The sequence below is a fragment of the Medicago truncatula genome, chromosome 4, assembly GCF_003473485.1.
Source record: "Medicago truncatula cultivar Jemalong A17 chromosome 4, MtrunA17r5.0-ANR, whole genome shotgun sequence".
NCBI classification, from domain to species: Eukaryota; Viridiplantae; Streptophyta; class Magnoliopsida; order Fabales; family Fabaceae; genus Medicago; species Medicago truncatula.
The window spans coordinates 52947743-53008690 of NC_053045.1; the positions used below are offsets into that span (position 1 = coordinate 52947743).

The 60948-nt window shown below is 33.0% G+C and overlaps 7 protein-coding genes and 2 long non-coding RNA genes across 11 annotated transcripts in view; 6 read left to right on the forward strand and 3 right to left on the reverse strand.

Moving 5' to 3' along the window:
* The window catches only part of LOC11440209 (transcription factor TCP15), a 2160-nt gene extending 91 nt beyond the window's left edge, over window positions 1-2069 (reverse strand). The window contains exon 1 of the mRNA XM_003609005.4: window positions 1-2069. This exon is cut by the window's left edge and continues 91 nt beyond it. Within this exon, the coding sequence (XP_003609053.1) occupies window positions 318-1631 (1314 nt within the window). The 5' untranslated portion in view covers window positions 1632-2069 and the 3' untranslated portion in view covers window positions 1-317.
* A 10204-nt stretch (window positions 2070-12273) lies between these two features.
* On the forward strand, window positions 12274-14268 carry LOC112421026 (uncharacterized). The gene is made up of 3 exons (XR_003010967.2): window positions 12274-13429; window positions 13626-13829; window positions 13944-14268. It is a non-coding gene; the product is annotated as an uncharacterized lncRNA (long non-coding RNA).
* A 5958-nt stretch (window positions 14269-20226) lies between these two features.
* LOC11446581 (NAP1-related protein 2) lies at window positions 20227-24997 on the reverse strand. Of its 2 annotated transcripts, none has more exons than XM_013602444.3 (10): window positions 24751-24997; window positions 24479-24601; window positions 24321-24371; window positions 23947-24018; window positions 23639-23752; window positions 22967-23028; window positions 21675-21735; window positions 21456-21512; window positions 21253-21333; window positions 20227-20717 (listed from the first exon to the last, which is right to left on the reverse strand). In XM_013602444.3, the coding sequence occupies exons 1-10, from the start codon at window positions 24862-24864 to the stop codon at window positions 20652-20654; spliced, it is 801 nt and encodes a 266-aa protein (XP_013457898.1). In that variant the 5' UTR covers window positions 24865-24997; the 3' UTR covers window positions 20227-20651. The 2 variants fall into 2 exon arrangements, with proteins under 2 accessions (XP_013457898.1, XP_003609066.2); XM_003609018.4 differs by having other exon boundaries at window positions 21289-21333; window positions 24751-24995.
* A 4078-nt stretch (window positions 24998-29075) lies between these two features.
* LOC11446582 (activating signal cointegrator 1) lies at window positions 29076-33278 on the reverse strand. The gene is made up of 4 exons (XM_003609019.4): window positions 33090-33278; window positions 30462-31136; window positions 30277-30375; window positions 29076-29639 (listed from the first exon to the last, which is right to left on the reverse strand). The coding sequence occupies exons 1-4, from the start codon at window positions 33243-33245 to the stop codon at window positions 29268-29270; spliced, it is 1302 nt and encodes a 433-aa protein (XP_003609067.2). The 5' UTR covers window positions 33246-33278; the 3' UTR covers window positions 29076-29267.
* Window positions 33279-35008: 1730 nt separating this feature from the next.
* Window positions 35009-38619, forward strand: LOC25493815 (putative pentatricopeptide repeat-containing protein At1g74580). Of its 2 annotated transcripts, none has more exons than XM_024781543.2 (4): window positions 35009-37521; window positions 37656-37815; window positions 37895-38011; window positions 38310-38619. In XM_024781543.2, exon 1 carries the CDS (start codon window positions 35105-35107, stop codon window positions 37457-37459), a length of 2355 nt encoding a protein of 784 aa, XP_024637311.1. In that variant the 5' UTR covers window positions 35009-35104; the 3' UTR covers window positions 37460-37521; window positions 37656-37815; window positions 37895-38011; window positions 38310-38619. The 2 variants fall into 2 exon arrangements, with proteins under 2 accessions (XP_024637311.1, XP_024637310.1); XM_024781542.2 differs by having other exon boundaries at window positions 37656-37812.
* A 908-nt stretch (window positions 38620-39527) lies between these two features.
* Window positions 39528-42744, forward strand: LOC25493818 (pentatricopeptide repeat-containing protein At1g74630). Its single transcript, XM_039833080.1, has 2 exons — window positions 39528-41720; window positions 42025-42744. The coding sequence occupies exon 1, from the start codon at window positions 39616-39618 to the stop codon at window positions 41566-41568; it is 1953 nt and encodes a 650-aa protein (XP_039689014.1). The 5' UTR covers window positions 39528-39615; the 3' UTR covers window positions 41569-41720; window positions 42025-42744.
* A 2456-nt stretch (window positions 42745-45200) lies between these two features.
* LOC25481145 (uncharacterized) lies at window positions 45201-48549 on the forward strand. The gene is made up of 4 exons (XM_013586370.3): window positions 45201-45524; window positions 46289-46604; window positions 47384-47543; window positions 47822-48549. Exons 1-4 carry the CDS (start codon window positions 45348-45350, stop codon window positions 48288-48290), a joined length of 1122 nt encoding a protein of 373 aa, XP_013441824.1. The 5' UTR covers window positions 45201-45347; the 3' UTR covers window positions 48291-48549.
* Window positions 48550-51569: 3020 nt separating this feature from the next.
* LOC112418208 (uncharacterized) lies at window positions 51570-52365 on the forward strand. Its single transcript, XR_003008451.2, has 2 exons — window positions 51570-52002; window positions 52111-52365. It is a non-coding gene; the product is annotated as an uncharacterized lncRNA (long non-coding RNA).
* Window positions 52366-57003: 4638 nt separating this feature from the next.
* LOC25481134 (myb-related protein 306) lies at window positions 57004-58808 on the forward strand. Its single transcript, XM_013586379.3, has 3 exons — window positions 57004-57296; window positions 57427-57556; window positions 57793-58808. The coding sequence occupies exons 1-3, from the start codon at window positions 57161-57163 to the stop codon at window positions 58529-58531; spliced, it is 1005 nt and encodes a 334-aa protein (XP_013441833.1). The 5' UTR covers window positions 57004-57160; the 3' UTR covers window positions 58532-58808.
* The last annotated feature ends 2140 nt before the right edge of the window (window positions 58809-60948 follow it).

Here is a 60948-nt window from a genome sequence, read left to right on the forward strand (position 1 = left end):
GTAAAGCAGGCAGCCAAATACCCCAATTGTTAATTAAATAGTGACTCTCATCTTCCAAACCCTAAAATACTATCTTGTTTTCTCTTCACTTCTCCTGAATCATTCATTCTCTCTTCCAAAATCTTAATCACACCAAAAAATTAATTTTGGGAATAATAATAATAATAATTAATAAACAATAAAACTCAATTTAGAATAAGATCAAACAAACCTCACGTGTGTGTTAAAATTAAACACATCATCAAATCAAACTACTAGACAAGTAATGTAAGAAGAAGAAGAAGAAGCAGAAGATGATGATCTTGTAGGAGCTGTGATTAATTATCATGTCGATCATCGTGTTCATGGCTACCACTGCGATGATGATGTGATTGTGATCCACTTGGTTGATGGTGTTGTTGATGATGATCGGAAACCGGACGATAAGGACTAAGACCAGCAAGCATACTCAAATGTCCTTCATTCATATTCATATTCATATTGATATTCCCACCACCACCACCACCACCGGAAGAATTACCTAATTGTTGACCTGGTAACAAAGCCATAGGTTGTGGAAAATTCATAAAATGCAAACCACTAGTTGAAACTGCTCCTCTATACAAAGCAGCAGCACTATTATTCACTGACGGAAAAGTCCATATAGGATCACCACCACTCATTATTTGGTTATTAGAATTTGCAACCATCCATATATTTGCCGGAATCTGAGTATGACTTGCTGGAATTGAACCTGCACTTGATTGCATCAGATAACTCCCCATTTGATGTTGTAATGATGATAAATCTTGCTCACTGCCACCACTGCTAGTTCTTCTTTTTCTTCCTCCCATGGATTCTTCTCCACTTGTTTCAGATAAATCTAACGTGGTTGATGAAGAAGGAGCGTTCGCGTTAGCGTTTGAGTTTGTGTTTCCATCTCGAACCTCTTGTTTAGCCTGCAACATATTTGTTAGGTTATTTGATTGGAAATTCAAAAGCATTGAAGTGTTGTTGTTGCTGTTGTTATCTGAAGGAGATAAACCAATTCCAGGAAAAAGAGTTCTTCGTTGTTGAAGTGAGAAATTCGGGTTGAAGTAAGAAGATCTTAGCTGAGATGGAACAGACATGGATGAGCCTGAGCTACGAAGTGAGATATTGAGAGATGTGAAGTTAGCAGGTATAGTTCCAGTACCAGTGGCGGCTATAACAGCTGGTTCAGCTTGTTGAAGAAGCCATTCAATGGTTTCACCATCAGATTTATGGCCAAGTTCGCGTGTAAGCTGAAAAACTCTAGCAGCACAAAGTGCCGGCATTCGGATGCGGCGGCCACGGCCTTCTACTTTGGTATGACGGTCTTTGGTGGAAGTTCTTTTCGGAGGAGGTTTTTTGTTGGCAGGGTCAGAGGTTGTTGGTGTTGATGCTGGGACTAGTTGGTTGGATCGGTTTGAATTTGATGTACTTGGTTCTGTTGGTGAGATTGCTAGGGATGGATATGGAGAAGAAGTTGAACATGATGCTGCTTCTTGGTTATCTTCTTTCTTCTCAAGAAGTTGAAATGGAAAATTTTGTCTTTGTTGTTGTTGGTGTTGGTGGTGGTGTTGATGGTGCTGGTGGTGGTGATGGTGGTGGAGATCATCTCCTCCATCCATGATCGCATGGATAGTAAAAAAAAATAAAAAAAATAAAAGTGAGTTTGATATATGAATATGAGAGAGACTTGTGTTGTTGTGTATGATAAGTGAGGTTATAGTAGTTTAATATGTATGGTGGGTCTTTGTTCTCATTTTGAGGGGGAGATATGGGTGTGTTGTTATATTTGTTACTTTGTTTAGGTAAATGAAGGAATTTGCTTTGGAATTGATGTGGTTAAGTTTAAGAGTAGAGAGAGAGAGAGAGAGATAGTGAGAGATGAGATAAGGAGGAGAAGAGCTTTAAGCAACAAAGATAATGAGTGGGAATTATATGGGTGAGCTTTAAAAAGCATGATTTTTTCCAGAAAAGAAATTGCTTTCTTGAGTTGTGGTGTTCATGAGCTTTTTCATTATAACTGATGAGTGGGATTTATTTATTTTTTATATTTTTAATGAAGATATTTTTAGATTTTAATCATTCTGCTTGTATGGAAAGATGAAGATTTAAGCTGGAAGTAGAAAAAAATCTAATATTTTTTTTGTTTGAATTTAATTTAATTTTGTGTGATGGAAGGAAGAGAGTAGAGTAGTATTGTGTTGTTCCCTTTTGATTATGGTTGGACAGCGTCTTTGGTTCAGACTCCACGTGAGGTGCTCTTTTTATCATTCAATCCATAAAGACAATGGTGGCCAAAGTGGGACCCGATCCCAAGTCAAAAAAAAATAAAATTGAAAGACCTGGAAAGGAAATATTATCAATTGGGTCCCATCTCATTCATGTAATCATTTCATTTTGCCTTTTCTTCTTCACCTTTGCTCTTCAACTTTGCCCCTTTGCTTTTCCTTCTTCTCTCAATACATGGACCTAATTAGAGAGCGTTTACATTTTGTTTTGCTTAGTTTATTTCACATCAACTATACATTCTTCTAATGTAATTACAAACATCTTGGTCCCTAACCAACCATATTTATAGTACTGTATCCCTTCGAGTATCCAAAATTAGATTCCTGTTTATCACTTTAATTTACTCTCTAAGGATGTTTCGTGGTCAATAATTATCAAATACCTATTACAAGTCATTCAAAGTTTTAATTAAATTGCATATTTGCATACATATACATATCCCATTACACGACCAAACCTCTCAATCAATTTCTCCTTTTTTTCAATTTAACAATCAAATCAACCAAATAGCATTTTTCCACTTTTAAGTAAATTTAATACCACTAAGTGTATAAGATATCAAAAGGGTTACGTTTTAAAATTTCAATTGTGGAAAATGACAAGATAATATACATATAAGGTATTTTAGAGGTACTCAAAAATAGATGCTATTGGGAGTTATCTTCTACAGACTTAGGACCACAAAGTAGCACATGGAAATGGATCTAAATCCTTGTAAAGTTTCAGAGAGAACAAGCAGTCACTATGTGTTGTTTATAAGGGAAGTCTATTTCAACATTTTTATTGGTTAGAATTCGATTGAATCCTCATGAGTTTTTTCCTTTACTTGAAGTTGAGGCTGACACTGTTCCTTTTCAGCTCATGTGAGCAAATTAAATTAACTACACAGAAACCAATTTCATTTTCTTTGCATTTAAGAAGAGGCTATCTATATAGTTTCTTATTATAGAACTTTTTTTTTTTTTTTTGAGACCCTATTCTCATAGAACTAAACTAGCTCATAATAATAACAATTAAATTGACAGTTCGATTGATATTATTTGTGACATATATATGTAATGGAAACAAATAAGGCTAGCAAAAATGCTAGCTTTCCTTGTATTGAACAAGACATTGAATTATCAATTGTAGGAGAAAAATTTATCAGTTGTACTTTTAGTTAGTCTTAAATACAGTGAAGTTGCTTCTGTTTTTATCACATGCAAGGGCAATGCAGGCATAACGACAAACGTACAACACCTTCCCTAGCAGAAAATAGGTCAATTTTCCTTTCTGAATTAATTGTATATAGTATCATATCATCAAATATAAATTATTGAGACCGTATAGCTGTAAAAGTAAACAAGGATAACAAATTCAACGCAAAATCCTATTTACCGATGTATACATTTTGCTTTTCACCTTAATTTGTCATTATATAATCCAAATTCTTTGACATAATGCAACTAGGGATTAAAATATATTGTAAGAATTGAAGATCCCTATTAATATTTTATTAAGAGCTAATCACAGAAATTTGTAATCAACTAGGTTACATATAAAGATAATAAACATTCTTATTATTGGCAACTTTAAAACAATATTGAAAATCGACATCCTACCTACTCTATAATTTTTATTTGTTTTTTTATAAAATAAAAAAATTCAATAAATGCACAACATAATTTCTATAAAAAAAAAAAAAGGGAAAATAATTTTAGGACACAATACAAAGTGCCCACGTGAGAGTCCTCAGGCTTTTACACCGCATATGTAAAAGCTCTTGTCGCCAAATTACATGCCAATAAAGGGAAAGACTAACATACCGACAGGTTGACAAATTTTCAAATGCTCTATTCAATCCTTGATAACGACTCTAAACTCAGTAGTAATATTTGATTATAGTCAAAATCAAACTTATATATATATTTATATATACTATTTAATTTCGATGAAAGAAAAAATTAAGCTCACCACTAGGAAGAAAATATGATAAATATACTTCCTTAAACTTATAACATTTCCTTATTTTTTTATTGTGTGAGGGTGATCCTAATGTAAACTAAATATTTGTTACATAATTATTTACCGCAAATTCATTCAACATCTTAAGAGAGAAAGGAAAAAAAATGTGATTAAATAGATTTGATATGTTAGCAATATGATAAAAAGAGAGTGATAAAGAGAAAATTAAATCTTATATGAATGTTGAGAAAATTAAGGTGTTCAAGCATAATGATTCAGTAAAAATATGTAAACTAAATACAAATATTTACGATGGACACAAGAAATAAAGAGTAATGGTAGATGGACGTCCTACATAAGGGCACTCATTTGACACCCGATCATTGGTGGTGGTCGGTCAGCAATCCCACAATGATTGGAGGTGGAACTCTGGTGGTCTTACGGTGGTCAGCCGCTTCCCACTACTATTGGTATTATTAAATAGTTTTTCACAACATTATATTATATTTATCCAACTCTTTAACGAATTCACACTTTTTTTTATTTATTTAAACTCTATTTTATGTCAAATTAAATTATTCATTTCAATCACAAAAGAATAAAATTTAGTTTCATCAAAATAATGGCTTTTGTGCACTTCACCCTACATCAAAAATAGTAACTTCCCTTTCAAAGATAAAAAACTGTCACACATCTTTTTTGGAATAACACTGGTTTTCTTTCTTTCTTAACACTTTTTTTACACTTGACACTTTTTCTCTTAATCAAAAAACACTTCACCCCCACACCAAGAAAACTCTCTCTATATACTCAGAAACTTACTGACTTGTGTCTGCATCACTCAAGACCTTGCCTCCCTCTATATATATCTCAACACCTTTTTTATTATCATATTGTTTATAACCGATTTTTTTGTCTAAAGAAATTCAACAAAATTCAAAACACACTAATTGTTTTATTTTGTGCGACCGCAGAAGTTCGAACAAGTTAACAAGTAGACTCATAGGCTTGATGGTTGTTTTTGAAATAGGTTGAAATATCTCTAAATTAGATTTGGATTTTATGGTTGAAATAGGTTGAAAACGGTTTCAAGTCTAATTGCTAAAGAAAAAAAAAAGACTTGAATGAAAATGACGATCAAATTAAAAACAACTTGAAAGATAAAAGGCCAAGAAAGTAAATGAATTGAAATATAATGCTTTCGAAGGTAAAATTACTTAAAATATAAAGTATTATGAATTGAAATTAAAAAAAAAAAAGATTTAAAAGACCATGAAAGGTATACTTAAAGTTCAAAAAACTTGGAGTTTGTTTTTGGTTGGGAGTATGCTTCAAAAATTAAGTATTCAACCATAAAATTTGATCGTCATTTTCATTCAAAGTCTTTTTTTTTGTCATTGAAGTAGTAGTCACTCAGTAACTACCACTCCAATGACAAACTCGGTTGTAGTAGTTACTTTAGTGAGTTAGATAGATTGTGCGTTGTGGATCGACAAACACCTTAAATTTGCTCTTCGTCGGCTGATACTCTATCAAATTTAAGTCTTCATATATATAACATGTTCGGGAAAAGTACATTTTCTCCACTACTCTCATTAATAGGAAGTGCGATGAAGCTCGTCATGCTCTACAAATGTGTTTCGCAATTCAGAGTTTTTTCATATCCGTGATTATTGTTGCATCTTCTTGTATTTTCGTTCAAAACTTTGACTTTATGTTTACTCTTTGTCCATTTCAACAAACTAAAATTTCTCCAATAAACATACGATAAAAATTCTAAGAGAGCCGAAACACATTGTAATAAGTTATTGCTTGGGATTTGATAGTTTTCATGGAAACACTTTGTAATAAAAATTCTAACAGAGCCAGAACACAATTATCTATATTCAACAAGGGCCTAATAAAATTAAGAGGTGAAGTCCACCATTGAGTTCTATATATAATAACCTCGGGGAGGCTCCTAGAGTTCTGTATTTGTTAGAAACTCAAATAATTCTCTTTCAAAAAAAAAAAAAGAAACTCAAATAATTCAAAATGTACCTTATATTAATAATAATATAAAAATATATTTTGTTTGAATATATTATATATGTTTCATTCATGTTCACATGAACAATCAGTCTTTTGGTAAAACTTATTAACCATTTTACCTCAATAATTTGATTATAAAAGAATTTACTTTATATGCACTAAAAACCTAAAACAGTAAAATAAAAAAGCATTGTTCTTAAAGTATTTTTAATATATACAATTGTGTATGTCTTAAATAATTTATATATATACAATTATGTTCAAACAAATATTGCTCTTGAAGTATCCCTAAAAAAAAAAAAAAAAAAAAAAAAGCATTGCATTGAAGTGGAACAATATGTAATGTTGGTATTATGCCGAAGTAAAAATAAACGAAGGACACAAATATACTTGCTCTGTCCTGTCCACGAGGGCATGCCAGAGCTGCATTGCTGTGCAGAGAAGTGGACCATATACATATTAACTGCTTGCTACTACCTTTTTTCTAATACCACATACTACATGCCTTGCTACTTATATGTATGTCATGTTCAAATTGACACCTTACCCTTCTCAATATCTATATATAGACTCTTTTTATTTTTATTTATTTGATAAACTAAGAATATATACATGTGGATATATCTAGTGCCACATGAACTGTATTTTAATTTCCTGATTAATTGGACAAGGTATCTAGCAACCCAACATTATATATATTATATATATCAATCTCAGAGCTAGCTAGCTAGCAAGCTGCTCAGTCAATGCATGTTTGGTCCCACTTTAGTTCAATTTAGCAAAGTGCAACCGCTATCTATTTGAAAAGTATTTAACCTAAATTGAATCCAATCAAATATATTTATTTATATAAAAAGAAAATTCATGGTGAGTGAGGATATTGGATAGTGACGGTAGCTAGCTAGAGAAATCAATTGGTATTTATGTGTTTGGTGGTTGCTGTCATTCACACTTCAAAGTGGACGCGGATTCCACTATATACTTCTTTCTTTCTTTTTTTTCATGTCACCACAATTCCCCTCTAAACTCTAAAATATCTTTCACTCTTCTCTTCAATACTTTTAATTATCAACCCCCAGTATGCACTCATCTTCGCCTGAATTAACGAGACCTAATTAAATAATTTGTTACAATAACATGTGATTCACCTTTTTTTTTTTTTTAGGGTTTTTCCTTCTAATAATCAAGTTATAGATATGAAATATTCACTCTTTTTTTTTTGACAAAAGATACTAAAGTATTCACTATTAGGTTGATCTAGTGTTAAGCTAACAAAAAAAACTCTATAATATTATTATTTATATTCTTATTTCATCTTATATTACCACGCATCCAACATAGAGTGAAAATAAATAATAAATAATCGTTAGCCTATGTTAGTTAGATTTAAGACTTAAATATGTATTTGATCCTTGCAATTAGGGGTCGTTTAAAAATTGGTCTCTGTATTCGCTAATCCTTACAAACTAGCCTTGCAATCATTAATCATTTAAAATTTAGTCCTTTGACCAACTTAATCACTGCCACGTCACTAATTTGATGACGTGGCAATCACTGCCAAACATGAAATTCCAATTTTGCCCTTAAGAAGAGGACAAAATATTGAAGAAAGAATTGGAAACCCAGGGGTAAAATTGGAATTTCATGTGGTGTGGCAGTGATTAAGTGGGGAGAGGGACGAAATTTTAAATGATTAAACAATGCAGGGGTAAATTGCCAGGATTAGCGATTACAGGGACCAATTTTTAAACGACCTCTAATTGCAAGGATCAAATACATATTTAAGCCTAGATTTAATTAGTGTGTAGTTGTTCATTGTCAGTGTAAGTTTTTTTTAGGTGTACCATTAGTGTAGGTTGTTTTCCACGAATATTCAGTCGTATGTCTTTAATTTAATTAATATATTTTGTGTTAGTCTACATTTATTTTATACGTATATTTAATGATATATTGTTATGTCTGTTGTGAACTCAAATCTCATACTAATAAATTTAAATTTGTGGAGCATAAAGAAAGTAGTAACTAATATCAAAGTAACCTCAAGCAACAACAACACTAATAAACATATATCTAATCTAAAAATCAAGTGTAAAACACAAAACCACAATCAAAATTATAAAGAGAGAGGAGAAACAAAATACACAAAGAAATGTTTACCCAGGTCGGTCCAACAGTGACTTATTCTGGGGGAGAGATTGATCCCTCTAATCTACTCTCAACGAGTTTTTTACAAAGAGATACAAATGGTTACAAGAAATTGGCTTCAGCAAGCTCTCCAAGAGCAAAACCTAATTTCTACCATTTTCCCAATCTCTTCCCAAGAACAACAGGCTCAATGATTTCACTCAACCAATTTGTTTACAAATGTTTCCAAATCCAAGAGAACCCTCACCAAATACCTTCAACCTTAAAATTATCTTCTTTGATTTTTCAAGTGTCTCTCTCTTGAAGCTCTACCTCAAAAATGAACCATGAAACCTTAAATAATGCTCAAACTTGTGCAAGATCGTGTCACGATTTTCCTAAATCGTGTAATGATAACTAATACATAATATTGTACTACATCTTTATCTCAAAATTGTGCTACGATATTTACCATCGCGCCACAATTTTCTGTCAGCTTCATCTGCATCCTGCCTCAAATTCGTGACACGATTCAATGAATATGAAAATATAAGAGTTGACATATTTTTAATTAGATAACAACACATCATTAGATGCATATGTAAAACAATCGCACATCGACAAAGTATATTAATTGAATTCTTTTACAAATGTTCAATATAATATCTTTTGTTTTTTGACAAAAAATGTTCAATATAATATGTAAGATGCAATTAAATGTATGTGTAATTTTTTTTTTTATATGATTGTACATATTAATTAAATTCATGCTAATTTGGCGTTTATAAAATAAAAATTGTGCGGCAATTAATAATTAATATAATTAGAGACATTACTGCATGTAGCCAGGTTCCAATTATTAATGTGCAGTAGTACACCAAGTTGATGCTTAACTACTGATATGCAGACACAGCACAGAGATATCATATATCATATTCATCTTCATATAATATAAAACTATATTAAGTTGGCAATGACGTTAGCCAAACAATTTGGTGAACGTTGTAAGGGTCTGCTGGAATTGGACAAGTGCTTCATTAGTTTAGACAGTCGGAATCTTAGTGTTCATGGCGCTGATCACTGCGCAGAGCAGCCCTTAATATCATAGTACTACTCAATAATATCAGGTCGTTCTTATATTGTATACCCTAAAGTCTTCTCTTTCTAATATTTTCTATTTCTTCCATTTTTTCTTTATTTTTTTTCAAAATCCTCCATTTATTTTTCTTTTAAACTCCCAAACAAAACTTATAGGTAAAATATACTTTTATTACTTACAAAGTGAGATCATATGAAATTAGTTTCTATCAATTTTTTATTTGAGTTTTAGTCCCCCACATCTTTGCTGTTCGAAATATTATTTTTTGTTGCCAAATTTTAAATAGAATAATGTTTTATGAACACCATTTTTTTCCCATACCCCTATTATACATCCAATGCGACACTAGGGACATTTTTATATTTGTTTTTGAAATTACATATGTTTTGATCTCCATTGGCCAAATATCCGTTCTTTTTCTCTTCTTGATTCAATAACCAATACATAGGACAATGAGGGGAACTCAGATGCTTTCTTCTCTTCTTCACTTTAAAAATACTTCTTTTATCAAGAGCAAAATTAGACAATAATAATTTTAAAGTTTCCCACAAGCCATGCAAGGATTAAGAAGAGGCAATAACCTTAAAATTTCATCATCAAACTTAATACTCATAGCAAAGATCTAATTCATAATTTCTTAGAAAGTATTCAAACAGCATGCCAACGAAATTCCTTCTTGAAGTTTTAAGTTAACGTTTTTTTTATTTAATCAAATACATCTTGTTATATTAATTCTCTATCTTTCTCCCCATTAAAATGGTTCAAAAGATTATCATCAACCCACTAACTAACAAATGTATATGCACACATGTTTGTATAGTAGGGTCCACTCATCGTCGGTCTTATTATCCAACTACACTACATGAAACATATCCTTCATCTTTTCTTTTCAAAAGGTATAGCCTGACTTACTCAAGGTCACCACCATGTGAGATGTGTCGACTTCCATCCATTCACCGCAAATTATTATTAACCATAAGAGAATTAATTAAAACTTTGATACCATGTTATGGGACTAGAGCACGCGATGAAACAGTCAAAACTCATTATATTCTGCCTTCCTTGTTGAACTTGAACAAGAAAAACTGCAAAACAAAGCCAACACCAATAATTATATCAATAAATGAGAAGGAAAAAAATTATAAATAGGACACCTTAAATTGAACGTTGAAAACATAAGCTAGCCAAATAAAATTCACAAAACAAAAGCTAGCCAAAACTTCCACTACATAAAATATTAGGCATACCAAAGTCTTCTATTAGTACTAGGAAACAAGCACTAAGAAACTAGTTATTATACCAAAAATGCAATAATTCTGGATTCTTTAGGGAATTTGTAATCTCGTTGGGAAGTTGACTAGAGATTTTATTTGGCTGGGTACCAGTCATCACGAGTTTCATCTTGTTGATTGAGATAAGGTTACTATACACCAAAACATAAAAGGGTGTTCTAATGTGAAGCGTGCTAGAGAGGCTAATATATACTTCTATGTTAGATAAAATAGTTTCGAGCATGTGACATGACCGTAATAAGCTTTGGGTTCAAATTATGAGTCATGAGACTTCTTCCTATTTTTGGAGACAAAGTAATATTATGGACTCATCTTACATTGGAAACTCTATCAAGAAGACTGATTGGTGTAGTTTGGGTTCATGATACTCTGCACAAATTCAGGGATGTTTATTTAGGGTAAGTTTGTTTTAACTTAAAAATAAAAAAATAGATTTTGTGTTAGAAAATTTTTTAGATTCTTTTTTAGAGATTTTTAAAAAAATCTGAAGCTATTTGTGTTTGTTTACTATAAAAAAATGATTTTTAATTAGTTCATGTCTTACCTCCTTATATTTGAAAAAAAATAAAATAGAATTTGAGAAAAGATAATCCTAACAACTTTTCATTATAAAGTCAAAATAGATTTTTGTGATAAAATGATTTTTTTACAAATCCTAACCAAACATTTAAAAGTGACAAAAGTGATCTAAAACAAGAGTAGATTTTTTCTTCAAAAAATCTAAAACAAACAGGACCATAAGTCTCTTTTTTTGTGGTGTCTGGAGTTCGAACCTCAAATCTCACATATATTATACATTGTTCTTAGCAACTGAGTTAGATTCACGGAGACTGAACATAAGACTTAAGAGGGATTCTCTCAGTTTGAATCACAAAAGAAATTTTCATCTCCGGTGAAAATGCTTGGAGAATCTTCTTTCCTAGGAAGCAGTTGTTTTTCTATTTCTTTTGTTTATCTTTTTCTAATGTTATCTACAAAAAATAACGTCATCCACCTTGTAAATTACATATAATTCTATTTTTCTTTTTATTGTGGATTTGATATATAAGAAGTCTACCATTGTATTATGTCTGTATAAAAATAAATGTCATTTTAACCAAAAAAATATTTTAAAATATTATTAAAAAATAAGTCAATAGTTAATTCAGATAATATAGTAAAATTGATAATTTCTTTCATCCAATTATTGCATTTATCCTTAAACAAAATATTAAACGACTCTCCTTAAAAAAAAAATCTTAAACAACTTTCATTTTAAAATGAACGGAGGAAGTATCTTTAAAATTCACTAGGTAAACAAAGATTCAATAAATGTGTGTTTTCTAGTGCCACTTTTTTAGTGTTTAAAGATAGGAAAAAGATTGGTAGACCACTCCAATCTGAACACACCTTCTACCACTCCTACTCAGCAATTTTTTTTTTTTGTTTATTCATTTTCAACCCAAAAATAAAATAAAAAGAAATAAAAAACAAATCATTGTTTTTCTTTCTCTCTCAACGGAAGGAACCCATCTTTCTCTCTTTGGTCACCCTTTATTCTCCCTCTTAGACAACCTCTCCCGCCGCTACAACCACCGCCTCTCACCGGCCGTTTTCTCTCTCACATCTCACACCACTCATCCACTGCTCTCTTGTCGATCTTAGTTCCGTTCGTCGTCCTCCATTCTCCTCTCACCTTTGTCCTCTGTTCTCCTCACAAGACACTGTTTATGCGTTTAAATTTTTCCATATATGAGTTGTTTCAATTGAGTTGGTGGGCTTGAATACTTAATGTTGTTCCAATTTTGAGTAGCTGGATTTGATTTGCTTTTATGGTGAGGTTGTGTTGGCTAGTGAGAAGCAGAGGGTGGGGTGACGGTGGTGGTGAGGGATGGTAGAGAGAGAAAAGAGAGAGGGTGAGGCAGCAAGGATGACGGTGGTGGTTGTAGCAACTGTGAGTGGTGCGAGACGGTGGAGAGAGAAGACGTGAGAGGGTCAAGGGAATGAGTTGATACATAAGGGAGAATTGTGTGTCTTACAAATTTTCCCCTGATTTTTAGTTGTTGGACAAAATTGCCCCCAGATTAATTAATAAAAAAAGCCACATAGAGGGTGTACAATAGGGGTATGCCACATGGGGATGTCCTTGTATCGTTGCTTTTAAAGATAGGATTAGATTTACACATTTTGCCACTTTATTTTTCAACAAATGAATTTCGAATTGCCACATTTTTAAAGGAGTGAATACCCAAATTTGTCTCTGACTTTGCACGAATCGGACAAAAGTGTCCCATAATTTATCGAAATGCACACTTTGTCCCTAAATTTAACAAACGTCCATCAAAATAGTCCTTCCGTCCAAATGCTCCGTTAGTGTTGCTCAGCTGTCGTCCTACATGTCCTGTTGTCTTGAATACGTGTCTACAAGGACCAATTTGATGGAAACGCTAAAAATTTCAGTTTTGCTTTTTAAATTCAATTTTTTCTATTTTTCCAAATTTACCCCTTTATTCCCCATACATTTCCATCCTCACATTTCAGTCAGAACATCAAACACGTCTCTGACCTTTCTTCTTCTCGCTAAAACCTTCATCATCATCATCTACGGTGAGGAACATTGCAAAAGATTTCGTTATGACATACAATTTCGTCGTTTCTTAAGGTAACGCCTCTTGTTCATTTTCTATTCAGTCATGTTCGTTTCCTCCCTTTTTTGTGTCCGTTTTTGTGATTTTCGTTTTCAGTTTTTAGGCATTCGTTTTCAACTTTAAACTTCATTTCATGCTTGCTTTGATGTTCGTTTTTTCTTACTTTGATTGTGTTTTTTAGATTACTGATATTAGGGTTTTGTGTTAAAGTCTTAAAATACAGAAAATGTTGGAGGTGTTGCAGAAAATGTTGGAGGTGTATCAGGAAATGCAGAAAATCTTGTTGCTGAAAATGATGGACAAGTTGCACAAAATGTTGAAAATGTCAATGTTGGAAGTGTTGTTACTGGAAATGTTGCAATTCAGGGACAAAATGTTGTCAATGGTGTTGCAAATGAAGTAGTGCTTGGACAGGTATGACTGTTAAATTTTAAGGATCGATTTGCTAGTAAGTGTAATAATTTAAGGACTTATTTGATTGAAGGTTTTTGAATTAGGGACTGATATGATTGAAATTGTTGTTGCAAGGTGTTCCTCCATGGAGGTATGACATATTAGAGGGCCAATTATTTCAAATGAGAGGCCTAAACAAACACCAATGAGAAGCCCTACACCAGCACATCCAACTGCTCCTGGAGTTATTAAAGTACCATATCCAAATTATGGTCCATCCGGTTTAACTCAACCTAAGTTCATGGAGTTTATCCCAAATCCCGGCTTTCCAAAGAAGTGATACTTTATGCATGTTTAAATTATGTTTTTGGAACTGTAATATTTCGACTTGTTTAAATTATGCCCCCTAGATGAGTTTCTTTTTTGGCTATGTAATATTTAAGAACATCCTTCTATGACTTATGACTTGTTAATGCCGCGGAGTTTGGTTGATTTTGCCTATGTAATATTTCAAACTTAAGACTTATGACTTATTTAATGGTATTTTCAATGATGAAGTTGTATGTTATGTCTTTTTCACTCTGTTTTGCAAATATATGCTTCAAGGATCAAATTGGATATATGTTTATAAAATTCAAGGACTTATTTGATGGATTTTTAATATAATTTAAGGATCGATTTGATAGTAAGTAAAAAGCAACATGGACAAAATTGCACAACATTTTTTGCGGTCAATCAATTTCATCCTTGGTAATTTTTGTCACTATCAGCCAATTTAGTCCCTGCTTATGTGGCATCTGACATGACAACCCATGTGAGGTTAACGGCCACGTCATCTCCGTTAACGCCCCAAATGGACGTAGGGACTAATTTGATTGAGATATGACAAATGCAGGGACAAAGTGTGTATTTCGATAAATTGGAGGACGTTTTTGTCCGATTCCTGCAAATTCAGGGACGGATTTGGATATTCACTCATTTTTAAAGGTTAATTTTATGGAGTACAAATAAAATAAATTTTGCATCAGACATAAACTTGTTTTTCATTATTGAATCAATAAATCTCACCATCAAATCAAATGAAATTAATATAATATTGATTAAATTGTACAAAATAAACTTGTACATGATGAAAATCAATTTAATTGTACATATTGACAGTCATTTATGGTACACACATCATAAACATATTTTTTTTATTTATAAATATTAAATAAAGTGGAGGGAAAATTATGTCATGTTTTAACTCCTTGCTCTGCCCCTCTCTTACAATTTTGCAGTCTCCTAAATAATTTGCAGTACAATTACATGGTGTGACATGCACTGCCACCTAAATTAAATCCTTGTTCTGCCCCTCTCTTACAATTTTGTTTGTGCCATCTGAAAAAGCTGACTTAGTTACAAAAATCCTCAAGCCCCAAAAATAAAAGCACCACATATTCAAAATTTCTCTCCTTTTTTGGGCAATTATGCTTAACATATGGATCATGGATTCATATTTGTGTATGAGTTATTTGAGCTGAATTCCAACATATGCTACAAACACTGTTGGCTTTGTCCTGTAGATATTAAAACAAAGAAATTAATGAATGAATATCAGCCACAACTTGCTTCTTTCGTTGAACTGGCTTTTCTTGTCTTAGATAAGATTTTATTTTGAGAGATTGTCTGTTGTGTCACACAATGTTAACTTGTATATATGATTTTTCTACATGTTTGATAAATTATAGTCTCATAATATATGTGACTTGAATATTGTATGACAGTTGTAGTTGATTTTTAATTATTTAAGTTGTGTGCGGGATATTAGTCTTAACATCACTCACATCACATTTTTCAGTTGTTATGTTCCCCGACAGTTTTAATCACATTTGACATTTCCAGCAACACGAGAGATATTTCTCCAGCGAAAGATGTAAAAGTCACGAAGAGACTTTACATTGTAAAAATATTATTTGAAAACATTTAAGTTGTATGTGAGATAAGAACTTGAAATTAATTTATAAAATTTACAAGATTTTGTAAGAGATGAATTTTTTTTTTTTTTTTTTTTTTTTTTTTTTATACAATGTAAAGAATGAATCAGACACAATATAAAAATTTAATATGGTCGAGTTTGGTTCGTTCAGGACCACTTACCATTTATATACATACCTAAAATCCAGTATTAGTAGTATTGTGGAATTTGTGCCGGTATATGTTAACAGACTTTTGGTATCACAATAACTTTATCAGAATTACCATTAATCACCTAATTTTCAAAAATTACACTAGTAACTTTTATAAAATTATGATACTTCACCGTGATTCTAACAAAACTACCATGATATCAAACATACGCTTAATGATTTGACGATTAATTCTAAACAATTTAATAATTTTTCACGTTAATATGATCCAGCCCTTAATAATTCATAATAGATCCCACTATTTATCCAACATATTGTTAACTACGAGTTGTTTTAGCAAATAATCATCCATATAGGTTGGTGTCATGTCAATTTTCTCCAATAATAAAACTTTTTGAGAACACACCTTAATGATCTTTAAAAATGCTGTTGAGGGGCTCTAATAACTTTAGAAATAATTTTTTTGAAATATATATATATATATATATATATATATATATATATATATATATATATATATGTGTGTGTGAATACTCGTACACTAGCAAATTTAAAATTAATATTACGTAACTACTAGTTGGTAGGACAATGTATTATTGTATGCAGGGGTTGGGGTTCGAATCTCGGACATCCCACTTATTCACCTTATAAGATGAATTCTAGCCATTGAACAATGCTAGTGTCAAACGCTTTAACACACTCCATTGATCACACTCTCTCTAATTGGTCCACATCATCTATATCTTGAATCATTTTTTGGCCCACCGCTTCTTCAGGTTACTGCATCTTTTATTTACTTTTTCTTTTGGTCTTCTACCAAGACTAGAAGACCAGCATAGGGAAGCAATTGATCTATCTCCCCAGTTCAAACCACCAGGACCATCCCTTCATCCACCCTTGATCCACCTCCATCAACAACCACTCAACTTCAAATTTGTTGTCAATCTCTCATTATGACTTTAACAAAACACTAAATCCACCTTTTAATCCACCATAAACCTTCTGTTCAACCACACCATGGCCATTTAAATTTTAGATCCACCAAGTACAAGCAAAAAAACACCTTCAATGCCGGAGAACGTCATTTAGGTCCGGGCATCATCCGACCTTTATCTTACAAACCACGATACTTGACGGAGAAACGTCACACATGGTCACACAACGAAAGGGAAATACACTATCAGTGGTGGCAGAGACACAAAAGGTGGTGCACCGATGCAGAAACTGATGGGTCATGCTGGACGGTGGTTTAATGGAGTTTTTTGTTGATGGTGTTTTAGTGGAATTTGTAAACAGCAACCAATACTCAGAAAAGGAAAAAAGAATTAAAAAAAATAAAAACAAAATAAAACAAGCTAACTTGGAAAATCGGTTAACAAGTTAAGGTTTAGAATCATATGAATGACGTGGACCAATTAGAGAGAGTGTGACCAATGGAGTGTGTCAAAGCGTTTGACGCTAAGTTTGGTTTATATTATATACACATATATATACATAAAGAAAAAAAAACAAAACTGAAATTAAGGTAACTAAAATTTAAGGCTTTAATCACTGTGAGCTTAATCAATTGGTAAGAATATTACATATTATATGCAGGTGTCGGAGTTCGAACGCCATATACCCCATTTTTCTACATTAAAATATGTGAGTTCTAGTCATTATACTACTTAACAATTTTTTTTAAGGGTTTAATCTTTCGCAAAATATGTTTTTTTTTGTCTTCTCTACTATCTATAAATGAGATATATGATTTTAGTGTAATGTTTTTCTTTCAAATGTATCTTTAATTATGCTATTATAATTATAATATTATCTCACTCAAATATAAACAAAAGTAAAAATGTAGTTGGTCTAAATTTGAGTAATATACGCTTAGATTTTTGTTTGTATTTAAGACTAGGGCTGTTAATTAAATCTTTAGTTAAAATAAACATACAAAACCCCTTGATTCGAAACTCGATATGTTCAAAAAATATAAAAACATGTAAAGCGCAATAGAACCTAGCAATTTGATTCAAGTGATTCATGAACTTTAAATAAATTGTTCAGGAGAACCAGAATTCGATACCTAGATAGTACAGTTCTTGAACATATTTTACTTATCTTCCGTCTAAATTTTTGATTATCAAGGTCCCTTCCCTCTAAAAATAAGAAGGTTAGCCAAAAAAATTACAAAGCGCAATAGAAAAATGGAAAACCCATCTTAATGCTAGTGATGTTTTTATAAAGAATTTATCGATACAAGTTGAATTACTTTATGACGTTTTGATGGATAAAACTGGCTGATATTTTTGGTCTAATAATTGAAGTGCATGAGCGTATTATTTATCTATTGTCACCGAACCACATTCCATTTAGTTAGGTAATGAAAAATATATCAAGATATTTTTGAATGTCCATAAAGCTAAGACAATGTTTATCAATTGATTATTATATATTACAAGTTAGACAAATCATATTTTTTTTGTTTAGGAAATCTTTCTTTAACTATAAAGATGGCAACCGAAGACTGCTTTAGAAACAAAAATTAGCAAAAACAAAGGAAAAGTAGCAAGATTATGGCCAACTTGGGAGCAGTGATGTGGACATAAGTTTAACGTATTGCGTGCTTTTAACTGGTATATATATATATATATATCATGGTCAATTCAGGATGCCACAATGAATAGATTTGATGTCTATATAAGCTTGTGGTCCATATTAATCATCCCTGCATGAAACACGTGGGTCTATCTTGTTCTGATCCTTTGAATTATGTCTCTGCTTGTTTCGACGTGTCTTAAGGAAGATGTCTAAAATCTAAGAGTATCGATTTTACTCTAATCAATCAAACATAAAGAGACCCAAGAATAAATGTATTAACTTGTTGTAATTGGTATTTTGAATCTACAGCGAGATGGATCACACTAGCAAACATTCTCCTAAAGAACCGACCAAAAGAAAAGGTTACACATTCTTAGATAATTTGTGCGTAGTACAGTATACAAGAGGAGTCTAATGACTGACATGTCAATCTCCTGGGGTTGCCATAGCTAACTTGTGGTAAACTCAATTGAAAATGATCAAATATCAAGCTACACAACATCAACGTCATAACATATCTGTGCCCCAGAAGTTGGGAATTCTCAGGTCAAATTCTTCCTCCAAGTTTACTCTTTTTTTGGTCAGTGTTGCAGTCCCAAAAATGAAAGGGTCCTATCATGCTTGGCCCAATGTATCAGGCTAGGACATTGCGGTGTTTGGGCCCAATTATGTAGCATAGTTCCGGCTGACCAATTGAACATGTTTATTTTTTATATATAATATAAAAATCATTAATAACAAGTTACCAGATTTTCTCCAAAAAAATAATTACTAGATAATATAATCCTAAAAAAAAGGTTACTAAATAAAATAAGACATTACAATTTACAACCAACGATGGAAAAAAAAAATAGTACACATTCCAACTAGAGGATTAGCAGGGCAGAAAACTCGTTGATAAAAAAAAAAAAAAAAAACAAAAAAGTGGTCAGAAAACTCATTTGTACAAAAGTTTTTTAGATTCGAAGAATCAGCAGACAATTTCTGTACGGAGCGCTTACATTTTTTTATAGACTTAACTGTATTTTTCTATTCCATGTTTTATAAAATTCACAAAACAGTCCTTTTTAAAATCGAAATTTTTTGGTTGGACAATAAATCACTAGTAAAAAATCACCCATTTTAGGGAAGAAAATCTAGGCTAGAGGACTAAATTGCAACATACTGTATAAGAATTGAGGGGACAAAAAGTTTCAATTTGATAAGTGGGGCTATTTACGTGAATTTGACAAAAAGTGCAATTAAACATTTTTTGATAAAACGTAAACCAAGGTTATTTCATGACTTTTGTGCTAAACATTGATTTGCTTAGAAGAAAAAGGTTGAGCTTATAGCATGTTTGGAACTGCAGTGGAAGTAAGGGCAAGTGTGCGTTTCTTTGAAGCTACACTAGCTTCTTTTTTCACGGTAGGAGTGGATCCGAACACACTATCAAGATATGCATACATTCTAAAACCTGTGATTTGCAAAACGGCAACAATTGTCAGCCTATCAAGGTATGTTTGAAATGAGGCCGTAATGTATTATAGTGGGAGACTACCTCTAATCAAAGGTAGAATGACGAGAATAGCATTGCCATAGTTTAATGGTTTAACACTTGAGATGTATAATGCATGCTATTGGAAAAAATAAGTCATGTGCTAATAGGTGACCCCCGATGGCAAATATCAATGTCTAAATTCTAACAGGTTAAAATGGGGCCAATATAAATTTAAATAATCATGCATTTATGTTTCAGTTGCCAGTAAAGTTATGCATAAAGATTCTTTCCGACAACAGTTATCTTGCCGGAAGAAAACAGATGAGATAGCATATGAGCCTTTTTATGCTAAGATACCTAAACAGCTGGTAAATGCAGTAACTTCTCTATGCAGTTCACAGCAAAAAAAACCCAAAAGAGAAACCTAATATACCATGAGTATCAGTAAAATTGCACGATGGGTGAAACTGGCAGAAATAACTTGACAGGGTAAATAATAAATTATGATCAGAGAACCACTAACTGGCCTGTGTAGCTTCACTTGCTGACATGAGTTAATGCCCTGAAAGAAAGGCCATGGTCTGCACGCCCAAAAGCCTAATACATACTCAAACCAAAAAAATAAAAAGGTCACACTGCCATAATGCATTTTCAATTGCCTTCCTCATCATCACCCTCTTCGTCATCCTCTTCTTCAGAGTCGTCCTCATCTTTTTCCTGCAAACAAGAAATATTATTTGTATCTAGTATTTCCAAATCTGTAATTTAAAATGGAAATTATTATAAATGTATATGCACAACTTAGATCCTTTAATAGTGTTTAGGATTAATAGCAATCAGTTAGATAACTTGCCAGAAGTTTTTTTGAGGTTATCAAACATCTTAACATGTGTTCAGTGTTCACATTATTTATTGTTTTCGGATCATGAAAATCATTCCAACTTAAAGCTTTAGGTATTGTCTTCACTTAAAATCTCCCAAGTATTATTCCAACTTATAGTTCCATATTCTTTATATTAACATTTATATGATACTATCCTAGATCAGGAATGAAAATTAAAGTTCAGTTCAGGCCCTTCAGAAATTGCTGCTAGATAAAAAATTATGCATTCAGCATGTATCCAGCATGCACAGTATCACTTCACTGCATCAAACTCCTTTAATTTAAAATTATGAATTCAGTATGGATCAAGTGATTATCAGATTTCAAACAATTATTGTAAGCAATAACCCAAAAACTTTTGTTAATCACCTCTATTTTTTCCAAGAAAAACGGAACTTCCATTACCTCATCATCAGCTTCATCATCGGCATCCTCTTCATCAGGCTCCTCCTGTTATAATACAATCAAGTACAGTTAGAAACATAATGGAAGAAAAAAAATGACAGTAAAATGACAAATAATGTATTTGGTATTCATCAAAACGAAGATATAAAAACTAAAAGTTGACTTACACTATTGAAATAAATGAGTGGATTTGACCATAAGTCATCCTTGATTAATTCTGCAAGCTGCAATTTAGAGTGAATTTAATATTATACAGGGACTAATATGAAGAATAAAAAAGTACAAAATAAACAAATTCAAATTAGTCAGGTAGAGACATGCGGAAAACTAAGACAGGGATGCACATATCTAGAAACTACTTGAGAAGAACAGGAAAAAAATTATACCTCGTCGTGAATGTCAGCCATATCATCTTTCTGCTCACAGTCACAAAACCAACTAAGGAAACTGCATTCATTAGCACAAGAAATTGAAGGTTTTAACCATTTGTTCCATGAAGCGTTTACAAAAGGAGCTTTAACAACATATTTCTCAAATAATAACATTTAATGAACAATAAAAGCAAAAACTTCTGTCCTCAAATACGAAGGTAGTTTCAAGGAAAATTGTGATATTTGCTTTGCCTACTTTACTCTTTGTCTTGCTTAAAGTCACCATGTTGTTAGAAATTGTTTTTTTTACATGAAAGGGTTATGGCAGTGTAATGCACAGCCAGCCAGGCATAAAGATACTCTTCCATCAACTCCTGAAAGGTCAATACTTTAAACATTATAATGGTTCAAATGTATCTTGTAGAGACTGCTCTTGACAATATGGGAAAGTATGCTGCAAAGCACACAAGTTCTATTGGAAGGAACCTATTACAAAAAATTGGTACCAGACTCTTAAACATCCAGCATACACCTGATCCAAACCTCCAATCAAGTATACAATTGATCCAAATTTCTCTTGGATGTTTCCATTGAATCCACCCATCAAACAATTACAGCAACAACCAAGCCTTATCCCGCTAGGTGGGGCCACCCGTCAAATAATTGACCGAGATAATTCTTCAAAGGCTTTACAAGTCGTTTATTGGCAGATGAAATTACTTTGGTGTTGTTAAATAGCGGAGCTATTGCGTAGCGGGATTTGAACAAAACACTATGAAAACCTCTACAATATGATTGTTTCGCAATCCCTGCAATAGCGGCTGCTATTTTCATAGCAACGATAGTAATGGGAAAGTTGTCTAGGTTGTTGAGGTCTGGAACAAACAAGGTATATGTAATCATCAAGCTGTGGGATTAGCATAATCCTTTTTGAGTAGATTTAGGCATCCTCTGTATTGGGTTATGAATTCCGTTTCTCTCCCAATATTTCCTTACCTTCGGCTTGGTTATATTGGAATAAAAATTACTGAAAAAGAAGATAAAAGGAAAAGGGGAATTTGGTTTAGCAACCAAAACAAGCATCACTAATCGAGGGCCCTTTATTGATGTCCTAATTGATCAGCAGGAATACATAAGTTTGTTATCATGGACAAAGCTGGAGAGTAAGCAAATTCCAGAAGTTCATATTGTATAAAGATATAAAGGTCAGACAAGAACAAGTGGAAACTAATATGCATCATGAACATGTCTTTCTTAGTTTATAATATTTTTGTACAAATAGAAGGAAAAAAACTGAAGACACCAACCTGACATCAACAGGAGGCCTTTTGTTCCCTTTCTTCTCATGATTGTCGCCATTGGGTATTCCCTGCATGTATCAGGATTATGTGTTAGTAAAATACAACAATAACAAGGTCTTTTCCCACGAGGTTCGGTCCACTATATGGACCGACCAACAACAAAAAATATTTAAGGTGTAAATATAGACCATTTATCTGTAAATCTCACAATTTGGCCAACAGTTTCCCTTAAACTACCATATATCTAATCAGACCAACCTTCCCTATTTGTTCTTCTAGAGGTCTTTTGACAAATGCTCAATGATAGTATTTCTAATCATATTTCTAATTACATATTGTCTTGGGCAACCACCCAGTGAACAGATTCAAACAACATTACAGGTCTTATAATTGTGGGGTAACTTTTCCTGCAAACTTGAGCGATACTTTAATATTGCAGAACACACCCAAATCATATTTCATCTACCCTACTTGGAACTTATGATTTATATCTTATTTTAAGACCACTATTTTCCCTATGCATCTCATCTGGTTCGAGTTTGTTGTCTCTTTCTCTACTTTTAGCAAGTTCAAGCTGATCCATGTCATGCAGATTTGAAAAAGTTTTACATTGATAAATATGCAAAATAAAACTTATAAATGCTGATAGGGGAGAAAAGGTGAAAGTAATTCCCTTACCTTGCCCTCTTTCCATTTTATGGGGGTAGCAGTGATCTCTGTTGTTCCTTCTTCACGGAAGGTAAAAGTCTTTGAAAGTTTTGAATCCTCAAAATAGGGATTGGGATTGAAATTCTGAACCAGAAATGAACTGGTTAATTTTTCTCCGTAGAAAATCAACATTTGGTTATTCTTCAATCATCAATGAATAAGAAGTTCACAATTTCACAAAAACCATATTTTTCATTGCAATGAAGTGACTTTCAAATACTTCTACAAAAAAGAAGCGGAGTTTTGGGAAGACGGGGAAGAGAAGAAGGGCAACTTACAAGGGTGATTGTGTATCCAGATTTGACATCCTTATTATCTTCGACCTCAAGAGAACTCAAATACTTGAATATCTATCAAATAAAGAGTCGGAAATCAACTAAAGTTTAGAAGGAATGAAACTTATGAATTGTTTAGAAGGCAAGTTACAGCAAAAAGGAACAGAATAAGTGGATTTTGTTTCACGTTAAGTGCATATTAATATTATAACAGAACACGACCAACGCCGATAAAAGTGATATATTTTGATTCAAACACTACCTTCATAAGCACTTCCACAGAACACACTGAGTAATTTCCATACAAACCAAATGTAACAAAATGGAAAACTTAATATAAATGCAAATTTTAGTTGCTGAAAGAAAAAGAGACATACTTTTTGATCTTCGTCATTCAGAAGTTCACTGAGGGTAGGATGGCTCAAAAACTGCAAACAATGACAAAGATAAAGCACAACAAAAAAAAATTAACTATTACACTGACAAAATTCACAAAATAAATTCAATTAAAAAAAAACGTATGTAAAATACTCACAGCATTCAACCAGAAATCAGGAATAGATTTGATAATCTCGTTCCGCTTATCGTAAACCGGCTTCCTAATCTCATTATACTTCTGCTCAATTTCGAGAACCTTATCACTCGCTTCATCATTAATCTACAACAAATTTCAAATTCATATTCAAAACAACAATCATTAAAATCATAATTTTTAAAACACAATTCAAATCAAATTAAGTTAACCTAATTTGGTGGATCAAATAATTGTGTAAGTTAAAAGCTTCAATTGAATAAAAAAAACGGTACCTTTTCGAGGTCATCTTGGATCTCTTGCAATTTCTCGATGGAGAGGATGAGTTCAGCGTCAACTTCTTCGGGATTTTCGGTGAGTTTCTGCTTCTTGGTTCTGTCTCCAACCATCTTCGCTTCGCTTCGCTTCGCCTCTGTGTGAAGATTGCCGCGGAAGTTGATGAAGAAGAGAAAAGAGTGGAATGAAAACGCGAAAGGGTGTTAGGGTTTTTGGGGTTTATGTTGTCTAACTGTGGTCGTTGATTATTACAGATGTCCATCAACGGTTACTATAGATTATTTTGTTTAGACAACATAGGCTTTTTTGCTGTATTCCTTAAATATAATGTTTTTACTTTTGGTACATTTTTTTTTGGTTAAATATATTTTTATTTCTTTGTTTTTTGAAGAATTATGTTTTTATTTCTTATAGATATAAATATATTAACATTAAGTTTAAGTTTTTTTTTTCAAATGGTCCATAATTTTTTAAGTCATTTATGTGTATTATTTAAAATTTTGAATGAATTTTTTGTATGAATGATTAGAATATTATAAGCATCTTTTTCAATAGAAATTAGAATTTTAACAAAGCATTGATAAAATGTAAATTTTTAAGGGTTTTTCTAAATTACCTTTGAAAAATGGTGGGTAATTTACCCACCAACCAATGAAAATGAGCAATTTGTTGGTGGGGTCAAGATAGTTCATGGATACCACTTAAAAATGTGCTTATGTGGCTAATGTGTATTGGTTGGGATAAATTACCCACCATTCTTCCATGGGTACCCTAGTTGTCACCAATTTTTAAATGTCAAAAACATAAAATTTGAATTTGATCTGTCCCTTGTTTTAGAAAAATTAAACTTTAGCCAAAGAGAAGAACTATACAACGTATTAAACATGATTGCAGAAAAAATTTTACAATTTTGAATGATACAGGTGGTTTGACTTAAAATCGTGGATCAAAATTAGTGATGTAAAACTTTTGGAAAACGAAAATTCGAAGAAATTTTTTATAAAGACTAAAACAAAAAGTTGAATTATTTATAAAGACCAAAAACATACTTTAACCATTTTTTAGTCTATGGAATGCATTCTTTCATTTTATTTTGGCAAATACATATTTTTTTGTACTGATTTATTATCTTCTTTTTTTTGTTGTTAAAATGACTTTTTGATGGTTATGTCATAACCTATACTTGGAAAGGTAATCTCTAAGATGTTTACTTAGCATGGGATGGATATTGTTGCCTGAACATGATTGATTTTGCTGCTGGTGCAGTGGAAATTGTTTCGTGGACTTGGATATGGCAGCTTCCAGCGCCGAAAAAGGTAAAAAAAAAAATGTGGACCGTTCTTCATAACTTCTTACCTACCTGTTGGATGTTAAGCCACCGTGGTGTGCTTCAGGTGAACCTCTGCCTAAGATGCCATCAGAAACCTCAGACTACGCTTCACTGCTTGTGTGATTATGCTTCTGTGAATCACTTTTGCAGATCAATTGGATTCTCGGGTAACTCATTTTTCCAGACCGATAATTTGTGTTAGTGGTTGCGGACTCGGGGTTAAAGGTTCAACTATTTATATGCTCCTGGTAGCTGTTTGGTGGCTTTGGTGCGCAAAGAATAAGTTGTGTATGGAGAATGAGTTGGTTTCACTTGTCTCTCTGAAGATCTGTACGGAGAATTATGCCAATCCGTTAATTAATAGTTTATGGCAGCAACAATCGGGTTCCCGTATGAGATTGATTTGATGGAATGATCAGGGTGGCACCAATATGATATTGAATGTGGACGGTAGTAGTCTCGGTAATCCTGACGTTTCAAGCTTTAGAGAGTTGATCCGAAATTCTAATGGTGCATGGATTCATGAGTTTTGCTGGAAATATTGGTTTCTCCAGCATTCTTCATGCATAATTATTGGGTGTGTATCACGGTTTAGCCATGGCTTGGGAGATCGGTTGTTCGAAGTTGTGGTGTTATTCTGACTCGAAGCTAGCAGTAAAGTTAATTTCTAAACCAGCTAATACTTGGCATCATTATGCCGCTCTCCTCCATAATATGAAGGAGCTTTTGGATAGGGACTGGCATGTCCATTTATTGTATACACTTTAGGAGCGCAATGCATGTGCTGACTACCATGCTAAGATGGAGTTCACAAATCTTGAGGCTTATACTCAATCGTTGTTCCACCAGTTTGGATTAGTCTATTCTTGCTAGCTGACGCCAATGGGGCTCTTTTACTAGATAATTTTTTTGTTTTTTTTTTATTCTTTCTTACCCTCCTTCTACCAAAAACTATACTTTTCAAAACTCTAATTTTTATTAAACATTTTTTTTTAGGATTTAATTAAACCTTCTTATCTATTTATCTCATGTGATAAGGTATTTTTCAGACTTAAAAGATAGTGTTTTTCATACACTTTAAAATGTAAAAGAGCCTTGAAGAATTTTAGAAATACTAACTTGTGTTAAATGAAAATTGTTTATTTTAAAAGTTTAAGCTTTTATCTTTTCGATACAATGGTTATTTTTTAATTTCAATTATAGCTTCTTAACTCGTGCTCAACTTAACAAGACCCGAATTTTGCAAACGATGGTCTCATTTTTTGTTGAATGAAGTGTATCTATATTGCATTTGATAAAACTTTTGGGTAGTCTCAACCAAACACTTTAAAGCGAACAAGGTCAAATTACCATATCAATCTCTATATCGACTAACATGAGATCTAAGATAATGAATGAAATGTGAATGAGTGATGAAAAACTATGAAACCTAATGTTTTGAAAACCGGACTAATATACAAAGATTAATAAGCATCCTCACTTTTTTTTTTTTTTTTTTTTTTTAATATATATCAACAAATAGCAGGTACATATTTGCCTACAATCACACGATCTTTGAGCCATTAGATGCCTTTTTCTTTATTTCATTGGGTGGATTTCTACGAAGCTTGGATGCTCAAACACGAAGATGTATCCATATCAGATATCGATACTTCATGAATATTTTCGGATACGTATCTATGAAGTATCATAATCTTAATTTTTATTGGATACTTATAAGATACTTTTCAAATACACAAAAATACTTATAAGATGTTTCACAAATACGTATCCTAGAAAAGATGAAAGGTAAAAAAAGTGAGATAATGTTGTAAAAATTCACTCGAGATGTACATGATTCAATTTTAGATATGCATCGGTAGAATTGTTTCTCAATGAACTACTTAAAATTATACTTCTTGTGGATGAAGGTAACGAAAGAGAAGAGATTCAATTAATCAACATTATACAAAATTTGTCGAGTTCTTTTAATGATGTTTATGTTGAAATCTTAACATATGATTGAAAATATGATATGATCTATATAAAAAGTTAACATTTTTTCATTTATATGACATGTATTATTTTTAAAAAATTGCGACTTTTATAATAATATAATATAATAATAAGAGTAATCGTTGCTTATTTTCTTCAAGTATTTTACATGAATATAAGTTTTAGTATATGAATTTTGTTAACGTATCTTAAATTATATTTTAAAATTTTTCACGTATCTGCATATCCATATCGTATCGTACCCGCATCTGTATCCGTATCCAGTTTCGTAGGTGCAATTAGATCTACTTGTAAAAAAAACCCAAACCTTTCTAAGTACATAGTGACACTGGTTAATTTGGATCGGCTAGTAAAAGATTTATTTTTTTGGTGATAAAAGAGATTTTATATTAGTTTCTTAAATATTTAAGAAAATAAGAAATATATTAATTAAACCGATAAATAAATCCTAATCAACACAAGATATATAAAGAGAAGAATCAAACATATCCACAAACATAGTTCAGGAAAATAAGAGAATAGCAAAAAAGACACAGACTAAGGATAAATTTCACACAAATAAACAATGAGATTATGCCACCAAAGAATGTAAATCAAAAGCTAAATTTCCATATTTCACTCTCAACCACCGGTAAACTAAAATTTTCACTTTATTCATAAATTACTGCTTTTGACCTACTTCAAAAAAACTTTTGAATTGCTTACGAAAACAATGTAACCAGATTTTCAAAATGATCATAAAATTATCTGGTTTACCAGTGAGTGTATGCTTATTCAAATTTCAATACTTAAGCGTTCTGCTTGAATATTATCTGGTTTACCAGTGAGTATATGCTTATTCAAATTTCAATACTACACTTAACTATTCATAATAGCTCTCTCTAATAACGAAACTTAAAAATAATTTAGTTTAGCTTCGAAGGATGAAATCATCTGTAATCGATTGCTTGCCGGCGTACACGAGGCTAGCTATGCTATGCAAGGGAAATCTAAAATTACTTCAAGCAAAACAATCCCTTAAAAATCTCTAGGATTTGATAATAAAAAATGTACTGATATTATATGTGCACAAGCATCTCTCAAAATATATGCTGCCAAAAATTCTTCATTATCTCCTTTCCCTCAAAAAGATTATCAAGACCAATGATTTCAAGGCTTAGACAAAAAAGTATGGAAACCTTTTACAAATTATCATATGTCCAGTAAACATTCACCATCATCTTCAACATGCAGCTCTCCATTTCCTGAAGGTCCTTGCCAAATTTTTCCATTTGAATCTGTTGCAAATTGACTTTGCTGAAGGAACTTCAAGTCCTTACTATCATGCTGCACTCTCCCAGTAATCTCCAAGCACAACCCCTTGCTTAAGCCTTTGTTTGATTGCTTACCTTTGCTTGCCTGCCTATCGTTCGCAGACTTCTTACTGAAGCCCAAATCCACAAAAACTGGCTGAATCTTAAGAGTTGGATTTGGTATAATGCGGTTCACTTCCCTGACATCTGGTGCACGCAATATTCTATTGTCTGGCTGTGATTCTGAAACTTCATCTTGATTCAGAAGAACCTGAAAGATATAAATTAGAATCCAAAATGAGAAAACAGATGCTCTGCATAATACTTGGTTGCGGTAAACAAGCACACAGACAAATATATAAGCAACAATGGGGAAAAGTAAAGAGGAAGAAAGTATCTAAACTTCCTATTTTAGGTTACTGCTCTTAAACTATTGCATGGATTCACTATAGCTAATGGCATATCATATGTTTCTAAAAGGACTGATTACATATTACATTCAAGACTTTCATTCAGTAAAAATCACAACCAATAATATGCAAAGCTGGTTATCAGTCTCTTTAAGATAATGCAAGTCATATCTCGATTCAACACAAATTGAACTCCATTGGTATAATCCCTTGTGTTTATCTATTTTGGGCATAAATCTCATTAAATCCCGATTCATTTTAATGAATCATATTATTTTGCTGTCGCTTGTTTTTACTTAAAAATGTCATATTTTTTTTTTAGTAATGTATCGTACAATTCTGAATATCAATTTGATAACCATGGTACCATAATATACATCGGTATATCCCAGAAAAGTTCACACAAAAAGACAATTGATTCCAATCATGCAAGAAAATTCATGATGTAGCAAATTTAACTGGCAATTTTAGGCAATATCATATGGCTAAAATGGAAACCTTGCGGCCAACTAGATCAAAAGTCACGACAACTTTATTCCGTTTGGCTCGTTCAGCTTCTTCCATCTCCTCTTGTTTCTTTTTCAACAAGTCTTTCTCCTAAAGAAAGCAAATAAAATTGAATAAAATCAAAATATGATCATAAAAAGAATACCAGATGACAAGTTGCAAACAAAATAGAATACCTCCTTTGACAACCAAGTATTTGAATCAAGCTCGTAGTAGTCACTTTGGTCATCAATAACTGTTGTACGAGCTGCAGCATTTCGGTCATAGTCGACAAGCCTCTTTGCGTAAGCTTCAGCAGCAGCCTCAGTCTCTGACAACGGAGGCAAGCTTTCTTCCAGACCAGCATATGAGCTGCCTTCTTTCAACACAAGTGCACCACAGAAATTGCAAGGTCCCTCACCTTCTTGCTCACAAACAATTTTACCACAAGATAAACAATTGCTGACTAGGTTATGACGACGCGCTTGACAAGCGCATGGTCTTCCTTGCTGGAACACAATCGATCCTTTGGCTGCCTCAGCAAGTGAAATAGTTTTCCCAGCTTTCTTCTTTTTGGAACTCACTTGATTTACTTTATGTGATGTTCTTGATTCACTACTTGTAGCTGGAATCTCACTTCCCTGACTACTTCCGACAGCAATCTTGTTGGGTTCTGCATGGTCACCACGGACAGTCACCGTTTTCGGGGTCCTTTTCTTAGATCCACTAGTAGATGTCTCAACTGAAGGTGGCTTGACATAGGCATGTAATGTGGTAGTTGGAACATTCGATTTGGTGCTGAATTCTGAGTGACCTCTCCGTCTTAAGTATTCTTCAATCACAGATTTCCCTACTTCCTGACCAATAATATTCTGCAGAAGAACACATAAAAAATTTCGAGTCAAATGTTCCGTTTAGAGGTATCAGGATTCGATTCACCAGCACAACAAAGAATATGTTGCAACAAGGTCCACCACAAAAATTCAAACATGAATACACAGTAAAGATATTCAAAACGTCAGTAAAGATATTCAAAAAGTCCATCCTTAAACGTCAATTTATGTCCTAAAAAACAATTACCGATTTAATTATGAGGTACAAGTATGCCTAAGTTTTAAAGTTTGTTTACTGGGATGGAACTAAGAACCCAAAACAGGTCATCTCGTGTCCTTTAAAACAGGCCCAACAAAGGACAACACGTAAATCAGGCCTAAATACAATCCTGGTCCAGATGAAGAATTCAAGTAACCGAGATAATGATAAGATCATATCTGGGTACCAATCCAAGCATCAAGGAAAAGCGTTCAAACCCTAATCAGATAAGGAGACACACTTATCAAGATACGAACTATGACGAATGTAAACTTTGGATGAAGACATCAACTCCAACCAATCCAAACACAATTATTGCAGCATCCCTCAGATCGCAGAACCACTATAAATAGGGGGTAAGCCCCCAAGTATGATCTCTTTATCAATTCTACTAAAAAACTGTTTTAACCACTGCCTTCCGTTGACATGCCTAAGAGCATCCACAATGGTAGTTCCCTAATAAGGACTCCTTAAACGGACCCCACGTGACACATCACTTATTTATAATTTTGGCTTAATTACCTTTTTGGTCCTCTAACTATTTAATTGGTATCGGATTGGTCCTCTAACTAAAAATTGATTTATTTCGGTCCTCTAAGTTTCTCACCGTTACTACATTTAGTCATTTCTGTTAGTTTTATTCAAATAAATGTTAGGGTTTGTGTTATGTGGGTACCTGACCTCTGTTTCACACATACATATGAACCATAACAGTTACCAATAATATCAGTCACTATTTAATCATAATACCTTAACAAGGCATAAGACCAAAATGATACTAATAAATAAAGTTAGAGGACCCACATAACACAAACCCTAACGTTTATTTGAACAAAACTAACAAAAAAGACTAAATGTAATAACAGTGAGAAACTTAGAGGACCGAAATAAATCAATTTTCAGTTAGAGGATCAATCCGATACCAATTAAATAGTTAGAGGACCAAAAAGATAATTTAGCCTATAATTTTTTAATAAAAGTACCTATTAAGGACTCAATGACTCCAATGGCAATACACTAATAAGGACTCCAATGAAAAATACTTAAATATGTCCCACTATCTTTACATCATTAAACAAAAATAATTTACCTATTACTCCTTTTTACAAGTGGGACCAAGTAGTACACATTTTATTACTCCTTTATGCAAGTGGGACCAAATAGTACACATTTTATTACTTTTTTAAAGGTGGGGCCGTTAGTTACCTAGGAGAGAGAGTCCTTATATAGTTGCCCGTTCTTTTAACGGGGACTCATTTTTTCTTCCTCCAATGGAGGGTCCTTAACGGGGAGTGGTCCTTGTTAAGTAAGGACCCCCATTGGAGATGCTCTAAGTACCCCTCACATTGGAGGGACAGCACCACGAGCGCACCTAAGGACGAAGGGTCCATCACTAATCAGGTCATAAGTTCTGTGCTCCCATTCAGAAACATTTTCCAACAAGCCAAAGAATTTATGAATTTGATTTGTGAATCTCAAAGTTATGAGCAAAACATTATGTAAACCAGAAACAAGAATCATGCAGTAAAGTAGACTGGACTCATGAATCTAACTAACTAACTAACAGATTCCAGATTAAGAATAAAACAAACTATAAAGATAAATTGATTAAATTCCACTAAATATAATTCGTTGTAATTGTTAATTGATACCACTACTTCAATTTCATATACTAACTCAATAATTCACAAAAAAAAAAAAAAAGAGAAGAAGAAAAGGGAAACGAGAGTTACATCAAGATACTCTTTAGCATCTCGTGGCTGCGCAAGATCACAGTAAGAAACAAGCCCTTTTATAATCTCTTCATCCAAACCTAATCCCAAACCCGTCTCGATCTTCGCGCACAACTCCACCAACGCCTTCTCCAGCCACTGCCCCGCCGTTTCCATCCTCTCTCTCTCTCTCTCTCTCTCTCTCTCTCTCTCTTTCCAAAACAACTCACTAATTTCAATTCCCTAATTGACATGCCACGTACTCTCCAATGGGTCCTACTTTTTTATGACGTGGCAATCACATTCCACAACTAGAAACAAAACGCTTGAGTGAATCATCAACTTCGTCCCTGAATTTTTACGGGTCGGCCAACTTCGTCCCTCAATTATGCGAAATATCAATTTAATCCCTGAGTTTGTTAAATGTCAATCAAGTTAGTCCTTCAGTTCAAACGGAGCGTTAACGGGGCTGACGTGGCCGTTAACCTCTCACATGTCAGACGCCACGTAGGCAGAGACTAATTTGGCCGATAATGACCTAAATTTTCAAGGACTAAGTTGATTGAATTTCAGGAAATTGCTTTTCTTCCCCAACGGCTCTCTTCCTTCTCCTACGACTATTTCTTCCCCAAATATATAAAATTGGAATCCTAATTTTACAATGTGTAATCTACACTCCAAAATCTTCAAATTTTCTTCCAATAATTAAGGGTCACGTTCTTCCCCAAATCAAAAAATTGCAAACCCTAATTTTTTTTAATTGAATCTGAAAACCAAAATCTGCAAAATTCATTCAAGCAAAACTGTTGAAATTGAATCTAAAATGATGGGAGGTGGTCATATGGGCAAAAAGAGCTATCAAAGTCAAGTTTCATCTTCATCCTCCATGTTTAATGGTGATGTGACAGTGCTTGAATGTTATGTGGGTTGATGAAGCTGAAGAATTAGGTTACTTTAAAAACAATGGAATTTGTGCTGCTCATGGAAGAAAGACAAGAATGATGGAGAAGGTTCAGTCCATGCTTAAGGCTAAGGAAAGTGGCAATGACGAGGTTTGGAGGGCAAGGTTGATGGAAAGTGAGCTTAGGGTGATTAAGTTTATGATAGTTATAATCTGCTTGTTTGAGTTTTGCAACATGTTAATGTATATTTCTAAAGTTGTGTAGAGTTGTAATGATTTTACCATGAAAAGAGGTTGAAGATGAATGAAATGTTGCATATCTGTTATAATTTTACCATCAGATTAGTCCATGAATTATTTGTGTTACTATCAAATCGATCCCTGAATTATTTTAAAAACCATAAAAAAAAAGTCCCTAAATTATATTAACAGAAAACAAGTTGATCCTTGAGGCATAAATTTGCAGAACAACATAAAAAAGGCAGTAGATACCAATCAAAATAGTAATAAGTCATAACTAATTGATAAAAACATGAAAACGAAAATCATAAAAACGGAAAAAATATAGGCGAAAACGAACGGAGAAAAAGGAGAAGAAGATGAACGAAGTTACCTTCAAAACAGACGAAATCTTCCTTCAAAAATGCAATCTTGATCGCCGGAGAGGATGATGATCTTGGAGAAGTGAAAATGGAGGGAAGAAGAACAGACAGGGACTTAGTTGATGTGTTCTGTATGAAATATGAGGATGTATGGTAATGGCAAACATAGGGGTAAAAAAGGAATTGCAGAAAAATGAAGTTAAAAAAGTGAAAATTGAAATTTTCGTATTTTCCATCAATTTAGTCCCTGTACACATGACTTTCTTTTTCCCACGTGTACAAGCCAACACAGCACACTAACGGACCTTTTGGATGGAGGGACGAAATTGATGGACGTCAAACAAATTCAGGGACTATTTTGATATTTCGTTAAATTTGGGGACGAATTTGGCCGACCCCTGAAAATTTAGGGATGAAATTGATAGTACACTCCAAAACGCTTCGTTTGGTTTAATTTCCTTTTTCATTTTTCAAACATTGCAAAAACCCGCACAAGAACCTGAAACCTTGTTGTAGTTGTTTATGTTCTTAGAATGAATCGTGCGTTGCTTCCAAAACATGTTGCAGCTGTAGTGAAAGTACAAAATGATCCACTAAAAGCATTAGAAATCTTCAACTCATCAAAAAACGAACAAGGATTCAAACACACTCTCTTCACCTACAAATCCATGCTTCAAAAACTTGGCTTCCATGGTAAATTCAACGAGATGGAGAATCTTCTCTCTGAAATGAGATCAAATCTCGATAACACATTGTTAGAAGGAGTTTACGTTGAAGCCATGAGATTCTACGGAAGAAAAGGAAAAATTCAAGAAGCTGTTGATACATTTGAACGCATGGATTTATTCAACTGTGACCCATCTGTTTATTCTTATAATGCTATTATGAATATTCTTGTTGAGTTTGGTTATTTTAATCAAGCTCATAAGGTTTATATGAGGATGAAAGATAAAAAGGTTGAATCAGATGTGTATACTTATACTATAAGGATTAAGAGTTTTTGTAGAACGGGTAGGCCTTATGCTGCTTTGAGGCTGCTTCGGAATATGCCGGTGCTGGGTTGTTTTTCAAATGCTGTTGCTTATTGTACTGTTGTTACAGGGTTTTATGAATTTGGTGATAATGATCGAGCTCGCGAGTTGTTTGATGAAATGCTTGAGTGTTGTTTGTGTCCTGATGTTACTACTTTTAATAAGCTTGTTCATGCGTTGTGTAAGAAAGGTTTTGTTTTGGAAAGTGAGAGGCTTTTTGATAAGGTTTTGAAGAGAGGGGTTTGTCCGAATTTGTTTACTTTTAATATCTTTATACAAGGTCTTTGTAAGGAGGGTTCGCTTGATAGGGCTGTTAGGTTGTTGGGCTGTGTTTCGAGGGAAGGATTGAGGCCGGATGTTGTTACGTATAATACAGTTATATGTGGGTTGTGTAGGAAGTCACGGGTTGTTGAAGCGGAGGAATGCTTACATAAAATGGTTAATGGTGGATTTGAGCCGAATGATTTTACTTATAATAGTATTATTGATGGATACTGTAAAAAGGGGATGGTAGTGGATGCAAATAGGATTCTGAAAGATGCGGTTTTCAAGGGTTTTAAGCCAGACGAGTTTACCTATTGTTCCTTAGTTAATGGTTTTTGCCAGGATGGTGACCCTGATCAGGCTATGGCTGTCTTTAAGGATGGGCTAGGAAAAGGTTTAAGGCCGAGCATTATTGTTTACAATACCTTGATTAAAGGGTTATGTCAGCAAGGTCTGATTTTGCCGGCTTTGCAATTGATGAATGAGATGGCAGAAAAGGGTTGTAAACCTGATATATGGACTTATAATTTAATTATAAATGGCCTGTGCAAGATGGGTTGTTTATCTGATGCTAATCATCTTATTGGTGATGCTATAACCAAAGGATGCATCCCAGACATATTTACATACAACACTTTGGTTGACGGCTATTGCAGACAGTTGAAGTTAGACAGTGCAATTGAGTTGGTAAACAGAATGTGGAGTCAAGGTATGACTCCTGATGTTATCACATATAACACTTTGTTGAATGGACTGTGCAAAACTGCAAAGTCCGAAGAAGTAATGGAGATTTTCAAGGCGATGACGGAGAAAGGATGTGCTCCAAACATAATTACATATAACACTATCATAGAAAGCCTTTGCAATTCTAAGAAAGTAAATGAAGCTGTTGATTTGCTTGGGGAAATGAAAAGCAAGGGCTTGACACCCGATGTTGTTAGTTTTGGCACATTAATCACAGGTTTCTGCAAGGTTGGGGATCTTGATGGTGCTTATGGGTTATTTAGAGGGATGGAGAAACAATATGATGTTTCTCATACGACGGCAACCTATAACATCATAATTAGTGCATTTTCTGAACAGCTCAATATGAAAATGGCACTAAGACTCTTCTCGGAGATGAAGAAAAATGGTTGTGACCCTGACAACTATACTTACCGGGTCTTAATTGATGGCTTTTGCAAAACAGGAAATGTTAATCAAGGATACAAATTTCTATTGGAAAATATTGAAAAAGGATTTATTCCATCTCTGACAACATTTGGTCGGGTTTTAAATTGTCTTTGCGTGGAGCACAAGGTTCAAGAAGCAGTTGGTATCATCCACCTTATGGTACAGAAGGACATTGTCCCAGATACTGTAAATACAATTTTTGAAGCTGATAAAAAGGTGGTAGCAGCACCTAAGATTGTTGTAGAACATTTGTTGAAAAAGGGTCATATAACTTATCATGCCTACGAATTCTTGTATGATGGTGTTAGAGATAAAAAGATACTTAAGAAAAAACATCCAAACTGGAATTCTCTTCGCCGTGAGCCCAGGTCATCAGCTGCTGATTATAAGACAATATCTTTAGAAAATGATGATTCCTGATCCTATGCTTGTGTCCAACTTCCAAGGACATTCTTTGCTTCCAGCAGACACCTTTAATAATGGTGAGTTCTATGGCTTTCAAACATGGATGACTTCTTACGCAGTTCTTTATTTGATTTCTGACTTTACTGCCAGACTGCAGGCCATGCTTAGATTTTTTTTTGTGCTGATACTATGTTTGGTTCCTGTTTCCAAGGATGTTTGGTGCTTCTGGTAGACACCTATTCTGGTGAATTGCATGAACTTTTGAACAAGAAGAGTTTATTGTCAGCTAGTGTAGGTTTGTCAGCAGGATGGGTGCTTTCAAGCCCAATGTTGTCAAGATCACATTGAAGTCTTCAAGCCTATCAACTGTAGTATGCTATTTTTTTCTTCTTCTTGTGAATGTGTCAATAATGATTTTCTTTTCATGTAACACAAAATATTAATTTTCAGGACAAAGGTGTGCAAATTGCAATTTGCAACAGAATGCTACATGTGTTTTATGTAAAGAATTAAGAAGATTATGGCGCCACCCATACTTAAGTCTTCACACAGAAGAAAGAAAGATAGGTGCTAATTTCATAGCATTCAATTTTGATTTATATAGCATGAACATTGCAAATATAATTTGTACTTATGTATAACTAAGGTAAGCTTCTTTCAAGTTCTTATGAGATGTCTTGTATGTAGTTCATGGGTATGGTGATAGAATATAAATTTTGACATGAGGAGCGTAACTGTTTATCTTGTTGGCTATAGTATCAAGGGTTTTCTAATAAAATTACTGCTTTTCTAATAAAAATTACCCTCCCTATTAATTTATAGCCTTAAATTTTCTCATTGATTTTTATCTTTTTCCTGCTGGCAGGTTTACTCCCCATAGTACAGAACCCAGAATTCTTTTTCTTCAGGGATATCCAACCAAATTTGCATCATCTTGATGTCAAAATGATAATGCTTTTGCATACTTGCAAGCAAAACGTGATGTGCATCGACTTGATGCCAAAACATGCTACTTCTTTGAGATTGCTAAGAAGGTTCTGAATATTCATAAAGAGCAGGCATCAAGAAGCTAACAAGACGTGGCTCTTTCTTTTTATTTGTAACTGGTGGAAACTCACATGTATACTCTTATGATATGTATTTAGTAGTTATTTAATTAAAGTAGTTCTTGTCTACACTATTTATGATTTAGTTGATCATCTACTTTCCTGCACCATTAGAGAAGTGGATTAACCATGAAAGGGAGAAACAAAAGATACTAATCTTTAGTTTCTGGCCTGATAATTAGCAGGAACTTTCCCCCCTTTTTGTCTTTCTTCTACTGTACGTTATAAAGTATAATGATATTAATTAATAATTATAAAACATGGATGTTAGCAAGAATGATTTTTAAAACATAAAATTTCATAGAAAATGAACTATTTCCTAGCCTAAATAATTTATATATTTTTCCACGTTTAAAATGTTATAACTATTTCATATCTTAAATCAAGAAAGAAAATAAGAATTGAAATGTTTTAGATGCTATCTTTATTTTTTTTTGTATACAAGAAAATAAGGCAAATTCTATGGTACACCCAATAAATTTGGGTGTATTGGTACACCAAGTCATAAAATTAATAATAAATGAGTTGTTTTTTTAAGAAAAATAATTATTTTCTATCATTGACAACTAAGATAATTAAATTTTATATACCAAAAGTTTCGACGAAATAAAATTTAATTTTTAAGAATTTTTATTACTCATAACAATGAATATTGATTATTTTTTATGACAAAATGTAAATTTTGTAATATGATCCTTATAAACAATGAAATGATGATTTTTTTTATGAAATGATGTTTTCTAAAATATAAATATTGACAAATACCTTTTTATTTCATTAAAGTGATCTTTAATTTATATATTTTGTGAAACAAGAGTACCGGTACACTCAAAATTGTGAGTGTACCATAGAAGTTCCCAGAAAATAAACTAATAATGACACTATTGATATTTCAATTATCACTTCTTTTTTGAGGTGTTCAATTATCACTTAATATGTCTGACCAACCCTTTGATTTTTTATTTATTTTTTTCTCTCCACAGAGGAGGAGCTGGAAGATGCGATGCATTGTTTCAAAATAGTGGCGGGGGAGGAAGAAGTAACTAACTACTTTGAATTGTGAACATGAACATAATTAACAAGAGTTGCGAAGAAATATTACTTTCACTGTTGAGCAATTGCAACACAACCCTCAAAACCACGAAACAAATCCACACTCATCTCTACGTTACAGGCCTTCACACTCACCCTTTCTTCTTCGGCAAACTCCTTCTCAACTGCGCCGTTTCCATCTCCGATCATGTTCTCAACTACTCTCTCCGTCTCTTCCATCACTTCCCCAACCCCGACACCTTCATGTACAACACCCTCATTCGTTCCCTCTCTCATTCCTCCACCCCTCTCTCTTCCCTCCAACCCTTCATTCAATTACTTCGCCACCCCACTCTTCTCCCTGATAGTTTCTCTTTCGCCTTCACACTTAAAGGCATTGCGAACGATGGTTGTTCTAAGAGACAGGGGATTCAGCTGCATTCTCATGCTTTTCGTCATGGTTTTGATGATCATATATTTGTTGGAACCACTTTGATTAGTATGTATGCTGAATGTGGGTGTTATGAATATGCGAGAAAGGTGTTTGATGAAATGTCTCAACCGAATGTTGTAGCATGGAATGCGGTTGTTACTGCTTGTTTTAGGTGTGGGGATGTGGAGGGTGCTTGGGGTTTGTTTGAAAGGATGCCGGTTAGGAATTTGACTTCTTGGAATACGATGCTTGCGGGTTATGTTAAAGCAGGTCAGCTTTGGTTGGCGAGAAGAGTTTTTTGTGAAATGAAGATGAGAGATGATGCTTCTTGGAGTACTATGATTGTTGGGTTTGCTAAAAGTGGTTCTTTTCATGATGCGTTTGGGTTTTTTAAGGAGTTGTTGCGGGACAGAAATAGGCCGAGTGAGGTTAGTCTTACTGGGGTGTTATCCGCATGTGCACAGGCTGGGGCATTTGAGTTTGGGAAGATTTTACATGGGTTTATGGAAAAAGCGGGGTTTCTTTGTATTGTTTCAGTTAACAATGCTCTCATTGATACTTACTCGAAGTGTGGAAATGTTGATATGGCTAAGTTGGTCTTTCAACATATGTCTGCGGAAAAGTGCATTGTGTCTTGGACGTCGATGATAGCAGCACTTGCAATGCATGGTCGTGCAGATGAGGCGATCCGGGTGTTTCATGAGATGGAAGAGTCTGGAGTTAGGCCAGATGGTGTCACCTTCATATCTCTCTTGTATGCCTGTAGTCATAGTGGTTTGGTTGAGCAAGGTTGTGCTTTGTTTTCTAAGATGAGAAATTTTTATGGAATTGAACCCGCCATCGAGCATTATGGCTGTATGGTTGATCTGTATGGTCGGGCTGCTAGGTTGCAGAAAGCTTATGAGTTTATACGTCAGATGCCAATTTTACCTAACGTAATCATTTGGAGAACCCTCCTTGGAGCTTGTAGCATTCATGGTAATATTGAATTGGCAGAGCTTGTGAAAGCAAGGCTTGCTGAAATGGATCCAAACAACTCCGGTGACCATGTACTGCTCTCAAATGTTTACGCGGTTGCAGGGAAATGGAAGGATGTTGCTGGCATAAGAAGAACAATGATTGAACAGAGCATGAAAAAAATTCCTGGTTGGAGCATGATTGAAATTGACAAGGTCAATTATGGTTTTGTGGCAGGTGAAAAGCCTAATGAGGTTACAAAAGAGGCCCATGATAAACTAAGGGAAATAATGTTGAGGCTTAGAGAAGAAGAAGGTTACGCGCCCCAGGTAAGGAGTGTCCTGCATGATGTTGAAGAGGAAGAAAAAGAAGATTCTATGTCCAAGCACAGTGAAAAGCTTGCTGCAGCTTTTGGAATTGCAAAGCTTCCTAAAGGAAGGATTTTAAGAATAGTGAAGAACCTGAGGGTTTGTGGGGACTGCCATACTGTGATGAAGCTGATTTCTAAAGTCTATCAAGTAGAAATCATTGTGAGAGATAGAAGTCGCTTTCACTCATTCAAAGGTGGATTTTGTTCCTGCAGAGATTACTGGTGATAGAACTATTTAATTGAGTTGAAATGTAACAAAAACAACAGCTGGTATCATTCCTTCAAAGTACCAGACACCTATTGGAAGTCTTGAAGAAAAGAATTGAACAGGTGACAGGTAAAGCCATACGAGCTAAACCAGAACAACACGTTATTGAGGTATTCAAGATGCAACTTGTTAGGAACCCAAGATTTGAATTCCAAAATAATAACACTTTATTTAAGAAATATGATAGAATAGGGGAGAATCTCTCCTTCAAGGGTTTCCCATTCACAATATTCAAAAGATCTCTCATACTCAATATACCTCCCTATTTATGCAGGATAATCCTAACTACCTCATTAACAAATAACTTGCCTAACTAATTCTTTAACTACTTTAACTACTAAAATGTCATTTACTCTACATCCTAACACAATTGAATTCACAGTCACAACTTCCAAAACTTTTCGTTACCTACAGAAAATCAGACTGTACCTACAAGCAAACATTCATGAAAAGTGTTCAAAATGGCACAACCACGGTCATGTCAGTATTTCTCCAACTTTCTCAGCACCTACAACTACAGATGAACCATATGATAGAAAGGAGCACCTGCACATACTTCTGCAGGTGCAAATACATCGACTGTAAGCATCAGGTCAAACAACATCCTAAGTAGCATCTGCACATACTTCTGCAGGTGCTGGTCTGCTTTCATCCAAGCCCAACTAACTACATCAACCACTACATGATTGCTCATGGAAGGTATGACAGGTTTAATTCTTTTGAAATGCGGAGCTTTCTGCAGACAGTGAACCCTTGTGTTATAAGGTCACAACTTCAGCACACATTGGAGGATAGGAGACATGAGCACGTGCAGGAGACCTAAGAGTCAGTTGATGTCCCTAAACCACACTATGTTTAAGGAAATTCTGGCCAATAAATCACATTTTTCTTTTGCTTTTTGTTTGCTTGTGCTTGAGAAGTAACATATTTTTAGGAATACTCCAACTATTGGCTAGTGCATTGACTAAGTTTGGTTTATGTTGGTATCATTATTTATACCGTTTTAGTCACATCCATCACTTAATGCTACTATGTGTACTCCCTTAACAATACCCGTTACTCAACAATGACTCATATTAATGCTGGTTTATTTACACAGTATTACATGTTCTCGTGTTTACTGTTGGCTTCAAATTGTCTAGTTGGTTCTTATCTGAATCTATTAGTTACATGAGTTTGTTCTTGAGTTTATTGTTGTCTTCGAGTTTGAATGCTGGTTTATTTAAATCACTTAATGTTGATCACACCAGTTAACCGCACCAGTTAATGTATCAATCTGAATGATAGTTTACTTTTTTCTCTCTCGATAGAACGATAGTTTATTTAATGGTGGTTTATTTGAATGTGTTTATTCTTATGTTGTTTACAGGTGCTCAAGTTTCTTGATTCCCGTTTTACTAAATAGTCTCAATAGTCAATACTATGCTTCATATGTGAAAGTATTTGGATTTTGGTCCGTATAAGTTACAACTTATTCTAGCCCCTGTGGTTTGATTACTTGATTCATACAGTCAACACATAATGGCTACAAAAAGAACGTCGGTTTTCTTAGCAATAACACTACCAGCACACATGGTTTTCTTGCTATTCTGCTAACAAGGATTTTCTTCTTCTTTGAACATTACACAAACATTAACAAGGGAAACCATTTTTAATTTCTCTACAGGCCTTTATTTGTAACTACACAAATAACAGTCATATAATCATTCAAATATGTATCACATCAAATGCAAAAGATATCTAACCAGCCTTGCTAGACTACATATATTTAACATAACATACACCTTTTGTCATATATATGCCTTTGGTGACACAAACAGCTTTGTCTTTATGCCAGAAGATAGGAAAATGTCCATAGATGGTCTCTACTCTCTACATCTTCCCATGTTGCTTTATTTATAGCTTAATATCAACCAACCATACATACATGACTCCTCATCTCTTCCCTTCAGTTAAAATTTATTTTCCTTCCCTTTACATATTTGAACCCCTAAGTTGCTCTTTAATAAAAAAAATAGTGATGAAAATATAGATTTTGTAAATTCATTGAAGCCCATTATTTATTTAAACCTTTTAATAAAAGTAAAAGTATTACTAAATTGTTACTTGTTATTTTAGTTTTATTTGGTTACAAAAGTTTTAGATTAGGGGATTCACACAACCATGCAAGGCCGGGAAAGAAAAGTCTAACCATGTGTACAAACGAATCGCAATTGATACAAATAAAATCATCATATTATTGTTTTTATATGTTTTTTCTAAGGAATTATTTTGATATGTTATTTTTATGATATTGTTGTTATTATTTAAGAATTAATGGAATGATATAAAAAACAATTTTATTATTATTATATTTTTTTTGGTGGTGGCCGGGGTTTGAACCCGGACCTTATATATATATATATATTATGTATTGTCCATGTCAAATGAGTTAAGCTCAGAAAGACAATTATATGAAGCGACTATATATTACAGTATAATTTAAACCAAGAGGAATTATAAAGACATTAGATTAGATGAATGAAATTAATATTTGATAAAATTCTATTTCATTTCGATAATGACATCTATTTTCACTTATCTAAATCTAATTATGAAATGATTAGAGATTAATCGGATGTTTTTAGGTGACGTGAAAAGACAAAAAAAAAAAAAAGTTAATTAAGTTTTTGGTCCCTATAAATATCTGCAGTTTTGTTTTTAGTCCCTACAAAAATAAATCACACTTTTTAGTCCCTACAAAATTTTCGGTTGGTGTTTTTAGTCCCTGTTAAATTAAAATTTGTTTAATTATGCTTAAATTTTTTAATGATTTTTTACATACTTGTTTAAAACATTATAAAAGGTTCCGCCACAATAACTTAGCTCAAAATTTTATTTTTAGGTCCAAATTTTCGTTAGTTTTATCTTGAATTTTTGGCTTTTTAAAAAAATAATATTTAATTCATTACATGTTAAAAAATTCTAATTTTTTATAAAAGAGATTATTATAATGTTCTTAACATGTCTGTTAAAAATCATTTAAAAATATAAAAGTTTAAGTATAATTAAACAAATTTCAATTTAAATAGGGATCAACACATACTTTTAGTCCTTGTAAAATTAAATTTTGATTAATTGTGCTTAAACTTTTAAATTTGTAACATATTTTTCACATACTTACTTAGAATATTATACAAAGTTCCTCCACAAAAAAGTAACTTAAAATTTTATTATTAGGTCCAAATTTTCATTAATATAATCTTGAAAATTTGGCTTTTAGAAAAATTCATATTTAATTTATTACACGTTAAAAAATTAATTTTTTTTATAAAAGAGTGTCTTACGATGTTATGAACATGTATGTAAAAAATCTTTCAAAAATTTAGAAGTTTAAGCATAATTAAACAAATTTTAATTTTACAGGGACTAAAAACACTAACAGAAAATTTTGTAGGGACTAAAAAGTATGATTTATTTTTATAGGGACTAAAAACAAAACTGCAGATATTTACGGGGATCAAAAACTTTATTAAAGGAAAAATAGAGAAAAAAAAACGGTGTTGTTTCGGACAACCATGTAGCTAAATTCGTGATAGTTGTTAATTTGTCATTTTAGCTTCCACCAACGTAAGAATCTAATCAAGTCCACGGTCAGTATTTTCTGCTATACTTCCATTCCGTGGTTTTTTATTAACCTTAAACCTTGTCATTATATCATTGTTCAATTTTTTATTCTTGAAATTCTGCATCCTCTAATGGCTCTCTCTGCAACATTCATCACTCCTTCACCTTCAAGTTCTAACCTTTACACCAAATTTCGCAAACCCTTTCTCTCTCACTCTGTTTATCTTCTTAAACCCTTTAAGATCCGAGCTTCAACTACCCTTGATTATTCCAATGTCTCTTCCAGTGACAAATCCTCTCCATTGAAGGTGAGTATAATTATCCTCTCTATCAGTTATTTATTTATTTATTTATTTTTTAATTGGTTTTGTTTCATTAAATTGTGTATATATTGTTGTCATTTTACTTGATTTTTTAAAAGCAATTGTCTTTTATTTGATTATGATACAAACTTTTGAGGTTTGTGTAAAACTTGTTGAATCTGGTTTGTTAATGAACAAATATTACATGTATATTTAATTGTTGGTGTGTTGTGTTACGAATCCATGGATCAAAAGCAGGAAGATAACAAACATGGAAAAGATAGAGAGCACGTTGATGCTCAGGTCACAAGATTGTATGTTGAAAAACATATTGAACTAATTGAAAAGAATGTGAAAATTGAGAAATCGGATTCACTGTTGTCATGATTTTCACGCATTCAGTCGTGCATCAAATTGGTGAATGCGTGGAAATGTTAACAACAGAGAATCGTGGTCCTTTGAGAATGATTAGGCCAACAAATTTTCTGGTTTACATATAAGTAGGAGGGAAACATGCATGTTTGGACTGGACTGGGGTTTCCCCACTTGTAGGATTGAGAGACGGGGCTTTCACTGTGGGACAAGCAACCTTCAAAGCTGCTTCAAACAATTTGGTTGAACATGAGAAAACATGTTCTGACAATCAACATGTTTTTATACCATTTGCGTTTAACACTTTTGGTTTCCTAGCACTAGAGGTTGTGAATCTTCTGCAAAGAGTTCAAAGACTCATGCATAATTCCCTTTTTTTTTCTTTCATTTTCCATCAGACTAGCAACTGGCAGTGGAAATTCAAGGACAATTTAATAAATATTTATTATGAGGAACATGTGAAGGAGAGTTCAGAGCCTTCCCAAAATATCTTGATGATGCCAACCATTTCTGATGTGAGCACTGTTGAGGAGTGGAGATTAGTTGCTGAAGACATTGCTCAACGTAGTGGCAGTGTCAATTACCGCACTACTATTGTTGATTGGCCCGGTCTAGGTTATTCTGATCGACCGAAGATTGATTACAATGCCGACGTCTTGGAAAAATTTCTGGTTGATTTCATCAATTCACCCAATGGTCCAGTAAAACAACCAGGTACTGATTGTGGTGGAGGATTTTATTTGTTGTCATAGTGTCTTTGTGCTGAATTATAGTTTTGAAACATCATTTTAGATCGGTATAGTTCGGTTGCAGTTGTCATTCATATTTTTTTTTAAGAAAACTTGCATACAGTTAATTCCTCCTTTTAATTATTTTGGGTAGTTTCCATTGGTATATATGTTTCTCTGTGTTTTTCAGTTGAGAAGTTTATGGACTAAAAAATCTATTTGCTTACTAAATTGGATTATATACTTGAGAAATATTGCTAAGTCTTTTATGTAGCTTTTGTAACTTGGAAGATACAATTCCATATGTGCTTGGCAGGGTTAAAGGGCTTTTGGTTTATTTTCTTTATTGATTGGTGGGTATTGGGAATCTGGAAAGGAGTGTACTTGTTTCATTGTTGCTGGTACTTGGAAAATAAGATCTACAGTTAATTATTTTTGGTTCAACTGCATTTAAACCAGTAATCTGTGAATCACTGTTTTCACCGATTCAATGAACCGCTGGTCTAGTTTTCAAATGACGGCTTAAATTTAACAAGTAGATATACTCTATTGTACCATGTTTCTTCTGTTATTTGATGGAATATTTACATCTATCATGACCTCTCCTGTGAATTGTGGGGTCAAAGTATGTTTTGTGTTTATCCAATGATTGTCTTCTGTTTGGATATTTTCTGAAATGAATATTTGTTTCCATGATTAGTTGAATATGTCACAGGTCTTTGTATTGATTAGACTCTATGACTAACATTGTTGGTGTTAAACTAGACAACGATCTGGTGATTATTGGTGGAGGGCATGCTGCTTCAATAGTAGTCCGTGCTGCAAAAAAGGGTCTGGTGAAGCCCAAAGCTATAGCTGCTGTTGCACCCACCTGGTCTGGTCCCCTTCCTATTGTATTTGGCCGAGATTCCAGCATGGAAACAAGGTACTGTATTGCTCCCTTTTTCAATGAGCATTTTTTTTCCTTACTGATTGATCACTGTAGCATTGATTTCTAGTTTCTATTAGATGGGCATTTAAAAAGGGGGATTAACTTTCTTAACTACGGTTGTCTATATAACTTTCTATTCTTGTTGACATCTAAATGCTCGGTGATGTTTGATTCTCACAAGTTATCTTTGAAAGAGTGATGTCCATGTCACAAACAACCTGAAAGGCGATAACTTGTTTTTATTTTTTCTACCTTCCCTACGAACTTGACAGGTATGGTCTTCTAAGAGGCACCTTAAAGGCGCCTGCAGTTGGGTGGATGGTGTATAACATGCTTGTGAGCAATGAGAATGCAATCCAATCACAGTACAAATCACATGTATATGCCAACCCTGATAACGTGACACCAGCCATTGTCGAAAGCAGATATGCATTGACAAAGCGACAAGGAGCACGTTACTTACCCGCGGCTTTCTTGACTGGACTCCTAGACCCTGTAACATCCCGCGAGGAGTTCCTTCAACTCTTTGCAGATTTGGAGGGAAAAATACCAGTATTTGTTGTATCAACTAAAGGATCCCCTAAAAGGTCTAAGGCTGAGATGGAAGCTCTTAACGGAGCCAAAGGAGTGTGCAAATTTGTGGAAGTGCCTGGTGCTCTTCTTCCACAAGAGGAGTATCCTGCTTTAGTCGCGGAAGAGCTTTATCAATTCTTGCAACAGTATTTTAGCCCTGTCGCTTAAAAGTTGGCACATGATGTTGGTGAAGCTTGCACATGCAATAATATTAGTGGATTGAAGAAAGATAGTAATGGGACCAAGGGTATACATATTTATGTAATGTGGTCTGTTTGATTTTCATAGAAACTTAATGAGTTTTATACACTTGCCAAAATCATTTCCCACTGGACTGATGACTGACTTGAACATAACTTCCCAGTGAAAGATAAATGTTTCCACAAATTAGAGGCGACATGTTTTATTTGAGAAAATTGTTTCCCCATATGAATCTTCATAGCTAACAACACTAAAAATACATTTTAAAATCACCCTGTGTGGGTATCCTGATGGCCCCTACCACTATTCATTATCTTTGTGCCATTTAGCTTTTCGGTATTTTAAATCTCCAAATGGAAGAAATGGAAATGCAAAGGCAACCTCATCACTAGTTCATTAGGAATGTCTTATCTTACCCTTTTAAACCTTGACATTCACACTTTGTGTTGCTTATATCCCTACCAAACCTTGACAAATGTGTTTGTAAATTAGTAAATACCAATTCATATCTGGTCTAACTTTTCCCGTAGTTTTGGATCACAAGAATTTACAAATTTATGAAATCAAATGTTTTCCACCTTGATTTGTTTTTCGGTTGTGATAATTTTTGGGACAACTCCGTCTCTCTCACATACTCTCATCATTCTCTCTCTCTCTCTCTCTCTCTCTCTCTCTCTCTCTCTCTCTCTCTCTCTCTCTCTCTCTCTTTATATTTTTAGTTGTGCATATTTTTTTTTTAGTTTCTGCATAGTGTCTTGATAGGGTTTGCATAATGTGAAGGATGGGGGATTGTCAGTGCTTGAAATAAGAAGATCAGTATGAGTAAAGTTTGAATTTGCTGGTAGTTAGTTGCTCAAGTTTGCAAAAATTATTGGTTTCTAAAGGGAGTTAAATTTGGTTTGCCCTACAATTAAAGGGAGTTTCTTGTCTTTGAGTATATGCATAAAATGCAGGCGATATATTTGTTTTTTTAATGACAAATGTTAGTAATTAATTGTTAGATTAGTTTAGCTCATTCGTCTATATTTGAACCAGTACCTCCAACTTCTTATATCTTAATTCAAACAAATTGAACTACCTAACTCCAAATGCAGACAACGACAATGAATTTTCTGATCATGTTATGTCCTGTTTTAACAATCTCATGTATTCCAGCTTTTGATGTACTTCTTGCATGATAGCAGTGATGAATGTCATTATTAGAAATTTGGCGGATGATTTAGATGAAGAGATTCAAAATATGTCATGTCTCTTTATATTTAATTTTGAATATGATAGTTTCTTGAAGCCAAAACCTCAAGATTGAGTGGACATGAACGGGTAGTTGAAGTATTAAATGGTCATCCAAGAAATTGTTTTGAAACATTTTGTTGTGAATTCGGACAAACTCACACCAATGTAAACAAAGATGTGTGGAGCAAAAGGAAGTGGTAATCAATGTGTAAAGTGTCTCCAAGCAATAACAACAAAAAACAGACCTAGTCTAGTGTAGAGCAACACCACAAGTATAACCAAAACAATAAAGATAAGCAATGAAAGAAGAAACAAACACACCAAAAGATTGTTGACCCAGTTCGGTCCAATATGACCTAATCTGGGGGAGAGAGCAGCTCTCCAATCCACTATGATGAAAGTGTTACAAAGAGTTACAAGAAAAATAGCTTGCAAGCTTACACAAGAACAAGACCTAATTTCTACGTATTTGTGTTTCCCACTCTCTCAATAATGAACCCTAAAAGAGAAGACACAAAAGGAAGCTTTTAATCCTTCCAATGGTGAAATCTCACTACCCAAGGTGTTTACAATGTTTCCCAACCCAAGAGATCCTCACTACAAAGACACTCAACCCTAAAGTTCCCTCCTTTGTAATCCAAGTTTCTCTCTCTTCCAGCTCTCCTCCGAAAACTGCACACGAACACTTAAATACCAGTCTTCAGCTGATAAAATCATGCCACGATTTTCAAATCGTGTCACGATTGATACGTACGACCCAAGGTACGACCAACCTTATCCTGAAAACTTAACCAACAAGTTTGAAAATCGTGTCACGATTTGGCACCCTGCAAACCAACTCACGGCATCACAAAATCGTGTCACGATGCCAAATTCGTGTCACGATTTCTCTGTTCTTTCAGACCACAAATTTGAAGCCAAATCTCAACACATTTCGCATGACATCATCTTAATTTACTATTAACTAATGCAAGCTGTTAAAAGAAAGGATAAAAGAAAAATTAAAGACACTAGGTTCTTGAGTTGTCAAGAACAATTTGCCATATTCATTGTCATTATTTGTCAGACAACACGTACTACATTTTCAACTGATCGATTGTTTTCAACATTCATTGGACAGAGCTCTCAAAAAAATTTCAAGAGCATTTGCTCTCTTTCAAAAGATATTTTTTTTCCTCATCCTTTGAGACGAATTCAAATATGCTTGCCGAAAACATAAAAACAATGAACTAATTGAGAAACTTTTAAAAAAGACAATGACTAGTTTGAAATATTAACAAAGTAAAAGATTAATTTGAGAATGGTTCACATAAACAACATATCATGACCAATTTAACGGTTTACTCATTAATTATTTATTCACATCTGACGAATTGAATTTACGCATTCAACCTAAATTCACATATGTTACTAGGTGATGTACCTCAATGCATATACATGTACGTCAATGCATACACATGTAGGCAAATTCAGTTCACGTATATCCCTCCCACTTCAAAAAAAATGAAACACAAAATTCTTGTAAAATACATTGAATACAAAAATAATGCATGACAAAATGAGTATGAATGGGAAAAATTTAAGAGGAAGAAAAAAATAAACAGAGAAATAGAGAAAAAATGAAGAGAAGAGAGTAATTGTTGAAAATGTAATAAGTGTTAAATGACATTTTTCTTAAATTGGGGTGTAACCGGAAATTCATAATTAGAATAAATCTAAATATCTGACATTTTGAAATGTTTAAAATCTACCATATGTTTTTATGGTCTTACAATATACTTATTTTTTGCTGCCTAAGTTTATTTATTTATTATTATAGTTTTTAATAATGTTTTCATAGTAAAATTACTCACGTGGTCCTGCTTCTTAATTTAATATAATGGTTTGTTCATTTACATTTTTTTTCCATATCATTTTGGTCCTTCTGCCATGTTTGTACATGGATTTTCAAACTTAAAATCTAAAGTTTTCTTTTGGAGCATAACATATATTTAGGACTTAATTCTTCAAAAAAATTAATAATTTAGGACTTAAGACTCAGGAAGAGAAAAACCATAGATTTGAAATTTGAAGTTGATATTCAAACATGGTTGAAGGATCAAAATGACACGAAAAATGATAAATGACTAAATCATTACCTTAAATTATAGTAAGGGATCGCAAGAGTAATTTTGTTTAATTTTAAAGTTGAATTTTATTGTCATTTTTTGTTCTGGATCGGTCAGAAGATCAATCGTACGTCAACACGTGGCATAACTTACACCGCCTTAAGGCCCGCGTCTGAAGGAGCACGCCAGCTTCAGTGCACCGTGCCACATAGAGGCACGTCTCCGCGCGACAATCACCCTACACGTGCCTCTACCGCTCCTAATCACACACCACGTAACCCGGAGACGGTTATGTTCAACGTGCGCCTATATAAGGATGAACTTGCTTCACGCTCAAGGTACGACTCACTTTTCACAACACTTTCTACACACTATTTCTCAGTTCCATTACTGACTTGAGCTTCGAAGTGCTAACGTGCCTGCAAACACCTTTTGTTCCACTGCAGAGACTCAACGTTGCCGTACCGAAAGTCGTTACCGTCACACCAGAGCATTATCCGTCACCGTTGCCACTCATCCGTTCTCACAAAACATATCATTTTTAATTATTTTATGTGTTGATTTTTTTTATTTTTATTATATTGTGTGAATTTATAATGAGGTAAGGTAAATCAAATGTCTTAGTCCCCATGAGATTAGCTTGGGATAATGCATATATATGCAGTGGTCGATGTCCGAATCCCGGATGTCCCACTTATTCACTTTTAAGGTGAATTTCTTTAACTGCTACGCTACTTAACAAAAAAATCAAATGTCTTAATTCAAAAATAAAAACTAAAATTAAACTCATAAGTGAAACTCAAAACCGAAGTTCAAAACTCATAGCCAAAATCGGTTTTGATTTTTGAAAATTTCAAAACATAAAAGCAGAAAACCATCCTAAATAGGGCCTTAATTTTGATTGTTCCAATACCCTCCCTCTGACTAAGTAATTGTCGAAAAATTTCAACTCATCTAAGCTTAGAAACAAAAGAATTAAAAAGAAAAAAAAATCGGCGATAATCCTTTGGCAAACAAGTATGCAATTTGATCATGAGTGGGGATGGGAAAAAGCATCAACATTCCTACTTGAGTTTTCTCTCTAGCTATGTGACAATCAATCCCTAAATGCTTTGTTCGTTCTATAAAAATTGAATTGTCTGCAATGTGTAAAACACTTTATTTGTCACAAAATAACGTTGGAGTTTGGTTGTAAAATTCTGAACCTAGTAATTTATACTACATCTCTGATGATGATTTAGCAACTGTAATTGATTTCTTCGATTTTCACTTGATCGATGATCGTCCTATAAAGAAGCAACACCCTTAGATTGATCATTTGGTGTTCTTACAAGTCCCCTACTAAGCATCACTATATTCACTTATCTTAACTACATTTATCGAGTAAATAGACAATTACTCCACTGAAATTGTAACTTTCGTCAATAACCCTCTGAAATTAACAAAACTTCAATTACCTCTATGAAATTGCACAATGTTAATCAATTTACCCCCTCTGTCAAATTCTTCTGTTAATCAACATGACGTTTTACAAATACTTCTTGAAGTTTTGCACTTATGTGCAAAATGCCTCGCGAACTTAAAAAATTATATATTTTTTCTTATACTTGACTCAAAAATATTAAAGGCAAACAAGGAAGCTTGAGAAATGCATTTAAGATTCAAGGAAGAACTTGAAGAGTTACTTGGTGAAGCATACTATGGTAAAGGAGGATTACCAAAAGTGTTTATTGAAAAGAAATACATTGGTGGAGTTGAGGAAATTCAGAAACTTCATGATGACAAGAAGCTTGAGAAATTGCTTGATTGCTGTGAAAGGATTGATTGAAGGAGGTGATGGTGGATGTGAGGCTTGTGGTGATATAAAGTTTGTTCCTTGTAAAACATGTTATGGAAGTTGTAAAACATACTATGAAGATGATTATGAAGAAGATGATAATTGTGAGGTTGGTGGGTGAGTGTGGATTCCAAATGTGTTCTCATTGCAATGAAAATGGCCTAATAAGATGTTCCATGTGTTGTTTCTAGTTCCATATTTCATTTTGAATTTAACAATGAAAATGACCTAAGTTAATTGTTAATTGTTTGTCTTTAATATCTTTTGAGTCAAGGATAAGAAAAAAATATATAAATTTTAAAGTTCGGGGGACATTTTGCACATAACTGCTAAACTTCAGGGGAGTATTTGCAAAACGTCATATTGACTAACAAAAGAATTTGACGGAGGGGGTAAATTGATTAATGTTGTGCAATTTCAAAGGGGTAATTGAAGTTTTATTAATTTCAAGAGGATAATTGACGAAACTTACAATTTTAAGGGGGTAATTGCCTATTTCCTCCATATTTATTATATGATCTGTAAAAAAAAAAATTGAGTGTATTGGAATATTATTTTTGAAGTATTTAGCTTTCAACACTCGTGAAAAAAGAACCCCGCCGAAAATAGTTCACAAGCCTTTGCATTTCTACCCTTCAAGAATGGGGAATATGATATAATTGGTAGAGGTTATTGACTTGATCATCACTTCTCTATCAACTTTATCTTTGTTTGTTATTATATGATCTGTACAACAAAATTGGGACAATATATTTGTCTTTGTTCATTTAGGGAGGGCAGTGATAAAAATTTAGTGTGCTCAAAATCAAGTTTATCTCTAGAAGTTTGATGCAAATTAATTTTTCAATCCTCCCTAAATCCTTAATTAATCGTAAGGCCACTATTTTACTTAAATAACTAACTGCCTAATTGTCTTTCGGACCACAACGATGATAAATCACACATCACACATCAAGAGGTCATAGTTTAATTATTTCGAAAACAATTGTTTTGATGCATAGCCAATGGTTAGCTGCTAAAAGTAGTACTCTAGTTAAGGACGAAGCAGATAGAAAAATCCTAATAATTCTAAGCCACTCCTAAGTTGACGTTAACTTAGTAATTAATGTGAAGAAGTATTTTATTGCTAGTATTAGTAGTATTTTTGCTTTTTATGATGACATATTGATTAATCAGTTTAAGAAAATGACACTCTATTTTTTATTTTATTTTTTATTTTATTTTTTATTAAACTGTTAATATTACTACAAAATAAGCAATCAGCAAATAAATATTAAAAAGTTATGCTGAAAAGTAAAAAAAAAAAAAGACGGCCTGGTCTTTATTTTAAACTTGTTACAACATATTTATCTATGAGTGATATTGTATGTTGCGAAGGATTTCACCCACGAAGTAGTGTGTACATGTCTTTATTTCAAAAGCTTATTTTTTTAATGGAAAACACAGAAGGACAGAGGTGAAATTGAAAGTGATAAACAAAATTTCAATAAAAACTTCCTAATTGCATAAAAAAAAAAATTGGTAATAAAAATTGAATTTAATCTTCATATATGCATTCACACAATTCAATTGTAATTTCTAAGCTAACACTTTTTTTTTTGGAGAGGGTCTAAGCTAACTAACACTTGTGAGTGCATTGTATTTTTTTTTTGCGGGTACAATAGCTGTCCCTGAAAAACATGGTTACTCAATAAAGAAAAAAGTGTTTCCAAATTGCATATATGTGTGCTTCCATATTTGCCATAATAAATGCTACAAGAATCTGTTATTTTGTGTCGACGAGAGTAGAGATATCGAGAGACATACATATAACCGGCTTTTGTTAGTTAAGGAAATGGCTGTTGAATTCACCTGTTTTTATTTTTATTTTGTTATAATATATCAATAATAACTCTGCATGGGTTGGTCAAAAAAAAAAAAACTCTGCATGGGTATAACAAGAAACAATACATTGTAGTATGTATAACCGGTGTTTGTACCACAAATTCTTCATTATTCACTTTAAGGACTGAAATTGTAGTCATTATAATACTTCAAAAAAATAACAATCATCAAATCATTCAATGTTACATTATATTTTAATATCAATTTATTTTAAAATAAATTTAAATATTGAATAACTAAACTTTGAGATATATAAGAATATTTTTTTAACAACAAAACAAATATATTAGATGAAAGTGAAAGAAGTACAATATCTAAGAATTACCTTATAAATATATATAATAATATAATTCAACAATAACATAATTTTTAAGTGTTTTTTCATTAAAGTGTCATTTTTATTAAAAGAATATGAAAAGAAACTGATTGAAAAAATAAATTTTTATCTATATTATATATTAAGGAAATATAGAATTTTGAGCTGGATTTTTTATTATCCTAATTATGCTCTTAAACAATTTTTTTTATAATAATGTTTATTATCGGTGTCATTGAAAAATATAAGAATTTATATTAACTATATTGTTGGTATCGTCGAAATAGATAAACATGGTTTGTTGAGTTTGTCATAATTTGAAATTCACAAACATCTATATTTATACTTTTAATCATAATTAAATTTCATAAAAAACATCATTTATCATTTACAAATGTTACCGCAATAGAAAGAGTGGTGTTCGCCTTTCTGCTTATAAACAAAGAAAACAACATAAATTTATATATATATATATATATATATATATATATATATATATATATATATATATATATATATATATATGAATCCAAGGGTAACCGGAGAACGACTTCTTAATTATATAGAACAACTTTATATTATATTTTGTCTGATTTTACTTGCATTTTAATCGAACTATGGGTAATTAACAAGGTCCCTTCTCTAGGAATCGAAAGGTTAACAAAAAAAAGAATGTGATGTTAGGAAAGAATCAGTTAGTATTATTTGAATATGAATACTAAATGAATTAGAGAATTCTTGCTTTTTGAAAAGATATACATACAGTTGGTATATTACAGAATCAACAAAATTAATCTTTTGACTCTTGAAAGTAAATATACGCGCTTCAGAGATAAATATATTTATGGGAAAAGAAATGTTTTGTGTACATCCGGTTATGTGTTGTGGCTTATAGCTAGGTGTTTTATTTCTTCCTTTGTGTTTCTTTGTGCTATCTCTATATTTTTTTTCTTGTCTTTGTGGCACGTCTTGTGCGTAGGATCAAACTTCGATAATAAAATTCAACGATTAATTTTTATTTTTATTTAAAAAAAAAAAAATCAATGATTAAAAAATAAACATGTGAGAGAAAGAGATAAAAAGAAGTTATATCATAGATTATCTAAGTTGATGATGTGATTAAAAGAAAGAAATAGAAAGAAAATGAGGTTTTAAACTAGCGTTACACACTTGAAACATTAATATGACTACTTAGGGCATGGTCTTTTTGTTTTTTACCTTAAGAATTTTTTTCCACGTTTTAAAAATATAACCTTACGTACATAACATGGCAATTCATTCCAGTTGTCTCTGCATTTAAGAGAAGGAAGTAAGAGCGAGAGAGGCATGTAATATATATGGAGTCTTCTATCTATATATATAATCCATAAAGTAGATTCATATATCGACTCTTTATTCAGATCAGATCAATTCATATTGGTTCTTCTTAGAGAAAATAGATTATCATCATCATATATTAATGATGGGAAGGCCACCATGTTGTGAGAAACTAGGGATTAAAAAAGGACCTTGGACTCCTGAAGAAGATATCATCTTAGTTTCTTACATTCAACAACATGGACCTGGGAATTGGAGATCTGTTCCAACCAATACTGGTATAATATAATTGCTCTATTTTCTTCATTTTTTGTGCTTATTTTCAAGATCTATATATATACATACAATATTCATACATGTAAACCTAGCTAATTAATTTGATTTAATTTGTTTTTGTATACTATATAGGTTTGATGAGATGTAGTAAGAGCTGCAGACTTAGATGGACAAACTATCTTCGACCAGGTATCAAAAGAGGTAACTTCACAGATCATGAAGAGAAAATGATTGTTCACCTCCAAGCTCTTTTGGGCAACAGGTTATACCTAATTCATTCCTCACACACCTTCCTACATATCTTACTTTTTCCCTTTAACTAATTAATTTGGATATAATCATATGGAGTCTATTATCTAACTATAATTAATTAACATTTTCAAATCACAATATATAGTAGAGTATCATGATGAAATAATTACTTGCAAAACAATAAAGATCAGGTGTGCTGCAAATAATAGTACGAAACTATATATTTATATGTGATGATTGCATCAGATGGGCTGCTATAGCTTCATATCTTCCACAAAGGACAGACAATGACATAAAAAATTATTGGAATACACATTTAAAGAGGAAGATGAACAAAGATCAAAGTAGTACTGATGAAGGTGTTGATCAAGAATCTCGTTCGCAGCTGCCGAATAAAGGTCAATGGGAAAGAAGGCTACAAACAGATATTCATATGGCCAAACAAGCCTTATCTGAGGCTTTGTCCCTTCAACATAACCCTACAACCCTTGGTACTTTGCCTGATCAGATGAAACCCTCATCAAGTTTTTCTCATTCTCATGAACATCCACCAAACCTGAATATTCCATCTCCATATGCATCAAGCTATGAAAACATTTCTAGATTGATGGAAACTTGGATGAAATCACCTAACTCATCAGCTGAAACGAATTCCTCATCAATATTCAGCAACATGCAGGGATCAAGTTGTAGTGAAGGAGCACAAAGCACAACACAAGATCATCATGGCCTTAACTCATCCAAATCTGATTATGCTTCTCGATTTAGGTCATCTCATGAAGGAAACAACAGCTTCAACTTGAACACAAAAGAGGGTCTCTTCTTCCACCAAGAGGAAAGGATTAATATTAAAGCAAACATGGAAACGCATGTTCCTCTTACTTTGCTTGAAAAATGGCTTTTTGAAGATGGGGGAGCAAGTCATGAGTGCCATGAAGAGCTTATAAACATGTCATTGGAGGGAACTACTTCAGATTTCTTTTAGAAATTCTAGCTCAACTCAATCAACCTCTAGTTCTGAATGTCAGGTTCGTTGTTGAGTCTGTTTTAGTGTGTGAAGACCTCTAATTTAAAGACTAGAGAACTCTAGCAAATGGAATCGATCATAACATCCTCTTAATTACACTTACAAGCAAGAAAGATGTGTACATTATGAGTACTTTTATCCTATTAATTAGTCATGCTATGTAGTACCAATTAATAATTAATAGTTCAATGTATGTGTGTTTTAGATATTAATTACTTTACCGTTTTGTGTTTAATTACTATTACAGTTCATCTAGAGTTACCAATAATTACACTTATATATGAATGCAAACCAATACATAACTAAAATTCATCCAAATTGCCGGGTTCAAGTGAAAGTGATTAGTCCCACATCATCGATTATTAATGGACTCAATATTAAATATATAAGAGAAGTGACTCATTATATTCAATATCTTAAGATTTTGGATGGAGGATCTAAAGGAAGATGTCGATGGATGAAACTATAAAGTTTATCTAATTCTAAAATATCAATAAAATCATACCAAAACTTGACATTAATTTAATTAGACTTTGAACTTTAAGTTTTTCTTTTTAAATTTTAGGCAAAGTTTTTTTGTCCCACACAAGTCATTTAAGTCTTGTGCATTTTTCACACATTTCATTACAAAAAGTACCACATATGTTATTTAAGTCTTGTTGCATTTTTCACACATTTCGTTACAAAAATATACCGGTATCCATTGTGTTCCTTGTGTCAAGACCAATGTTATGTTAACAATTTATTCTATGTACATGTGTGCCAATTTCTTCATCTTCTACATGGACTTCTTGCCATTTTAAAATTAGGTCAAACAATTTGGAAAAAATATTATGCAACGGGTAAAAGGAGGAAAATGTGTTGCTCAAAAGGTATCCATTGCCCATTGTATGTAAGTCTTCGAGGATTTCTCTCAATTTCTATTCTCTCTCGCACAATATTTACCTCAAACCGTTTAACCTAATTTTGAAATCAATAAGAGGTACATGGGTAGGAGATTAGAAATGAGTAAGCATGTAAAAATTAATAGATAATTTTTTTAAAAATAAATACATAAAACTTTTTTGGCACAATAATATATGAAACTTGAAAAAAGTTGTATTTGTTTTAAGGAAGACCTCCAATGGAAGCTTCATGAAAATGAAATTAGTTTTTTTTTTCTCACATAAGTTCTTCATGTCCCGTTGAAAGTACATCGTTGCCTTTTTTACACATTTTATTACAAAAGTATAACGATATTCATTTGTTACTGACATGTCAAGAACAAGGTTGACCATTTATCATACATGTACAATTTCTTCATCTTTTATGTGTACATACTGATTTCAAAATTAGGTTAAAATGAGAAAAATATTGTGAGAGAGGGTATAAATAAATAAATTGTGTTTTCCCTAGAGTTATTCGTTGGCCAATGTACGAAAGAAGGACTTCCCTCCAATCTCTCTTCTCTCCCACACGCAATGTATATTTACCTTAAATTATTTAATCTAATTTTGTAATTGACAAGAGATAGACACGTGAGATGAGAAATGAGTATTTATGTAAAAATAGATTATTAAAATTTAAAAAGTAAATAAACTAAACTTTTTTTGGCACAAAAATAAATAAAACTTTGAAAATGTGTATTTGTTTTAAGGAAGATTTCCTATGGAAGCTTAATGAAATTATATTTTTCTTTAAAAATAAAATTACGTAAAGTGTTTAAAGCGATTAAAATTTAAGGAAGATCTTCCTCTCTTGCTTCTATCGTACCTACTCCTTCCACCACACTCTTGAATCTTGATTATGACAAAAATGTATAATAGCATCCATGTATAACACCTTACATGGAAACCTATCAAACGCTACCAAATAAACTCCAACCAACAATCCACGCTTTGGATATCACGACAATCGATGAGTGGTTTGTTATTGTGATCATAATCTGCTTGAAATATAATAATTTGGTGATCTGATTTTTGAGTTGTACATATTATCACTTTGGGTTTTGCTTCATTTGGGAGAATAAGAATTAATCTTGACCTTTGAGATATCTTACAGGACTACAACCTATTTATTTTGTGCACGGAAGACTATTGTTTCTCTGCAGTTTGCTACAATGCCCATGCTAGCTCACAGGAAGCCATGCACCAAGTAAGCTGAAGCCACGTGGCATGTTTTTGCAGGCCATTTAAGACATAGGTAAATTGAAAGACTAAAATAAAAATTTGTCATTTTTTTTTTACGATAACACATTTATCATGTACTAGTACTTTATTAGGATTATTTTTTTGAGGAATACTTATTCGGATTATAAACTCATTAATTACTTTCACCAACAATAAAAACTCGATTACTTTTACAAAAGAAAAGGAATAAAATCATAACTTTTGTTA

Coding starts and splice junctions, on each gene's coding strand:
- LOC25493815 (XM_024781543.2), top strand. CDS start 35,105: ATGAATCGTGCGTTGCTTCCAAAACATGTTGCAGCTGTAGTGAAAGTA.
- LOC11446582 (XM_003609019.4), bottom strand. CDS start 33,245: ATGGAAACGGCGGGGCAGTGGCTGGAGAAGGCGTTGGTGGAGTTGTGC. Junction 31,137..33,089: donor ATGCTAAAGAGTATCTTGAT/GTAACTCTCGTT, acceptor GTTCTTCTGCAG/AATATTATTGGTCAGGAAGT. Junction 29,640..30,276: donor TTGATCTAGTTGGCCGCAAG/GTTTCCATTTTA, acceptor TATATCTTTCAG/GTTCTTCTGAATCAAGATGA.
- LOC11446581 (XM_013602444.3), bottom strand. CDS start 24,864: ATGGTTGGAGACAGAACCAAGAAGCAGAAACTCACCGAAAATCCCGAA. Junction 24,372..24,478: donor CTGATTTCTGGTTGAATGCT/GTGAGTATTTTA, acceptor CATTGTTTGCAG/TTTTTGAGCCATCCTACCCT. Junction 21,736..22,966: donor AGGCCTCCTGTTGATGTCAG/GTTGGTGTCTTC, acceptor TAATGAATGCAG/TTTCCTTAGTTGGTTTTGTG.
- LOC25493818 (XM_039833080.1), top strand. CDS start 39,616: ATGAACATAATTAACAAGAGTTGCGAAGAAATATTACTTTCACTGTTG.
- LOC25481134 (XM_013586379.3), top strand. CDS start 57,161: ATGATGGGAAGGCCACCATGTTGTGAGAAACTAGGGATTAAAAAAGGA. Junction 57,297..57,426: donor ATCTGTTCCAACCAATACTG/GTATAATATAAT, acceptor TATACTATATAG/GTTTGATGAGATGTAGTAAG. Junction 57,557..57,792: donor CAAGCTCTTTTGGGCAACAG/GTTATACCTAAT, acceptor TGATTGCATCAG/ATGGGCTGCTATAGCTTCAT.
- LOC25481145 (XM_013586370.3), top strand. CDS start 45,348: ATGGCTCTCTCTGCAACATTCATCACTCCTTCACCTTCAAGTTCTAAC. Junction 45,525..46,288: donor ACAAATCCTCTCCATTGAAG/GTGAGTATAATT, acceptor ATTTTCCATCAG/ACTAGCAACTGGCAGTGGAA. Junction 47,544..47,821: donor GATTCCAGCATGGAAACAAG/GTACTGTATTGC, acceptor CGAACTTGACAG/GTATGGTCTTCTAAGAGGCA.